The 72,089-nt window shown below is 30.8% G+C and overlaps 5 protein-coding genes across 8 annotated transcripts; 3 read left to right on the top strand and 2 right to left on the bottom strand.

The window, feature by feature from the left end:
• Nucleotides 1–5,257: 5,257 nt before the first annotated feature.
• Nucleotides 5,258–7,862, top strand: LOC133690320 (aluminum-activated malate transporter 8-like). Its single transcript, XM_062110568.1, has 6 exons — nucleotides 5,258–5,672; nucleotides 5,772–5,912; nucleotides 5,998–6,270; nucleotides 6,377–6,483; nucleotides 6,661–6,804; nucleotides 7,161–7,862. The coding sequence occupies exons 1-6, from the start codon at nucleotides 5,384–5,386 to the stop codon at nucleotides 7,653–7,655; spliced, it is 1,449 nt and encodes a 482-aa protein (XP_061966552.1). The 5' UTR covers nucleotides 5,258–5,383; the 3' UTR covers nucleotides 7,656–7,862.
• A 17,401-nt stretch (nucleotides 7,863–25,263) lies between these two features.
• On the bottom strand, nucleotides 25,264–31,492 carry LOC133689647 (digalactosyldiacylglycerol synthase 1, chloroplastic-like). The gene is made up of 7 exons (XM_062109598.1): nucleotides 30,724–31,492; nucleotides 29,705–29,737; nucleotides 28,696–28,783; nucleotides 27,284–27,765; nucleotides 26,925–27,191; nucleotides 26,419–26,768; nucleotides 25,264–26,087 (listed from the first exon to the last, which is right to left on the bottom strand). Exons 1-7 carry the CDS (start codon nucleotides 31,354–31,356, stop codon nucleotides 25,553–25,555), a joined length of 2,388 nt encoding a protein of 795 aa, XP_061965582.1. The 5' UTR covers nucleotides 31,357–31,492; the 3' UTR covers nucleotides 25,264–25,552.
• A 14,747-nt stretch (nucleotides 31,493–46,239) lies between these two features.
• LOC133689893 (protein LEAD-SENSITIVE 1) lies at nucleotides 46,240–48,601 on the top strand. The gene is made up of 3 exons (XM_062109990.1): nucleotides 46,240–46,411; nucleotides 46,515–46,588; nucleotides 47,695–48,601. Exons 1-3 carry the CDS (start codon nucleotides 46,392–46,394, stop codon nucleotides 48,378–48,380), a joined length of 780 nt encoding a protein of 259 aa, XP_061965974.1. The 5' UTR covers nucleotides 46,240–46,391; the 3' UTR covers nucleotides 48,381–48,601.
• Nucleotides 48,602–49,058: 457 nt separating this feature from the next.
• LOC133689891 (uncharacterized) lies at nucleotides 49,059–52,002 on the bottom strand. The gene is made up of 9 exons (XM_062109989.1): nucleotides 51,854–52,002; nucleotides 51,656–51,775; nucleotides 51,495–51,562; nucleotides 50,714–50,822; nucleotides 50,546–50,614; nucleotides 50,341–50,398; nucleotides 49,665–49,900; nucleotides 49,502–49,553; nucleotides 49,059–49,395 (listed from the first exon to the last, which is right to left on the bottom strand). The coding sequence occupies exons 1-9, from the start codon at nucleotides 51,854–51,856 to the stop codon at nucleotides 49,328–49,330; spliced, it is 783 nt and encodes a 260-aa protein (XP_061965973.1). The 5' UTR covers nucleotides 51,857–52,002; the 3' UTR covers nucleotides 49,059–49,327.
• Nucleotides 52,003–67,754: 15,752 nt separating this feature from the next.
• On the top strand, nucleotides 67,755–71,870 carry LOC133689651 (receptor protein kinase TMK1-like). 4 transcript variants are annotated; one of them, XM_062109603.1, is made up of 3 exons: nucleotides 67,755–68,042; nucleotides 68,163–70,619; nucleotides 71,093–71,870. In XM_062109603.1, the coding sequence occupies exons 2-3, from the start codon at nucleotides 68,282–68,284 to the stop codon at nucleotides 71,599–71,601; spliced, it is 2,847 nt and encodes a 948-aa protein (XP_061965587.1). In that variant the 5' UTR covers nucleotides 67,755–68,042; nucleotides 68,163–68,281; the 3' UTR covers nucleotides 71,602–71,870. The 4 variants fall into 4 exon arrangements, with proteins under 4 accessions (XP_061965587.1, XP_061965586.1, XP_061965585.1 ...); XM_062109602.1 differs by having other exon boundaries at nucleotides 67,756–67,922; XM_062109601.1 differs by having other exon boundaries at nucleotides 67,929–70,619.
• Nucleotides 71,871–72,089: the final 219 nt, after the last annotated feature.

The following is a 72,089-nucleotide window of genomic DNA, read 5'->3' as shown; positions in this document are numbered from 1 at the left end:
AACCTTTTTTCATGAGAGAAATAAAGATTATCCAATATAATTTTTTTATAATACATCTTCTTGTTGGCTACAATACTTGTATTTATGGAAAATGTACACTTATTGGGCTTTATCATAAGATGTGATTAGTAAATAATAAAACCACTTAATAAAATACATCATTGTGTAAAAAATATCTTGAAATCTGTTTTCCTCAAAGTTTTTTCATGTATTAATATTTTTATTGTTTCTTGATTCTACCTATAAAAAATGTATTATTAAGCATTACTGTTATACAGTATGATTAGAGGTAATAAAATCATTTAACATATTATATTATTGCATTTAAAATATTTTCAAAGATTGCTTTCGATGTAGTTTCATAATGAATTAATGATTTTATTGTTCACACATCCTACCTATATATGAAAAATACATTGTCAAAGGGTATTGGTTAGTAAATAATAAAATCACTTAATATATTATATTATTATTTTTAAATTTCTTTTCAAGATTGTTTTCTTTACAGTTATTTTTAATATAAACTGGTTATTATTTTTATCATCTCATTAAATTATAGTAGTTTTTTTTTCTTAATTAGGTTCATGCCCTAGATCATTTTTTTTTACTTCTTTAAAATACACTTGTGTTACCCGTTAAAAAAGTTAGGGCCCACGCGTAACACGACACACAAATCTAATATGGTCTAAAATCGAACAAATCTCTAGATAAAAAGAAAGTTTTTAGCTTCTTATTACTTAGCAAAAAAATAGTTTAAGAAACAATGATATATCAATGAAACACTAGGGCGGAATGTTATACCACAAAGGAAGAGTGTGTGGGAGAATAAACACTAGCTAGTATCTTACTGTCTAGCAGCAGTATATATGGAGAGCTCGTAAAGCTTCATCAATCAAAATCAACGAAGCTCCAAAAGAACAAAAACATGTCCCTTCCTTCTACATGGATATGCGATTAATTATTCCGTACAGGGACTCCCGAAATTGTTTACGCGTCATTAATGCTTGAAAAGGAAATAGAATGCAGATGAGGACTGGGTGTAAGTCTGGCAAAGCACAATTCTGGAGTAGATTCAACCATCGGCTTGCTTTGCTGTTTCCCTCTTCATAAGTTAGCTGGAGACACACTAGTGCCATAACTTGGTGTATTTGGAAGCTTTTTTCATGGAGTAAAAAAAGAGAAACAACACCATCTAATTTCTGTTTCGCTAAAAATTCAGTGGTATAGCTAATACACACACACACACACGCGTCTGCCATGCCTTTTCCATTCCCATTAAAGATCCTAATTTTGGTTTTGCAATTTTTGTTTCAAGGGTAGAAAATCAAAAGAAAGTAAAAGTTGATATGTTATAAATACACGATCGCGTCAGATCCTACTCACTAGTGATTGCTGACTTTGCAAATCGACATGAAGAACATTTTTCTAGGTTATCAAGCATATAAATTAAGATAATATATATATTCCAGATCGATCTATGGCTGCGTATATTTATTCACAATTGTTCGAAACATTGGGGTTTTAGTAGCGTATTAGTTTTTTTCACCCCACGAGTCAAATTATTTTTTTTATCAGTCTAAAAATATATAAAAATATTAGAAAATTAAGGTTTTGATCAAGATGAAATACTTTTAAAATATTTAAATGGTGACACATTATATGGTATTTGTTTTTAAAAAAAAAAAAATTGAGACAGTAATATATTGGATTAATTCGAACCAACTATAATTACAATGTGAAGCCCGCAATATGAGTATTAAATAGTGATAAAACCATGGAACTCGTAGCAAGACATAATACAAAATTAAATTATAACCAAATATTAAAGATCAAAAATGAAAAAAAAAACAATTAATTCAAAAAATATGGTAAAAAATAAAATCGATTTGAATAAACCTATATCAATGGTCGGCACAATGCCTTGAGGTAGGATAAATTTTTTAACCTAAAAAAAATTAAGAAAACACCGAATTTCCAAGTAAGTAAAAGAAATTCAATATTCAAGTTATTAAGTAGATTGGGTTTAATAAGTTTAGTTAATCTAATAACACACATAAATATATATATAACCCCAAATTAATAACATGAAAAATCAAGCAAACCTGGACGAATCCTCTAAACTAGAGTTAATTTTTCAAAATTATAATTCATGAAATCTTAGACTTGGACTCGAGTAAAAAGCTCAATTCTCAACCAATTTAATTTTAAAGGATAGAATTAGAAGAAAAAATAGTAATAAAAGGAATGAGGACCAAATATGAAAAGAAAATGATGATGAAATCGCAATAAATAAATAAAATTTATAAGCCATCTCAAAACAAAAATTAAATCAAAAGTGTTGAGGATCAAATTTGAGAGATGAAAAATTGGAGGATAAAATTGAGAAAATACTCTAATTTGAAGTGAGTTTTTCAAATAAAACAATTGCAACTCAAAGAAAAGAGGCTAAATCTAAACAAAAAAAAAATTTGAAAGGTTGCTGTGATTTTTTCCATAGGCAGCGTGCAAACCAAGGTAGAAGAGAGAGAATTGAAGGGAAAAAAAAATCAATGTGGCGTCAAACCAAACAGAATCACCAAACATGTGCTACCTAGGTAGGTAGAGAACGTTGAGACTAATCAAATGACATGGTAAAATATTTTTTCTACCACTGAAATCAGCCACACGCGCCGTTCAGATACGATGGAATGGCTAACACGTTGATGCGTGCCATGCACGTGTTAGCTGTATCAAAAGACAACATTATCCTCGAGACCAAATAATTTTTGTGAAAAAACCATTATGAAATGATGAATTATCCCCTACAAAGATGCTTTGAGAATTTTGATTTTAAGGCAATAGAGTTATTATATTATTCTTTAAAAAATAAAAAACAAAGAATGCCCCTAACCATAATTAAATGATATTTTGTTTTTAAGGGTATTGAAGTAAATTGTACAAAAAATTAGAAAAAGTCGAAGATACCCCTGAAGAATTTTAGAATAGCAAATGATCTATGTGAAAATACAAATATAACTTTCTAGGCCATTTCATTGAGTTTTTTTTAAAGGCCAGAAATATAATTCTGCTATTATAATCCCTGAAGAATCCAGTACTTTTTTTTTTATTATAAATATGAACCATTTTGAAGATTTCTTTGTGATCAATATACAAAATTAAAGGAGTTATTTCACCTGATTTAAGAAATTAATACCCGATTCTAGGACAAACAGAAAAAAAAAAATATAGGTTACTTGGTTATGAGGTTTCATTAAGTCAATATGCTTATAAGCTCATTTATAACTATATTCTAGGGTATGGTTGAACTAAAAATCCAACCAAGATTAAATTCCAGGTAAACCTATCGGATCAAAGTTTGGATTTAATAAATTAATTAAACAAATTAATTAAAAAGTGTAGAAGATAACATGGGTCTATTGTAAGCAACAATTTTATATTGTGCTGCCTAAGATTCATCATTTCTTTTTTACTTTTTCCTGCGTTTCATTGTCATCATGCTGTCACTATGATTTAAATGAGATGCTATTATTATTAACTCTCGTAGCATTTAGCAGTGGATAGTGGTGCCGAGTTCTTACCCTTTTTTTTTGTTAGGTATTAAATACAGGGGTGGTACACACTAAGTTTTGTTCGACTCCCTACGCCCTCTTTTAGTGTATTTAATAATAGTTCATGAACTCGTAGTGATATTCACACTCTTTCCAGTGCCTCAACACTAATTCATAAATTATCCTAATTAGTACTAATATGTAACTTTAATTACAAGTCGTGGATAATTAATCATCGAGCCCATGAAAATAATTAAGGGATATCTCCATCTTTTGAAGCACTGAGTCCCACTAGTTAGATAATGGTTGAAGCAAGTTTAACAGCCTTAGTTTTTTAAGGTAAAATCTACCTTTCTTTTCCTTCCATTAAGAACATAGTGATGGCAATTTCTAAGCTTGTGCTGTGTAGCAGCTTTAATAGGGCAGGATGACGTTCTCTTAGAACTTTGTGTTGCTTCGATTATGTAGTGTTGAGCTACATCTAAATCCTGTGGAATACGCAGCATTACACTACGGGTCTTATAGTTTAAAAGGTTACGGTGTGGTATTGCTCTGTAAAAAAGCTAACAACTAGCATTATGGCCATTTCTTCCATTTTTGCAAGTACTTTTGGAATCTGAAAGAGTTCTTGTAGACTACTGTCACATTGTATAGAGAAAAATAAGAGCAATGAAAGAAAATTTGAAACAAAATAAACATTAGCTATTTGATCGTAAAGGGTCAGGATGGAAGTTTCTGAAAATCATAGAATTGATATTGAGAAAATTTAATCTACAGGGGCCAAAGTCGAACATTTCTGAAGTTACAAGAGCTAGGAAAATAATTTAATCATACGTGTTTACCCTTAAACGCATCCTCCTTTTCCCTAATTTAAGTTAGGAAAATAATTTACAAATAAATTACCTGTACACGAATTCTCGTTGAAATTGATATGTCAATCTTCAAGTGATAAAATATAAGTTTCATAAATTATAAATAATTATTGTTTTAATAAGAGAAAACTAATACCGCACGTAGGTTCTATGAAAACCCTATATAAAAAATTTATTTGTATAATTGTAGTCTCTTCAATCAATTTGCATCTTTTGAGAGTTCGAAATGGTCTTCCAAAAAAAGAGAATGGCGTCTGAAAAATGAACCAACTAATTAAAATGCTTAGTTTATTCAATAAACTTCAGGCAGGGAAGTTCCCAGAAGAAATTGCAAAGCCTTGAGGTATTGGAATACAGAGCACACCATAAACTTTACTGCGAGAATTCATGGCTGTTGATCGGCGTACATGGTTTTGAGAAGTGGCTCCATGGTGGGGATTTGTGGATGAGAAGGAGAGCACCAAAACTAGTTTTACAGCTATATCGTGGAAATTACTGCAGACTGCAGCTCCTACATCATTAGTGGGCTAAAACTTCCCTTGTTATTTTTGTTCTGCAAAGAGGTGGCCGAAACTCGAAAGAGTCATAATTAATTAATGGGCTGATTCTATCTCTAAAAGGTACCTTTTATCCAAATTTTATATTAATTTTTATTCAAACCATGCCTCGGCAGCAACATTTTGGAGAGGAAAAAAAAAGCTTTTTGATAAACAAAAAATTTGTCCTCTCATCCTACAAAAGACACCAACACATGCATCAATTTAATATTCTTGAGCCTACTTTATCTTCCTATGAATACAGGCCATCAATTGACACTCCGAAGCAATTTATTCTCAAGCAACTACTATATAGCTTCGAAGCAGGTAATCAACTTCAGAAGGTTCAAGCCTTTAGTCCCTTGGTAATAACCGTTTCTCTCTAGTGCATATACTTGGCACCCCCAACAAAATATATCTTCAAGGCATGGAGATTGATCAATCAGCAATTCAAGAGAAGGCCAGGCCTTTGACTCGCGCACGGGGCTTGCTCAAGGCCTTGCCTGGCAAGGCCGAGGCTGAGGTTATAGGGTTTGCAAAGAGCGTAAGAAAACTTGGACAAGATGACCCAAGAAGAATCATCCATTCCCTAAAAGTGGGACTAGCTCTCACACTGGTGTCCTCGATATATTACTTGAGGCCTCTCTATAAGAGCTTTGGGGAAGCAGGAATCTGGGCTGTGCTAACAGTGGTGGTAATTTTTGAATTCACCGTAGGTAAGTCGATAGATAGGACTTGAATATTGCTTTATATTAACTCAAAACGATTCCACGAGTTGTCGAATAATGTATTTCCGTCTTAATATTGTTGTTTAGGTGGAACATTGAGCAAGAGTTTGAATAGAGGTTTCGCAACATTACTAGCTGGAGCTCTAGGGCTTGGAGCTCAACACCTGGCCAGTCTCTCTGGAGAGAAAGGGCAGCCCATTGTCCTTGGAATTCTTGTCTTCTTATTAGGTATGTTGCTTATGCATATACAGACAAAAGCACTTCTGGTAAGACTATCTGTATTAATCCAAGTCACTCTGGGTACTGTATGCAGCTGCAGCATCTACATTCACACGATTTTTCCCGCGAATCAAAGCTAGATATGACTATGGAGTCTTGATATTTATATTAACATTCAGTTTGGTGTCTGTTTCTGGGTATCGAGTTGAAGAACTCTTGGTGTTGGCAAGTCAAAGACTATCAACAATACTAGTGGGTGGGGCAATATGCATAGTTGTGTCAATCTGTATTTGTCCTGTTTGGGCAGGTGAAAATCTTCATAACTCGGTTGCTTCCAATATAGAAAATCTCGCAAGCTACCTTGAAGGTTAGTGTGGTGACTTGAAAACCATTAACTTAATTCCTTTTGTTTCATCTAGATATTATTTTAACTTGAAAGGTCACCCTTAAAAAATAAACAAATAAACTCACAGGTTTTGGAGGTGAATATTTTCAGTCCGGTGAAGGTTCCGATAGCGACAGATCATTTCTTCAAGGGTATAAAAAAGTCCTCAATTCAAAACCCACAGAAGAAACCATGGTAAGGACAGTTTCCACTAACTTGCCCTTCTGTCTGGCATGAATGCCACTAACTTATGCACTTTTGTTGACCTTGGTTGGGCGCTCTCTTTACCAATATGTATGCCAGCTTGCAGTACGATTTCTGCTGGCTAGTGCTAAAGTACTAATCAATGAGTGCTCCTAAACATTACTGCAGGCAAATCTTGCAACATGGGAACCTGGACACGGCCGCTTTGGTTTCCGGCATCCATGGAAACAATACTTGAAGATTGGAGCGCTCTCGCGTCAATGTGCTTACCAGATTGAAACTCTTAATGGCTACATTAACTCTGATAACCAAGTAATAATCTATCAAAAAATTTCTCTGACGTTTACAGGAATAAAAGAAAATTAATAGCCAAGATCCCTGGTTTAATTCCATTAGACAAAAGGGGGCCATACTTATGATAAATAATTACTTCCTCTATTTATTACTACAAGTCATAAGTATGCACACCATCCATAGTGTTTTGATGAAATCACCCTACAAGGCCGCTTTTTAAAGATACTTCCACTAAGAGCGTCACATAGGCAGGTTCTATAAAGAAACAAATGAAAAACGAAAAGATAAATGGATTCTTTTCTTCTTTCTATAGCTTATCAAATGAATGACTAATGCTCTGTAAAACACTAAACATATTATGCTACTCTTTCCAGGCACCCCTAGAATTCCGATGCAAAATCCAAGAATCATGCACACAGATAAGTGCAGAATGCGGCAAGGCACTGAAATCACTGGCCTCGGCTATCAAAACCATGACTTTTCCATCCTCCGCAAATGTCCATGTGGAGAACTCCAAAACTGCGGTCAAGGACCTCAAAATTTCTCTCAAAGCTGTCTCGCTAGAGCATGAACAAGAACTTTTAGCTATTTTGCCAGATGCAACAGTGGCATCGATACTGGTAGAGATTGTTATATGTGTGGAGAAAATATCCGAATCAGTACACGAGCTCTCTAATCTAGCACACTTTAAGAGCGTGGAACCTACTGTGTCACCAGAGAAACCCCAATTACTTCACCGAGGAGCCATAAATCCTGTTTTAGAAGGTGACAGTGACCATGTCGTTATTACAATACATGAAACGTCAACAGATTCTCAAGAAAATGAGAATCCTAAGGCACCAAAGGTTGGCCAACGTGAAGAATTGTAAATATTTGTTACTGACAATCGTGTAGCTAGATTCTAGCGTTGGGCTATTTTAGAGGGAAGGGTTGATAATATTGTTAGAAAAAATTTTCCATGACTTCATGGATTCCTTTGCAACAAGTTCTACTAAGAGAGCTAGAAATGGCAGAGGGTTATTAAAAAAGTATTGCTCCTTCTCTTCAGCTATAAATGTGAAGTAAAAACTATCTCATTCCATTGCATCTGCGACCAGCCATGGGGTGATGTTGCGTCATTGTGCAGCCAAAAGGTGATGCTGCATTTTATGGTGAAAAGGCCCTCATGCCGCCAGTTTGCTGGAGACGCAATGTATTTTGATAGTAGTGTTTTCTTTTCTTAATTGGTGCGCTAAAAAGAATAAAAAAATCCGATATAATATAGAATTTTAAAAATAATTTCATATTCACTAGCTAATTACAACTTGCATATACCCACATTATTAATATATATGCAATAGACCCAAGATGCATGTTGGAGCATGAAAAGTCTTCATAAAAATGTTTTTTTTTTTTTCACGAAGTAAATCCTTGGATAGCATGCAGCAGGTGCACAGTTTTCGCCTTTAGGGATATTCCATCACATACTGATCATGGACAAGTTGGAGCTTGTAATTAGTGGTATACTTGCATCATAATGGCACACGTTGGACCCATTATGGGCAATGTTTATGAGGTTTACTCCAGTACTCAACCTAAAACTTAATCTTGAGATCTCAAAAATATACAATTTTATATTAATTTTTTGAGTTTTTCTTAAAATAAGGTAGTTTAAAATCTTAATTCTAAGAATAAAATAGTTTTAATCTTATTTCTAATAATAGGGCATTTTATGTCAGGTGGATGCTCGCGCGCGCATATATATATATATATATCTTTCCATAATTTTGCTTTCTTTATATTTGTATTCTCCTCCTCTAACTAATATTCTTTTTACAACTTAATTCTAAAAACAATTCTATTTTAGAACTGGCCAAGAGAGACACATCCTTTGATGTTAATAAATTTTAATTAAAGAAGTTTTGATACACAACATCTCAATTGAAAAAAAAAACTTGAATATGGAAAACACGAAACAGAATACAAATAATACATATTGGGAGTTGAAGTTTGAGTTGTTTCAAATAGGTTATAGACATGATGCTTTCAAAAACAACCTTAAAACCTGTTCTTTTCTAGAATAGTTGTTTAGTTGGCAGTGGTAGTTTTCTTCGCGACAACTTTTTTTTCTTGTTCATTGTTTTAAATTATTTGGTTTTTATTTTGTATCAATAAGTCTAGATCTTGGTATTTAGATCTATATGATCATGTATAGACTAAATGTTTTCTCTTCATATTGGGTGTTTTCTCTTTCTGAACAAAGATCTAGTGGTTATTTCTACCTAGATGGAAGAGATTGTTACTATCAACAAGGTATGGTAGTGCAGCCCAGTCCCCATTGATTTACTGTAACTCAAACTCATCAATGTGCGTGAGATACAATTCGTTACTATATAGGTAGCCTACATTTGGGAATTTCATACGTATTTAAATTATTGAAATGACTAGTGCCTAAGATTATCATATATTGTTATATTGTCAATATTTTTCCAAACAACAAGTTGTAATTTCTCTGGATATAATATGAATTTAGTGATTTATTTGTACTTTGTTTAGTACAATAAATAGTAATTTCTTTCTAGAAAAAGGTTATAGGCATCATGGTGGTAGCAAAGCTAAGGATTTTATGTCGGGAAATGATGAAAAGAAAAGAGAAAAGAAAAAAACATTGACTAATTTGAAACTGCATATTGAACTAATCTCTTTTATTTTCGAAGAAAGTTAGAAGCACTAAGAAGGAATAATATATTTATTCTTGTTCAAATTTGACTCTGTCAACCAAATTCTTGTCTTAACCATACTATTAAGATTTAGACACAGTCTATAGATAAATTACAAACTTATGAATAAAATTAACAAGAGAGAAGAATTAAATGCAAAAATCAATATGTGAGTTTATGCCTTTTGGTTTAATGATCACTGCGATAATAATAGCACCTTAATTTCTTGTCGATTAACTTTTTTTTTAATCAAAGATGATTCATTTTTTTGATAAATCAAGAAGATGGACTTGTTTTCTCTAAAAGAATATTTCATGTGATCACTATTATAATTTATTTTTAACCTCTTATTTTTAAATAAAAAATTAAAAAGCAAAATGACAATCAAGAAAATAAATAAAAACCAAAATAAATAATAAAGGTGTGAGTCTCTCTCCAAAATAACTTTGTGATAGAGATATAAAGGATTGGGAGACAAGAGACAAGAGATAAAGAGATAAAATTTAATAATATATGAAAAAATAAGAAGAGAATGACCTATAAATAGACCAGACAATCAATTAAAAAAAAGTGATTGGAGTTAAAAAAACCAAAGAGAAAATATGCAAAGAAACAGAGAGAAGAATTCAAGAGAGAAATCACAAAAACATTAAGAGAAATAAAGGAAATATTCTAAGAGAATAAAGAGAATTAAAAAAAAAAGATCACTATAGAAAAAGAGGATAAAAAGATTAAAAAGAACAAAAAGAAACCCTTACTAGAAAAAAAATGACCACTCTTATTCTTCATATTCTCTTTCATAACTAGATTATAATGACAACAACAACAATAACTCAAGCTTAGCCTCCTTTCTTACATCTCTCGTGACATTACCATGATATAAACTTGGGCTGCATTATCATTCCTATCCTCTAGAAACCAAAACCAACCTTTTTTCTCTCTTCTAAGCTTGTGAATTCTTCCTCAACTTGTGGCAACAACCACCATCTTCATCTAGATCGAATCACCGATCAACAATATCTTTCCCAACTCATAGCAACAACCATAATTTTCATGATATCATAAAAAAAAAGTAGATCGAGAAAGGAAAGAAACAAAAAAATTTGAAATTTTCTCAGCCCCAATCTTTACTTGTAAGTGACAGTGGACTACGCTTCCTTTGTATGAAGGAGAAAAAGGAGGAGGATTTCATGATCCACTGACTCACTCTCCTCCCCGTCTCGACGACACGTTTAACAATGCTTTGTAGTCCACATTTTCTGTTCGCGTGTGCAGCCCATATACTGCCACTAACACTTTCATTTCAGTAGTTTTTGACACTATCAGACCAGTTCTAGTAACCTCTAACCAACCCCAATCACTCCTAGAGGTCAATTTCAAACCTTAATACATTGATTTATTTGTTTTGAGTTTGTAATATGCTATAAATTTTAATGAGTGTATGTGTTTGTTGGTTATTGTGAGATTTGTGTGGTGACACTGTAAATATTTAGGATTCTGATTTCCACTTGTGTTATGTTCCTAAATCAAATAATTGACTCGACGATGGTGTAATGTTTAAAAGTTTATCCCATTGAGAAGTTGACACATTGCTATTTTCAAATATATAAATAAAATTTTTATTTTGTTTTGGTCAAAGAATTGACTCGAAAAGTCAAGACTTTCTCATTTTAAAAATGTAAATAAGATTTTTATTTTATTTTGATCAAAAAATTAAGGATGGTATAATCTTTAAAAGGTCTATACTAGAGAAGTCGAGACTTTATTGTTTTAAAAAATGTAAATAAAAAGTTTTGTTTTGTTTTTATCAAAGAATCAACTCGAGAATGGTATAATATTTTAAAGGTCTATACTCGAGAAGTCAAGAGTTTGTTGTCTTTGAAAATAAAAAAAACATTTTTTTTTGTTTTTATCAAATAATTACCAAGTATGGTAAAATCCTTAAAAAATGTTATGTCCTTATGAAGTTAAGACTTCAATATTTCTATATATAAAAAAGAATACGAATACTTTGTTGTAAATATAACTTGGTCATTTTTTGTGAATATTTAAACCTTGCAATATGTTTCATCTTACAATAGTGAGTTGAATTGGGTGGAGTCAACTTGACCTCACTAAGACTCATTGAATGTAGGTGAAGGCTTTCGATCTTATTTTAGGCATAACATAAAAATCAAGCTCAAACCTAATTTATCATTCACTGTCCTTTTGGGTTCAATGCTTGTATTCTAAAAGTGATTATTGGGTCATACTATTAGGCCTAAGTTCAAAATCACTATTTTAGGATTGGTTTTAATTTAGACAAAAAAAAATTAGAGAAGCACAATAGGTATCTTTATCATTAAAAACTAAAAACAATACAACTTACGTTAAATATGATGTATATGGTGATAGTTATCTCTCTTATTACATAATTAGCTCTTTAATTACAACTTTAAAAACTAGTTAAGATTTCTATTTATCATACCCATTTTTAACCCCCCTCAATAATTTTTAGAAATATTAAAAAAAAATTTTAAAGAAAACAATATTCAAAGTCATTTTCAAATCAAGCTTGTAAATTTTTTTAACTAATAATAACAAAAAAACAAATTGGAATTAAATTGGAAATGATAAATTTTCAAAATTTATTTGAGATGCATTGTAGGGGATGCAATTGAAAAGAAATTGGTTAAAATTAAAAGAATTAAAGGACCAATGATAAAATGCTAAATAGGCATGGTTTGTGAGGTCTTATTAATTCAATCAAATACTTAATTGAAGAAAAATTATGATTTAATAGCCAATCCAACCAAATTTGAACAAATTAAAGATCGAGGGACCAAAAGGTATAAGGTAGAGATTTGAAAGTGTCATTAGAATTCAACCAAAGACCCAACTATGAAGGAATTCCATGATTTGGTTTGATTTGTCCTTAATTGCATGAGTTAGAAGCGATGAAGGACTAAAGTATAAAATGCGCTAAAAATCAGGTATCTATTCGGACACCTTAAACACTGTCATTTTGGTTTGGGTGTTTAAACCCATTTTATTTTTTTCTTTCCTCATTTATGCAAACAATGTATTTTCGAACCAAACCAAAAAAACCGAGTCAAACCGAAAAAACTGAGCCAAACCAGAACCAATTGGTTTGAACTGTTTTTTGTTCTAAAAAAATCAAACCAAACCAAAACCAATTGGTTTGAACCAGTTTCGGTTCGGTTTTGGTCTTTTTTAAAAAACCGGTTTGGTTAATTTTTTTAAAAAAAAACTGAACCGAAAATGATCACCTCAATTCTGAACCCTTTCTAAGGCTATCAGCTTTGTCTTCATAATTGAACAGTTAAGAATCAATTGTGTTTATCCTAGGGTTCACAAGGCATCAGGTGCCTTTTTATATTGACCCAACATTTCCCCTATAAAAAAGTTGAGTACGAGTAGGAGTAAGAGTAGGGAGAGAGGAGAAACAATAGGAAGAATTATGAGAGAAAGGATACATAATTAGAAAGAAATAGTAAGAGAGAAACTTGTAGAGTTAGGGTTTTGTGAAAAGTAGGATGTGAGATTAGAGAAAGAAGAAACACAAAAAGACAAGAGAAAATCAGAGAACTAGGGAAGTCTAGAAACCTTAGAAATTTAACAATAAGTTGAAATTTCATTTTGGCTTTCGTATACCAATTTCCTTCTATACATGTTCATATTTATGTACAAGTCTTTTATCTCTAATGTTTTTATTTATATTTATTTATGATTTTATGCATGTTTATGTTCTTTATATGCAATGTTTTTACTTCTGTTACTTTATCATCCTATAATGCATATGATCTTCATCCATGATTTTTTCTATGTGTCTGTTTCTGGATGTTTTTTTTTTTTTATGTTTGGTCATTATCCTTTGTACATGTTTTTGTTTGTTAATTGTTAGGTTTGTGTGCTTGTAAGTTTTATAGGTTATTCTTATTGTTGATAAATTTAAAAATACTAGTTTACTTCTTTATAGTTATATGTCAATCTAAAAATACTATATTTTATAAGTGTGTTGGTTCATTTGTTCTCTTTGTCAATATAAAATTACTATATTTTTTTGAGTGTGTTGGTTCATTTCTTCTCTTGTTATTGATCTTGCATTTGTGAGAGTTAACTAAGAATATCAGTGTAGTAACTATCAGTCTAGTAACTATAAGGGTTTTATTGTAAAAAATTAAACTTTTATTCCTTAAAGTTCTTTGAATGTGTTGTGGTTGTAAAAACATTTAATTTGAACTTGTTAGTATTGTTTGTTATGATTTCTTTTCCTGTCCAGTGGCTATAATATTTTCTATTTATCATTGTTTTTGTAACCTTTAAATATCTTTCTATGTTTATAGTTTCTACGTTTAATTTGTGACTAGAATTGCATTATAGCTTTGATAGCCATAGGTTAGGGTTTCTTCCTTTTAGTCAGTCGAGTCAAAACCTAACCAAAGAAGTTTTCTATTAAAAAAACCTATTTATTTCCCAAGTATATTTTGAATCAAACTTAAGATAGCCATTTCTTCCTTTCTTCCTTGTATTTTAGGGCCAATAGCACTGCGAGTTCTAGATAGATATCCAGAGGCTTACTTCCGAACAACAAAGACAATTGAGCATACAATAAGCAAGAAAACTAATGGGATTTGTTATCGATCCAAATTTAATGAACCCAAAAACCTCTCCGAAAGATCTCTTTTAACATACCTGGACACAATAACTTCTTGAACTCACTCTAGAAGAGGAGATTTACTTCATGTACTCATTCTATGAGATGAGTCCAACTCTATAGGTTTGTCCTAAGCAGTACACCTGAATCCATCTTTTATCTTTAATAGATCCAATCAACTTGCTCGAGCCCAGCTCATTCTTAGAAATTTTTCCAAAACCTCACGCGAGTCTATCAGTATTTTATATTGATCTAATACGTATTATTTTAAGTAAAATACAACTCAAAATATTACAAGATTGAAATTACACTTTAGCTCATCTTCTTCATAAAAAGATAAAACTCATGGACTATAAATACACCATAAATCTTTCAAACACCAGGTTTACAGTCTTTTCATTCTTAACATTCATAACATATATATTTTCAAATTTTATCTTTCTAAAATATCATTCTATTTTCTCTCTCTGTAAAGTTATTGTTTTAAACATTTAAGAGTCTATATCCATCAAATGAAAAAAATTTCAGATACCAACTATATATTAACCATCTAAAATTTTTCGAGCAAGCTATCATTCACCTAACTAACAAAAACAGATCAAATTATTTAAACTAAATAATTAACTAACGTATAAACATAATGAATTTTTGTTATATCGTGACATCTACGTTCGAGTTGTTTCCTCCTTTTCAAGAGCTTTGGATTTTCTGATCAGCCAATTGAGTTTGGCAGCCAGATGACTTAAGGAGACATTGACAGAAGCCAGGAGTTTAGCCAATCCCATCAAGTTGTACGTAGTACGTACTCGTACTTTTGGCCAGTTTAATTCAACTTTAAGCACGTTGAATGGAATATCGACAAAAGGTTATTTGGAGCCATGACTGGTGGTCCTCCTTTGATTTCAACTGTCAATTTTCTAGAAGCAATACTTGAATAACATTTAAAAAAATAATTAAAAAAAAATGATTTCGGGCTGTTTTTAATGCAATAAAATCATCAATAATAATTTCATAATAACCTCAACTAAACTTGTATTGTGAGGATAATAGCGCATTCAGAGAGTAGTGATATTTGTACTAAAAATTACCTTGCTTCAGAACGCAAAAGAAAATGTCTTCCCATGAAGAAAATGAAAGATTAATTGTTGAATATCCTGAAAAAATAATTAAATTAATTAAAGGAACAACGAGTTCAAATCCATAAACTAGTTTGATAGAAATCCACACACAAACCAACGAGTTCTTGTCACATTTTTTTGTCTGCTAGTTCTAGTTTTGGCAATCCAATAATGACCGTGTTTGAAGCCTCTGCTGTGTTAATAGTTTAACATGTTATAATTAATTGAATGGCTACATATGATATTATTATATTTATATAAATATATATTTTAATTATTTTTAATATTTTATAATATTATATTAATAAATTTAGAATAAAAATAAAATCCATTGAATAAAAATATTTTACAAATAAATTTATAAAATTATTATTGGGATTTCTTTTGCATCAAAATATTTTTATTTTCTTTAGACCTATAAAAGTTAGCATATATTATATCTTTTTGTAAGAAATGAAATGATTGTTCTCATAAACTGGGGTATAAGAGATATCTAGAAATAATATGTGGGTGCTTATCATAAAATATGTACACTGAAATGACTCGCATGAGAATTTCATATGAAAAGATCATTTATGTCTATGAAAAAGCTTATTTGACAGTTGTATAAGTAATTCTTAAACTTGAGATTACTAATTATTTTATATAGAGAATGTTATACTTTCAAATATTATTCAAATGATCAATAACTATTTTATAAAGAACAAACATGATTTAACATAATAGACACATTTCATACTTTAATGTTAAATCAGAACATTGTTGATGAAAAGATATTAATTATATTGAAAAACCGGTCACTGAAAGAATAATCAAACAACTAATGACTTTTCTAATATTTAAGGGATCATGACACGTTACTATATGTTGCACTTGATTTTCAAATATAAATTATTTATTTATTTAATTAATAATAAATTAAATTATTTAATTCTATTTAATTGGAATTATACTTTATTTTTTGGTCAACATATTAGAAATTTAATGGTCAGACACATGAAGAATTATTAGTCAAAAATCAAATTATGATGATTTAATTAAGTATGACTTGGTTAAAATATATTTTAAAAATTAATTAATAGAATATAATTAATATAAGGATTATATTTCTATACCTTAAAAAATCAAGTAATGATGCAATTGAGTTAATTTTTAAAATTATCCTCAATTAATATATAATAGATATTAATTCAGAAGGTAAATTGATATCTTGTTAATTTATAAGGTTTTTTAAATTTCTCTATAAATAGAAAGTTATGTCTTTTATTTTTTAATTAGTTGTTGTATGTTAGATATAAAAATTATAAAAACGCAGAATTAAAGTTAGCATTCTAGGCATAGCAATCTCTTTCTCCTAGATAGGGATTCAAGAGATTTCTCATGAGTAGTTCGTGTGAATTACCGTTTAAAGCTAGATAATTAGACGGCTTATAGTTTGCAACAACCTAACTTTTAAATAATTATTCAAAACCAAAAAAGATTAGATCTCCAGGTAATAAATTTATAAACAACTTTAGATCTATCTAATATAATCCTAAAGACTCTGAATAATTTTATTTTATAGTTTTTGCTATGTAATATAATATTCGAAAACCCAACACATATAATATGAAAATTAATGAGAACTTAAAAAATGGAACAAAGTTTGTCCATTCTGCTACAAAATGGCTAAGACTACAAATTCCGACCACAGAATTTGGTTCTATGTTAGGTACATTAGCATAAACGCGCAGCAGACATAAAAGATAAGTGCGTGCTTCGTTCCATTTCTCTCTGATTATAAGATTCCTTTGCATGCACAAGATATATAAATAAATTTGAACATATAAATTTATTTAGGGTTTTCAGTGCCATCAAGTACTGGTCTCTCCTTCCCCTGCTTTCCTTCCTTCAAAAGCAAGGGCCCTGGCTTCCTCTGATGACATTAACAAGGTCCGCCACTCGAAATCATTTGTTCCACTTATGGACAAAATGAAGGGGCACCAAAACAACAGTTTAAAAGGTAGAACACCCGGCACAAATTGCAGAATCACATAGAATATGCGCTTTTAAGCACTTTAAAATATTGCTAAAGCATGTGACTCAGTTGTAGCATATGCATGACAATTGACAAGGACTCACAGAAGAAAACAACAATATATAATGTCTGCAATCCCGATTTGAAAGCTGAACATTCCTCTGCGCGTCAGGTTTTCCAGTATTTACGAGTCAGCAGAGGAAGAATCAAATTATATATACTATACGGGATATAATATGGATCTGAATGGTTGTTTCTCTTCTGTCTCCCATTAAAACTATCAGAATGAGCAGTGGCTGCAATCCCATAGCCTAACCACACTCAAAAGCTGAACTTTTTACAGCATCGTTCGATATAACAAGACCAGCTTAAAGTAGACAGATTCATGCATGGCAAAATAAAATTATCAGAAAGGAAATCTGAACGGGAAGGTGACTGATCATATATGTAATTAGCTTGGACCTGCTGGTAAGTATTATATAATTATATTCAACTACAGGTTGCATACACCATACATCCATGTACAGATAGTCTCTCTTTGGCTAAAGCATGATCACAAAATATTAACACTAAAAAATCTCTTCCACGATCCTCAGAATTCTGCACTTAGAACCCTACCACTAACGATACGAATCCAGGATCAAGTGGCTAATGAGTACTTGTATCAAAGCATCAGCCAGCTTTCTTTGACTAATCTTTTCTACTGGTGGTATTTTATTCCTTGAAAAGAAGATTATCAGTACTAATGAGCATATATGACTTAGATTCCCCAACTGGGCTTGAGAATTCTAGTACATATATTACAAGAGTGCTCAATGCTTTTCATCTCTGTCAATGGGGTTCACATGCTAAAATGAGAATCGTTTCAGTCATTGTGAACCCAATTACATTAATTTTACTGGCATGTAAATTCATGAAAATTTAAGAACGCACATGATGCACACAAACAGAAAAGTGAGTGGCCAGCATTACATTTTGTCTTCTTGAATCAAATTCATATTTTTCCTTTCCAAATTTTTTGATATGAAAAATCTATATGATAAGGGATAATTTAAAAAAAAAAACCTAGCGTAGTTTATGTTTTTTATTTACTTTATTGTTCTTCTTTTAAAAATTACATTTTACATTCTTGGTTAACTGAAATTTTTAAATTGGATAAAATAATTAAATTATATGCATATATAATATATATGAGAAAATCAAATAAACAACAGATTAAACACACTCTCTCCTCAGGTCATGATATCTCTCTCTAGATAATATTTTGGAACCCAAATTGAAATCAAAACCAAGCTTTGCTTAATCAATTTTTTCCTTTTAGTGACTTACGTTGTTGATTCAAAAATAATTTGTCTCGTCTCATGCTTTGACAATCTTTTGCTCTTCAATTTTGTGTCTTAGAAGTGTTTTGGGTATAATTTTGTGTGATTTCAATTATATAGTGGATATAGGGTTATCAAATTTGAGTAGAAATTTCCCTCAGATTCTTCTCAAAGTGCAAAACTCGGGTCAGTAGATCTTAGGAAAACATGATGGGTGGGGTTTAATTGTTGAAGTTGTTAGGGTTTTAGGTTCTTTAATTTCTTCTCTTTCTGCAATTCCAAAAAAAAACAAAGCAAAAATGACGTTTTCACCAATTCTTCACTTTACTACTCACTCCATCAAAAGCACAAAATTCATTCATCAATATTAATTTCAATAATAATTAAAGAACGCAATTGGCAAAGAAACTTAGGATTTCATTCGCCTCTCATAACTTTGAGTTTTGAAGGAGAAGGGATTCATCAAACTCAGCCACAAAACCAGCTAATTTAAAGAGCGTATAGATGGTTTATAAATATTTTTGAGTGAATTAGAAAAGTATGATCTGTGAGGTTTGGGTTGCCTGATTAAGGAGGGGGAAAAGATAAGGATGGTGGAATGGGTTTTTTTAACTTGATGTTAAGTTATAATATTTAACGAGATGATATGCTCGCGCACTGCCGCGGGTTTATAAAACAAATATATTTGATAGTGTTATAATTGTGAACCAGCGCTAGATAAGTAATAGAAATTAAAGGCATGATGGAGCAAATATTTCATGACAAAAAAAAAAGTTGTGTTGGTGATCCAAAACTTAGAGACTGAACAAAATGATTTGTAGTAATTTACAGTGTTTTGTGAGAAAAGATACAGTGCTTTCGCCACATGATTTAGCTTTTCAGTTAATAAAAAGAAAAAAAAATTACAAAGCTAAATTCTCTACCAACTTAATATTAAAAAAAATCAACAAAGATAATTTTGGAAGGAAAAAAACCCATGAGAAAAAACATTGTAGCAATTGACAATGTTTTGTGAGGAAAATTATAACGTTTTTCCCAATAAAATAAAAGAAAAAACTATTTAAAGAAATATTGTAGCAATCCACAGTGTTTTGTAAGAAAAACTTCAACTCTTTCCTCATATGATTTAGTTTTATTGTAATTATAATTCTTAACCAACTCAATATTAAAAAAAATCGACAAAGATAATTTTGAAAAAAATCATAAAAAAATCACATGGAAAAACACTGCAACAATTCACAGTGTTTTAAAGAGAAAAATTATAAAGCTAAATTCTTAATCAGCTCAATATAAAAAAAAATCGACAGAGATAATTTAAGAAAAAAAATAACAAAACAAACACCAAAAAAGGGAAAAAAAATCATGTTGGAAACACTGTAGTAATTCACAGTGTTTTGTGATGAAAGCTACGGTGCTTCCCCACATGATTTTGCCTTATTTGTAATGACTTGTAATTGTAATTCACAAACAACTTAATATTAAAAAATAAAATTGAAAAGGATAATTTGAAAAAAATTATAAAAAAAACCATGTGAGAAAAAACACTGTAGCAATGAATAGTAATTTTCAAAAAAAATTACAGTGCTTTCCTCACATATTGTAACTGTAATTTTTAACTAGCTCAATATTAAAAAATAAAATAAAAAAAAAGATAATTTTGGAGAAAAAAAATCACGTGGAGAAACACTGTAGCAATCAACAATGTTTTAAAGAAAAAAATTACAAAACCAAATTCTCAATCAGCTCAATATTTAAAAAAAAATCGACAAATATAATTTTGAAAAATAAAGAAATAAAATAGAAAAAATAAGTGGAAAAACATCACAGCAATCCATAGTATTTTAAAGAAAAAAATGACAAAGCAAAAATTTTAACCAGGTCAATATTTAAAAGGTAAAATCAACAAAAATAATTTTGAAAAAAAATAAATGAAAAAAAAAGAAAAAAATAAGAAAGTTGAAAAAAAAATAAAGAAATAAAATAGAAAAACTAAGTGGAAAAACATCACAGCAATCCATAGTATTTTAAAAAAAAATTACAAAGAAAAAATTTTAACCAGGTTATTATTTAAAAGGTAAAATCAACAAAAAAAAATTTTGAAAAAAAAATAAATGAAAAAAAAAGAAAGGGAAAAGTAAAAAAAAAAGAGAAGAATCACTGTAGATTACTGTTATAATCCACAGTGTTTTATGTGTGGGGGAACAGTAAATCCCCCACACGGTTTAGTTATATGTATAATATATAAAAAATTAGTTATTAAATAAAATATAATGATAATCATATAAATAATTACATTTTTTTATCAGTTTAAGAATGATGTAAAGTGTTATATCAATATATAAATTTAAAAGAATTGAGATTAAAAAAAAAGTACATTGTAGGAAGTTGGATTTTTTATTGCTTGTGATGTCATCTAATTTAATTATTTTTAGATATTTTTAAAGTTTTTTTATTTTTATTTTTATTTTTATTCTTTTAATTATATTTTTTATATGATCAATTTCTTTCTTGAATACATCTTTTGGTGTTTGATTTCTTCAATATTAGATTTCATTGTTTTTCTATGTGTCATGCTTTTGACTTAATCATACATGTCACAAGTTTTAAATATTAATATAGTTATGAATTTTTTTTATGTTTTTATGATTTAATAATTCTACATTATTTTAAAAATTAATAATTTTGTGATTACTTTCAATTTCTATTTAATTAGTTTGTCTCGATCCCATTATTTAAACCACGAGTTTTGTAAGTTTTTTTTATTAAGTTTTTTAAAAAAACTGTTTTGTAATTAATTTTTGCAGATTTTTTATTTTAATTTTTTATTTTATTTTATAGAGATAAGTTTTGTTTTGTAAGAAAAAATAATTATTTTGAAATGATATTTCAAATATCTTCATATTTTTTCCTTTTATTTTATTAACTCAATTTCATAAATATTTATATTAAATATTATATTTAATTAATTTTAATCAACAAGTTCAATGGGCATATCCAGCTAAATTATTTTTATTTACATTCATCTCTTAATTTTTTTTTATTTTTCTTTTGGTTATCACTAACAATATTTTTTATTTATTTATATAATTAGTTATTAATTTATTGAGTTAGATGCTTGATATAATATTTTATATTAAAAAAAAAATTGAAATAGCTTATACTAGTTGGATTGCCCGCGCGCTGCTACGGGCAATCTTGCCGTGTCTTTCTTCCCAATTATAAATTCATGAAACCTAAATCTTACAGAGGCAAAATGAAGAACTTTCCTAGCATGCAAGTAGGATCTAAATTCATTAAAAGGTAATGAATGCAATGGCTAAGCAATAATATCTTTAATTAAAAATATTTGTCATCCAATAATTCTAGAACAAAAAGGCGCTTAATAAATTAAAAAGAGTTGGATATAGCAGTGCTAGCAAGAATCAAGTCGAATGCTATTAAAGGAAATGAGTTTTAGCAAAAGCTGCAAAACAATATCTAGCACATGTATGGCATGATCGTCCATAGTTACATGTCCTGTAAATGAAAAATGAATTATCAAGCAACTAAAATAAACAAGTTGTTGGACCATGCATTCTATTAATTTCTCACTGTATAACAATGAAACCGCAAAACACAATTCAAATACAAATCATTTGATATTCAACCAATATCCAAAAACCTATTGCCACCAAACTAAAAGCAGAGACACTAAGAAACATAGTTAACTTAATAGATAAATTATTTTTAAATAATGCCAATCCAAAGCAGCATAGAGCCTGCAAAAACAAACAGAATTGTCAATAAAGCAAGTCTATAGAAAGTTTTCTTGTAATATCATAAATGAAAATGCAACATGGAAACAAATATAATTGCAATCATGGTTATCAAGTAAGATAAATGAAAATTTCTTAGAAAGACTTTAAATAACTTGTTAGGATTGAAAGATTTTGAGTAAGAGAAACTGCTAGCACAGTTCTAAACCAGCAAAAGTAGTGGATAAATTATTCCAGAAAAAATAAATGGTGCAACATAAACTTGAGAAGCCATAATCCATCAAAGTGATATGGATTAAAGATAAAGAATGCTAGGCAAGTTAGTTGCCAAGCCAATAGTTAAGCCTAAGGAATGTAAGTTCACTTCAACCAATTAAAGCTAGGTAGAATATGTTGTAAAAAGTCAGAAGCTTACGCAAAACTTGGTAGTGAGATAGCATATGAAATATGATCATCTCAACAGCAAAGACTGGAAAAAAAAGAGCAAGGTGCTGCAGTTGATTTACTAGTAAATTATTGTGAACCGAAGGTATAAGAAAAATGAAAAGGTAAACAAAGATGAACCAAATATGCAATGGCAGTCAATAGAGTTGAGATCTAGATTATTACCTGTAAAGCTGCATTTGACAAAACAGGCTACAGTCAAATCTCATCGATAAAATTATCAGATAAAAAATAAAAGTAAGGCTATTGTGCAAATCAGCAAATAACTAGCAATACCCCGTTTCAATAAAAAAAAAATTAATCCTTTAGAAATAATACCATAAAAGCAACTAAGATAATTTAAGTTTCTGACTTTTTTCTTCTTAATTGCAGATTCAAGGTGTAAAAAAAAAGAGATTGAAATAATTAACAACAAAAAAAAACTTAGCATGTATGAAAAGAAATAGTTAAGGCCTACATCTTTTATTTATTTCATTAACACCCCCCCTACTTTTCTTTTATCAAGTATATATATATATTGTTTGATGTAAAGAGCGTATGGATCTAAAAATGATGTCATTTTCAAAGGCTAAATTCAAAAGTATAAATTCTGTTGAATTTTGAAAACAAGAGAAAGCAAAACAACCTCGCAATATGTGGAAAAAAAATGTATCTTACTTATGGAGTATGGGTCCTTATAAGGAGTAAATTAAACCATGTAAAAATAACAGCACACCTAGCACCTCTAACTATTAGAACAAAAAAATCAAATTGTGGAAAGGTAAGATGAGAACATAATTTTTTTTCCTGTAATATATGAAACTTGTTCACTCGGATAAAAATACCTGAAGCAATGCACTGTTATAATATAGAGACAGTAGCACACTGAGTCAAATATTTTAACAATATGAACACTCCCACCTGAATACCATCCATTTATGGAAGAAAAAAAACTTTTAAAAAATGGTTGATTAAAAGCCACTGGATAATGCAATAATTTAATCTTGGATGATTCATTGTAAAATAATTATGGGCACAGTAACCAAAAGACATATCATAGACAAAAAGGAAAAAAACCAATAAATATATCAGTAATAATTAGAATCAAAGAAGATTAAAATAAGGTTATAATTGACAGTCATGCCAAACTTTTGATTGACATTGCTTTCATTATTATCTCAAAAACAATCCATGAAAACGAAAAAAAAATTAAAATTGTGAACGATAAAAAAAATACTCCCCCGGAAGATCCACAATCATATTTCAAAGTCTATTTAAATTGTAGTCATAGATGTGTTTAAACCCTAACTTATCCGTCGAATTGAACTTCAATCTAAAATAATTTGTGAAACTTTTCTACTTTCAAATGTTTAACGTGAACGTTTAGATCCAAATTGGAAATAAGCATGTAATGAAAAAGAAATCCAATAAAATTGTTAAGAAAGCTTAACAAAATCACACACCTGGCCTCAACAAAGCATCTCTAATTTCTCAATAGCATATATATAATCTGTCGATTTTTATCTACAGACTCTAACCTGCATTTTATAAAGAAGAAGTTTTAAAAAATTTATAAATAAATTATGAATTGGTTAAAAAAGCATCACCACTATAAAGATCCAAATATAAATTTCAAGAAATAAATCCTGCTTGACGTTCACTTCACTCCAAAACAAACCCAAGAAACAATATATCTGATATTAATAGATTCAAAGATTCTATTTTCTATGAATTAAAAGAGATCTGAAAGATGAAAAATCAAGATCAGTAGTTTTTCTCACCCGACATGGCCTTCCTTGCTTCTTTCTTTTCTATCTTCAACTCCTAAAAAAAAAGATGCAAAAACAAATCAACCATAATTACTGTAAAGAAATTCAAAAAACCATCTTTAAAAAGTCCTTTAACTTCAAATAAAAGGATGTTGATGCATTGAAAAAAGAAATCAACTCTTAATCAGAAACAAAATAACCCCAAAATTAAGCGATTCAAATGAAAAGGCTAAGATGAAAAGAGAGAGCCAATGTTGCTTGTGTGAAGAGGGAAGAAAGAAAAGAAAAATTGATTTGCCTTTGTCGGCCGGTAAGAGAGGAGAAAAAGAAAAAAATATGATGTCCATTGATCCACGTCTTCCAGGCATAAAAAAATAGTTTTGTTTGTAGTTTTAACAACTCGTGAGAATTTTGAAGAAATTAAAATACTCACAGTAAAAATAGAAAAAGGTTTGCCTCTAATAACTCGTGAGCATAGGAAAAAAAAAATTCAAGGTATTGTTACAATCCACAGTACCGTCTGCATAAACAGTGTTTTTACCACGCGTTTTAGAATATTGTTAATATATTCAATATTAAAAAACAAACATAAAAACAAAAACAGCCGCAAATCACAGGTTAAATGGCTAGTAAATCTATAAAACGTGGATTATCAAAAATAAGCAAAGGCAAAAGAAAACGTAAGAAATCAAACGAACAGAAGAGACCACAGAGAAATGCCGAAAATGAACTTCCAACTTAAGAGACATTTATCATTGATACATTCTTACATAAAAGTACAGTTTACTTGCATTTGGAATCACCACTACATATTTTAGCATCTACCTGTATCTATTGAAAAGAAATAAAAACAAAATTTGGAGGTGGCTGTAGAAATACGTATGCTTCAGATATAAATACATCAGTAATGAAAGAAAACTTTCTTCCAACTAGCTAGTTTAGGAGGATCCTACATACTGCGTTGATTATTATACAGGAGATCTGCGATATCGACAGTTCTATCTACTTACCACCCATAGATCGGGTTTTCTACTTGTGGAGGCAAGAGATGGAGGTCTTTACAATGCTGTTTGTCATAGTCCCGTGTCCCGGGTATGGCTCCAGTACAGAGTCTAAGAAGCTCATTCCCTGTGAGGCAGTAGTGGGCAAACGCCAACCCTCCATCAACCATCTCTGACATATTAGGCGTTGAAACTGCTTTTGTGATGCTCCTCCCATTAGTTTTGCTCAGTTTTACATCATCTTTTTCAGGATCCAAGACTCTATCAAGCTCTGAATACTGCATAAATCTCTGGGTGGCTGCCTCCCATGAGAGGTTGTAAATTTGCTCTGGAGTAAGAGGATGAGGTTCATTTGCTAATGCTTCCTTAACTCTTGCAACAAAGTCCTCAGATGTCTTGTAAGTCAAACAGTTGGGAAATGACCTGAAGTACTCATTTGATGGGTGGTCCGCACATACAACAAATTTTCCCATTGCTAGTGCCTCAGCAGTGGCCGTGCAGAGCACATCACTGAGACTAGGATTTATGAAAACTTTGTACCTTCAAGCAGAGAAGAAAATGTTAAAAGCCTAAAGATAGTGAAAACACAGCCACAATGATTTACTAAAACCTAAGTGTCTTCAAGAACTGACAAAAATCTTTCAAAAAGAAACAACACAGACATGATTCATTCACTGGTGCCCTTTTCCTGCCAATCACACAGCTGGAAAGTTTTCAGTAGGCTAGCTCAGAAAAAAAAGCTCTACCCGATCATTAGGATTTAGTCTCTTTTTTTCAAAGTTATAGTTCTTGAGTTATTATTAAATTTCTTCCGATTTACAACTTGCTCATATGGCAAAAAACCAAAAGACAGTTTCTATAAAATCCTTACCCGTGAAGAGAATCATCCGCATGGTCTCTTCCTTTCAGAAAGTTGAGATTCAAATCCAATCTTTTAGCTGTAGTCTGAACTTCATTTGCATCTTCTCCATTTCCAAAAACATCTAAATTGAAGCCATCAAGATCATTCTTGTGCTTTGCCAACAAATGTATCAACTCCTTGTATCCCTTGGCCCATACCATCTTGCCTAAGAAATATGCTCCTTTTGAGAAGGCTTGCTGCCCAAGTTCACTTTCAGCTGCAACTTTTTCCCCAATTTTCAAAAACTTTGGATTCACACCATGAACATTGCAAATGACAGACTTCGGTAAATCCTGGGTAGCAGCAGAAAGGCGAAGGACCTGAAAAGTGAACACGAAATGATTTAATCTAGATAATAGGATGAACATTTCAAAAACCAGCCATTTATATGGTTAACACTGCTATAGCAACAAAGTTTAGGTGAAGCCACCTTTAGCATCCAATGATCAGTGTATCCAAGAAATTAGTCAATTTACCTTGTGGCAGTATGCTCGTGTAACCAAGTTGTTTATGTGTTTGACGAAGAATGCTTGGAGAGCCCCATTCTTCTCCCTCTTGATATATTCTAGATAATTTGTGTGGACAACACCAACAACATGATTGAACTTCGTAGTCCAACGCTTTCCATGGTGATACCAATTCAGGTGTTCTGGCTCCTCCAGGATGGCAATGTCAGCATCTTTTGATGGAATGAACTGGGAAGTATCTCCTGCAGGTATTATGCTTCTCCTTTCTTTTGCAAACTAGAGAACAATAAGAACAAAATTATCACTTATCCTTTTGCACTTCAATACTATCAACAAGATGGTGCATATTTTGATTATCAATCAGCTACCTTTCCGGGATAAAAGGAGATCTTAAAATTAGCTTTAAAGCCAATCCTTTCCTCAAGCCAGTTTCGTATATAATTCTCCTGCTCTTCTGGTGAAGTAAAAGTGAGATTGTTAGGATAAACTAACTCTTGATCTGACTTACAAAGCCATGGAACCAGCAGGGTAACATTTTGCTTTTCAGACTTTGCTAAATATGCTGCTCGAAAAAGTGGATTAACAGCTGTTCCAGTCATCCATGGAAGACTAGCAGTTGTGACAATTGCAACATGCCTCTTCCTATCAGATGGGTGATGCTTTGATAAGTCAGTCCAAAAGCCTCCATCATAACAATGCCCTGTACTTTGAAGAACACTGGCTATTCTTAAATCCAGTTCATCATTTGCATTCTCATCAAGGAGGGTCGATTCTCCTGAAGACAGCGAGGGTAACAAAAGTTGGTTCTTGCGACTGCTACACAAGCTCTCCACTATCTTGTCACAAACATCTGAATCATAATGAAAACATCACAAAACTCAAAAACTGCATAAAGGTCAACCAACATACAATAAGCATGTTTGATGGAAAGAGGAAAGGCATTAGTCACACGAACAAATATTTGAAAGATGTGATATTATATTAGTTTCCTGATAACAGTATTTTTTGACAACAGTCACCATTGACAGATGGATTTACATGCTTTTCTTCAAGAGATGCAAATGGATGGTGTATCCTTCCACATCTGGTACTATCAGTAGTGAATATCAACATACTAGAGAAAATCACAGGAGGGTTTGAGGCAGGGGTTCAATTTGCTCATAGCTGTGAAACATCCAATCACATGTATGAATATCACAACCTCAGCCTGGTGTGTTATAAGGAAAAAACCTCAGAATGAACACAATCCACCCCATCCATTCACTATCCTCCCCCCAAACATTCTACCCTCCACAAAAAGATAGATTCTGAACCTATTACTACAATATTTCTCACAAGACAACATTCTGAACTTTTTTAAGCATCAAGAATTACAATTTAGCATCCATGGTGGAACCGAATCATAGTCATCATACTTAAATTGTATCCAAAACAACCCCAGTTCTATCCAACAAAGTCAACAGTGCCATTGGTATGAAAAATCTTAATCTGATGAGGATTATTCAAGTAACAGCCTCCCTTCGTATTTCATTGTCATCTGGAAAATTGCAACTGGTTCATAAATTTTCCACACATAAGAGCATGAAATAAATGTAGGCCATGCCTTCTACAAAATATAAAGATCTCTTCAGGTACACAAAAGATCAACATTCAAGAATAGTCCAGCTAATGAAGCAGTATTGACAAAAATATTACATTCACAAGAGAGCACGCATGCATATAATCATGCCTTTGCACCCGGGGCGTAAGTTTAGAAAATTATAAAACTCAAGTTGCTTGCCTTTTCTGACACCAAGTTGGTCCAAGAATGGCTCAGATTGCCTGACCAAATATGCCAAAAGCTCAGGGACATCCAGTGGTGGTACTTCCTGCATCAGGCATACACAAGCAAACATTTGGCATATTTATTATTCAAGAAAAGATCTTAAAAAATAGTAATAATAACAATAAATAATTCTATTTATGTTTTCCTCCATGAACGGTCAGAAAGCCAGCGAGCTTGAGTACACTGTAAATAATGGAGTCCTAGGTTAAGAAGTGGCCAAGCTTAGTAAGGTTCCAGCTTTCCAAACAGGCTCAAAGTTCAGCCTGGGCAGTCTATGATCTTCAAAAAAAAAAAAAAAAAGGAGGCAACCTGTTCAAGAGAATTAATGTGCTCTTACAATTTCAAATCAAGAAGACACCATGCGCGGCAACCCTTTGGTGCCTTTTTTTATCTATTTGCTTTTATTTATCAGGAAGAAATAAAAATGGAAGACTAATTGTAGTATACCCTCCAGCAATAGCACAGAAACTTCAAAATTGTTCACTAAGGCAAGGACAATCAACCTGCAATATTTTTATATTTACAACCATTAAATGACTTATAAAGAAAGATTGAATTTCAAAAGTTGTAAATATATCATATAGATAATTCTCCACAAGAATATTTTGGCAGCATAGATACTAAGTTCATTCCTCCTGTGTGGAGTGAGGACATCAGAGCCGCAACTAAAACTGTCTTTTTCTCTCTGTTTTTTCCCCTTAGATAGATAATTTGATTCTGAACAATCCCAAGTAATTTACCACAGGTTTAAGTGGTCTCAACACCCAATGTAATCAATTGCTTCCAAGTCTAAGGTCACAAAATTTGGATGGGACACTGGTTTTTAGATGATATTGGACTTGCACGATTCATTGTGACTTGAGCTTTAGTCTAATGGATGAAAACTACAAATGAGTCTCGCTGTCTGGAGTTAGGGGAGATTTTGGTGACAGAATGCAAAAGTATATACAGGTAAACATCTAACCTTTGACTCCTGAGGCTCCTTGTGGATTGCTTTCTGCAAAAATGTAGACAGAATGAGACTCCTTACATTGTTAAAAGAATGAATGCAGCTAATGATCATCTAATGAATATTAATGAATGCAAAATATGCACTGATGATTTCAAAACGTTATATTGTGCAGTAAGTGTAAGATTCTACTAAGCTTAAGTATCAAACATCAAACCAGGGGAGAATATTTTGGTGTGTGTATGCAATCAAAGGTGAATCTAATTCATTCTGTGGAAGAATGTCTCTATGAGGATCAACACATTTCCTTCAGATTTGAAAGCAAGCCCTGCATCTATGTCACCCAGACCCAGACTACCGTATTCATGTCAGACATGTTTACATGAACTCCTAAATGAGAGAAAATCTCATAATGATTAATAAATCTGAAACTTGAACAAGCACAACAAACCAGACCGTGGTGCACATGTTGACATAGCTCTTCATAGACGAACTCACAGCAGCCAAATGGTGAACTTCAAAACTTACACAATGAAAATAGGGTCCTATAGCTAATTATAACCTTACTAATGTCTAAATGCTATTAGGGACACCAAAGCATCAGCCTTTTTCTCATTACTTAAACACCAACTTCATCATTACCATCATATTTCAGCTTACACAAGACCATTACAGTCCCCCTCGAATGCTTCAAATACTTTAGCAAAAGTTTCTCCTTAAGCTAGTGTTTCAGATATGACCTTCCAATTTGTTAGTTAACCATCTCAAATATAAAAATTGACAACCAATAAACATTTGAGTAGTGCTGCATAAAGTCATCTAGCTTTGTCCAACTAATAAATAAAGAGACCAATAAAACCGATCAACTAAAAAAGACTCTACTCCAAACAAAATCCCCAAATTCCCAAGTCTCATATAAGCAACAAAACTCAAAATCCTATAAAAACGAAATTGCTCATATTCTCATCTAAAAACTGCTAAATAAACGAAGCCACCAATAAAAACAAAATAATAGTAATAACAGAAAGACATACCAAGCTAGACTTCAGTTTCTCCACAAACTCGCTATTCTTAAACCCACCAAATATCTCACCGAACTCACTTTTCTTCTCAAATTCCCTCAACCTCCTTTTCAAAACCCGTATTGGCTTCCATTCCCCAAATTGCCCTCCTCCTCCCTCCTTCCCTTCCCCCCAGAACTCCCTAAACCCCAATCTCCTCCTCCTATCAAGACCCACAACCCCTCTTCTCTCCTCTCCTTCCTCCTCCCCCGCCACAATAGCATTCTTTATCGCCGACAAATCAATCCCTAACTTCGCTCTCGGCCCCCACTTCTCTAAAACCTTCTTACTTATCTCCGGAGCCGAATAAACTCTCCGAATTTCGGAAAATTTTGGCCGCAGCTTCTTCACAAAATCAACTTCTGTAGGTGAAGTAGAGGATTTGAGCGGTGAAGGTACAGAGAAGGATGCAATTGAAGCTGAATTAAAGAAGTTTTCGATTTCGCGATCGAATGAGTTGGCTAAATTCTTGAATGAGTTGGCTCGTGCTCTCATGAGTTGGAGATCGGCGTCGGCTGAGTCACGGACTTCTTTCCATCCTCGTGAAATTAAAGAGAAAGGCGTGTTGTTGCTGTTGGTTCTCGTTGATGTTGAAGTGGTTTCCATGCTTAAATTTGTATAATATGGGTTTCTTAATATGTGAAATTTTGGCAGTTAGAGAGAGTTCTTTCGTGGAAGAGAAACAGTGCAGATAGGCAAAGATGCAGAGAAATGAGGAAGGAGTGGGTTTCTTTATTATTATTGGGTTTCTTTAGTATTATTATTATTATTATTACTATTAATAATTGTTTTAACGGTTGAGAGTTGGGGGGCGTGTTTTTAATCTGGTGAAACTACATATCAGTACCCCAATTATGTATACTATTTCATTTGGACTCTTGAGTTTGGTTACTTAGGAGAGACAGATTAGGGAAGTTAATGAGAAGGGATGGATAAGATTATTTTCTTGTTTGGCATACGGTGGTGGCTAGATGCCTATTATGGAATTAAAGGATTCTTATTTTTTAATATTATTATTTGTTTTTTATTTATTTATTTATTTATATTTTAAATACAGTGTAAATTTATTTTTGTTTGTCTATTGTCACTCTTCTCCATCCTCTTATTTTATCTTTTTTTTTTATTCTTTCTCCATAAAAAAAAAAAAAACTCTTTCAAATAAGGAAATATTATCTTATATTTTTTTTGTTGACTTGGACCGATAAAAAACATTATTTAATTGAGTGTTTTTTTATATTTCTATTTAGAGGGTAGAAATTGTTCGATTTTGGAAGATATATACTCGATTGAATACATCAATGTAAATGGGATACTGAATTGTAATTCTCCTTTATATTTCTATAAGGTTCTGGAATGAAGCACGTGTACGATTGAAGAGGTCGGGGGGATTTTGGCGGGTGATGACGTGGACGAGTCACGTGGGAAGAGGAGGTGGCACGGAAAGATTGGGTGGGGTAGATTCTCTTGCGAATGATCTTGTTAGCTCATACGAATATATTAAAGGATATGCTGCGCTGGGGTGATATTGAGTTGTATACGTGTGTGAGGTTGCACGGAGGTTGATGTGTGCACCCTTCAAATTAGCATATAAATCACTCACATATTTTTTTGAATTATATATATACGGAGAATTAATTTGAAAAAACAATAGAAATATGTAAGAATAAAAAACATTTATTGGAAACTTTTTTCTAATGAATTGAATTCTTTAGAAACTTCTATAGTAAGTAATATTTATTTTTGCGGGCCAATTATATTTTTAAATTTTTTATTTTAAATTATTTTTTTTATTTTTAAATTATTTTAATGTGATAATATCATAAATAAATTTTAAAAAAATAATAGATAAATTTGAAATACATTCATACATACATATATATATATACACACACACACACATACAAACATACAAAACAAATGTTTGAACAACTAACACTTTTTTTAAGGATATCTAATAGCTAACTTAAATGTTTAGGAAAGTTTTTTGATGCTTAATAAAATTAACATTCTCAAAATAGATATATAAATCATATTTTTGTCATTTAAAACATAGTTTTAAGGTAGCTTAATCAAATGTTTTATATAATTAGAAAATCATTATCATTTTGTCGTATGCATTTAGGTGAATTAATTATTATTATTATTATTATTTTGGATTGGCATGTGCTTTTCGTCAACATTATTATTATTATTATTGTGCGAATTCAAATTCAATCAGCTTGAAGTTAGAACCGTAGAAAACGATAACTAATTTACATGTGCTCGCCGCATGGCCCCTTGCGTATACAAAGAATCAAGGCAACTTAATTTTCTCACGTAGCCGAAAGAAGGAAACAAAAATATACAGTCTTTTTGACGACAAGAACGATGAACAATCAAGTCGTCCATTTGATGATGCTTGCTTAGACTCTTCAGAGGCAAAGATGCTCGATCGTTAGCCAGCCAAAGACATTTCCATTAGGGTTTCGAGCTTTTCTATCACATTTTAAAAGTGTAGTTTACGTTAAAGACAAATTTGAAGACTTGAACAACTACCCGTTCAAGTTCACACAGGCTCAACCAGCTTGCTGTATCCCAGTTGTGTTGTCGGCTAATTTATTGGTATATGTTTGATAACAGGGAGAAATGTGATTTTTAAGAGTTTCTTAAAATTGAAAATATATTAAAATAATACTTTTTATTTTTAATATCAACATAATAAAATCATTTAAAAATATCTAAAAAATCAATTTAATATTTTTATAAAAAAAATACTTTAAAAAACAGTGTATAATATAAAAATAAACACTCATTAAAATGTTACCCCACCATTGTTTTGTTTATTGTGTTCTTCACCTTGTATATGTCATGACAAGAGATCCTTATGGCTTTAAGGACTTCACTGTTACATCAACATCACTGTACGTATAGTGTGTACACTAGCCTATTGGTTTACACTATGTTGAGAGTCGGAATATAAAAAATAAAAATAAAAAATTAGTCATTCGGATCATGTCTTTTAAGAAACAGATTTTAATCATGAAATGAAAAATATTTTTATTTAATATTAAGATGAAAAAATATGTGATTTATTTTGGTTAACTTAATCTAATTTATGAAATTCACATGAATAATTTTAAAAAAAATCTTTAATCCTGAATTAACTCAATGTTAAAGGATGAATTCGATAAAAAAACAATATATAATTAAAAAATAAAATGAACTCCAGTCAACCAAGAAAACTTGCGATGAAAATCATGCACGTCATCGTCATCATATTTAATAATTTTTTTTTAGATATTATTTTTTATTTAATTATACGATAATAAAACACATGGTAATTTTTGTATGAAAAATATTTTTAAAAACTAAAACAAAAGGATTTTGATGGGCTTGCGAGGCTGAAATAACAAAAACAAATCATTGACAATAAAGGTGAAATTACATTCTCTACATAATATTAGGGGTTTGATATATATATATATATATATATATATATATATATATATATATATATATATATATATAAACAATTTTCAACTAATTTTCAACCTAAAATATCTAAAAAATACCCTAAAAATCCTGATAAATCTATCTATAACTTAAAAAAACAACTAAAACAGCCTGAAATTCTTCCTCTTCCTGCAATCAAATCTACCTTATTAGATATTTTAAAGAAAAAAAATATAGGTGAAACTCTTTTATCATATGAAACTTATTGATATTAATATCAATTATTTTTATTTTTATGATGATTTTGTGATCAGAATAATCATCAAAGATTACTTTCGTTCTCAACGCGTGAATCTAGTAAGAGCTTTAGTGAATGTGTTTTTGTTAATGTTAATTTTGTATGTTTGGTAATAAAGAGAGAGTTAACGTTAACGTCACAACCAAGCAGCAGTCGCGGCAATGAAATGGTATCCAACATTGTTCACATGGGCTTTCCAAGCCCATGATCTACAAATTATTATTTCTCTATTGTTTCAGTACTCTTTAGTCTTTCCTCTCTAGCCTTTTTCTTTTCTTGTTACAAGCCGAGAAGAAAACGAGCTAGGCTCGGCTAATCTGGTCACCTCCTTCATAAAAACGATGGTAGATTAAATTAATAAAATGAATCCTTCAACCGTGATCTTTATCAAGAAGCCATCATTAATAAGCTAATGACTCATCGGTCCTCTTCAATCAAATTACAGAAAATTAGTTAATACTGTTTGTTTTTATATTTTAAAAGTATTTTTTAAAAAAAATTAAATTTTTTTTATTTTTTTTACTTCATAAAAAATATATTATATTATTTTGATATATTTTTAAGTAAAAAATACTTTAAAAAATAATCATAATCACACTCTCAAACATGTTATGTTATGAGTTTCTATTTCAATTAATAAATAGTGTCCTTTAATTTTAAATTTTTGTATTAAAAAAATTGGTATATGTACATAAACCGGTTTATTTAATTTATATAAAACATTTGTCATAACAAAGTTGAGATCCACTTGTCTCTTACATTAAAAAAATATTTTTTTATTTAATAAACTATTGGGACACAATTGTGTTAGGCAAAATAATATTTTTTTCTATGAATCATTTGAAAAGTTTCTCTACCTTAAAATTTGTTTTTCTATATAAAAACATGTATTTTTTGTTTTCAAGGCTTATCATGACTTGAAGAGAAAATTCAAATAAAAAATATGTACTTTGATAATTTTTATGCTACTATATGAAAAAAAAAGGAAGAAGGAATAGTTAATTTGAGAAAATTATATAAAAAATCACACAAAAACAAAGGCATTTTATTCTTATTAAATATCTAAGAGAAATGTTTTTTTAAAAAAAAATTATACATATTAGTTTTATATATAATCATTAATAAAAAAAATTGCTAACATTATCATTCAAAACCTTTAATTTTATTTAAAAGTATAGTGTCGTCATATGATTTTAAAATATTATTGTGATTATTTTATTTTAAAATAAAATTATTTTTTAAATTAAAAAACATTAAAATGCATTCAAAACCTTTAATTTTATTTAAAAGTATAGTGTGTTATATAATTTTAAAATATTATTGTGATTATTTTATTTTAAAATAAAATTATTTTGTAAATTAAAATACATTAAAATGGAGGAATAGTTATTCTCGGTCCACTAACCTTTTTTTATTAACTCAAGCATATGCCATGTTGACCTTTTGAGGTTTTTATTATTTTGAAAATAAGCAAACAACATATTAACTCTAACAAATTTTGGACATCCAATGTTGTCAGAAAATTAGAGTTCAAGTAATTTAAACTCCAAAACTTAAATTTCAACTTGTTTTTTATAAAAAAAAAAACATCTAAAAACCTTAATAATCATATTTTCAACTCCAAAATACCCCTTAGTTAACCTAAAAACTAAAGATAAGAATAAAAAACAATACATGTTAAAATATGGATGTATACATGTCTTTCTTATTCGTATACAAACTCTATCAAAAAGTCTATATTTGTTTTTTGAATTAAAAAAATCTGTTTATTCTTTTATAAAATTAAAAAAGTAATCAAGGGGAAACAACTTAGCTAGATTGAGATTCTTAATTGTCAGTCATTTTTATTAAGAAGAATTTGATTTATATTTTAAATAATTTTTAAAAACATTTTGATTAAATACAAAATCTATTTAAAAACCAGTTTATTATTTTATATAATTAAAAAAACATGTTTAAGTTTCCTATTTTTGTAAAAATGCTTTTTAATTCTTTTTCTATTTTGTAAAATAAAAAAAAACATATTCTAAGAGAAAGCACTATTGGGAAGAGCGTTTTCTCAAAACAATTATTGTTAAGAAAAATGGTTTTTTGAGAAAATGCTCTTCACAACAATTACAGCATATTTGGAATCTTTTGAATTCAATTCAATTCAGAGATTTTAATAAAATATTATATTTGGAATATTTTTTAATGTTAAAAATTAAATTTCAAATGGAATTTAATATTTAAAAATACTATCAAAATAAATCAGATGTTAACCCCTCTGATTTACAATTCCAAAAAGAAGAAATATAATGTTAAAACTAACTTTCCCAAAACACTCATCTACCTATTTTTTTAAGAAACCTTTGAAGAAATAAGATAAAGGTAATAAAGATAATATAATGAATTAAATTTTATCTCATCTAAACATGTGAATTCAACTTGTTTATCAATTGAATTCAATTATAATAGAGAATTTGTTTCAAACAACTTATTAGCTATGTTATTTTCAAAATCTTTTTTTGTCTTTATTACCTTTTCTTTTTTAAAATGCTAGTTTTTAAAAAAAAATCAATTTTTTCAAAAGAAAGCAAACTTTTTGGATAAGCGTTTAATGATTATTGTCGATTTTTTAGAAGTGAAAGAAAAACTAATAAGAAACAAGAGACTTACCTTGAGCATTCTATAGTTTACTTTGTTTTGCACTTTACCTCCATTGTTTTTAAAATTACAAAAAACATCATTATTCATTAAAAAATTTCAAATCACGTTAAATAACCAAACTAACCCCATATATATTATATCCAAAAACTTAACAAAAGACAAACACAACCTTATCCCACCTTTTCTCTCTCTGATATGATTTCTAAACTAAACAAAATCTCTATAAAATTTGAAAAAAAAACTCATCTCAATTTGACCTAAAATTCTACAAAATCAATGTTTAAGGAATTTGTATTCAATTATCTCTATATCGATTCACATCATTAGGTGGTGGGATTTCTCTCATATATTGTTGTCCTCAAGAATGAGATAATAAAACAATATGTCATCTCACTTGTTTTCTCGAATTGAGACTTTAATAATCAAGTTAGGTTTAGTGGTTGTTTAATTATTGCTATTTTAATAGAATATTGTTTGGTTTGCAAGATTAAACATAAAAAAACAAATTGCATAAACTTTAGGTTAATATGGAACCCGTAAATCTTTAAGTTGTTTCTTGTTCAATTCAATGTTCAAAAACTCAAAGAGGTTTATGAAAGTAGGGAAACAACTCAGATTTTTTTTCTTGAAAACCTAAAAAATTCTCCAAATTAAAAATTAGGGTGACTATAACCCTAATTTTGTATTCTTTTACTGTAAAATGCTTAATTAGTATTTAATTTTACAGGAAATAAAATGCCCAGCATTATTGTACATCATGGAATTGTTTTATACATTATGATAAACTACTTCTTTGAGTATATATCTTACATAGACAAATTGTTAATTTGCACACAAGTTTATGATAAAGACTTACATGGGTGTAGTATAAGGGATGATAGTTAATAATTCCTTAACAATATAGATTTTGAATATGCATGAAGTAGAAGGAAAGGAAGAAATCATATTGATATTGATCATAATGTTACTCCATTATAAATGAAAATGCCTAAGTGTTATACATGCAAACCAAATGTTGCTAAAAGGTCTGTTGGAGTAAAATATTTTTCAAGCAATGATGGTAATAAAATTATTCTAATTATTGAAGGAAAAGGTTTAAATGTTGATGAAAATTATAATGGTGTTTGTTTGGGTGCTGGAGAGGATCCAATTATAATTGTGGATGCTAATAGTTATAATAGTGGTGTTCGTACTAGTGTTGGTTATTCTAATATGGGTGCTAGTATGGGTGTTGGTAGTTCTAGTTTGGGTGCTGGTATGGAAAGTTCAAATTATAATATTTAAAGTGAAGATGGTGGTATTGAATGTAGAAAGATTACCAGGATAGGAATTTTAACGAAGATGATGAGGGTTATATTCCTTTATATAAGGAAAGGTTTGAATTCTTGAATACAAATAAAGATGAATGGATTCATAATTTAAAAAAAAATACTTATTTTGGTCAAATATTTAATGGTGTAACAGACTTGGAAAATAAATGGAAGCTAAGTAGTGATGAATATGATGTTAATGTTAAAGGTAGTGAAACTTCTGGAAGTAGTGATGAAGGTGGTAAAGAAGAAAATGACGGTGATAAAAGATAAAAATGGTTATTGATCTTACAACTAGCTTTAAGTGTAAGACATTTAATGTGGGTGTTAATGGATCAGTTAAGTTTGTTAAATGTAAGATTTTCACTAATGTCAATCACTTTAGAGATACTTATAAAAAATATAAACTGAAACACAGATATCATCTGAAAAGATACATCAATAAGAAGGAAAAGGTTGAAGTTACATGTATGGGTGATGGTTGTGTGTGGAGGATATATGTTTCTTTAGTTTTTAAGGTAGTAAAACTTTCATGGTTATGTCTTTGTGGGACCAGCATAATTGTAGTAGGTATGAAAACATAATAACATCTAATTCTACTTAGATAGCAAAGAAGTTGCCTCTAATTAGTAGTGCAGACCTAAACACATTCAATGAAACATTTGATACAATATTGGATGATAAGTTTAGGATAAAGTCACACTCAATACAACTATAGAAAACTAAGACTAAAGCTAAAGAGTTTATAGAATGAAGTCATAATGAGTCTTATAAGAGACTACCTCGATATATCCAACTTTTGAAACACTATATCTTAGGTTTAATGTGTTTATAAAATTTAACCCTAACTACAATTATAAAATGTATTCACCAAGAAAATTTCAAAAAAGGGTATGTATGTTTGAAGGCGACGAAGAAAGGAATTGTTAATCGACCTTCATTAGGATTGATGGATGTCATCTAAATAAGAGCTTATGGAGGAATATTATTGTCTATAGTTGGTTTGGATGATAATAATAGACTATTAATTTTTTTCTTATGTTGTTGTTGAATGTGAAAATAATGACACGTGAAGATGGTTTTTATGTGCACTTTATAGATCAAATACATCAAAGACCTTTTTGTATGATGTCTAACAAACAAAAGGTACATATCTATTTTATAAAATAAAAAATTATTTGTAATTAATTTGATTTTTAGATTAATTTTATCTTTTTTAATAGAGTCTACCCGAACCTATATATCTATGTCAATCTAAAAAAGAAAAAAAAATTATGGGTTAGAAATAAAGATAAGCTTTTAGGGTGCTTTAAAAACTTTTACAAATTTGGAATACAACAACCATATGAAAGATATTAAAATTATAAACAATGGAGCATCAAATTAGTTAAAAACAAATACCTAGTGAGACTTAAGCTAGGCATATGTTTGACAATGCAATTAAGGTGGAAAATATCACCAATAACTTGGCATAATCTTTCAATAACTAGGTTGGAAAATACAGGGCTATACCAATTTTAATGTCGTAGATAAATCATGCTGAAACTAATGCTCAAGTTTTCATGATAGATTTGCACAATCTGCGGAATGGGAAACGAAAACTACACCATTTGTAAGGAAGTTATTAGATAAGTCTATTGGGAATGATAGAAATTTAAGGAAGATTCCAACTAGCATTGTTGAATATCAAGTATTTGATGGTCAAACAAGTTGTGTATTGATTAAGATGAAAAGAACTTTTCTTGTGGTGAATGGATGATAAATGAAATATCATATAGGTATGTGGTACCTTGCATGAAGCATAAGAGAATTGAAATTGAAGATTTTTGTCATACGTATTACACTATGAAAATATTATAAAAGACATACTTTGATATGATTCATTCATTACAATAGGTTGTATTGGATCTTGATGATGGAGATATAATTATGCTACCTCAGGATCATGATGATGGAAATGTAATTGTGCTAACTCAAACCTAAAAAAGAGTGTAGGTCGACTACAAAAGAATATAAAAAGAAAAGATAGAGAAGAGGTATGTGGTAATGACAAAAAAAAAAGGGTTGCCACGTTAAGGTTAATAATTATAAGCAATATAGCCACAATTCCAGGACATGTCAAAGAGAAAGTACTACCCAACTTGATAGATATGGTGGTAGAGTATCCACAGAAATGAAATGATCAAAGGGTGATGTTAGGAGATTCAAGTTATTAATAGTTGTTGTGAGATGAACTAGATGTGTGCAAGGGAATCCAGAGGTGGCAAAGCTAGTAGGCTTGGTAGAAAGGTTACTAGTATATAATCATCTTCATCCTTATCAGACATACATGTAATTCTCTAATATATTATTTGTGCTAATTCTATGGGTTTAAAAATTCTATATTTAGTCGATCAATATTTTTCTTTTAAACAGCATCTACTCAATTTACATTCTCTTAGCATTCAACACAAATAAACTATATTAAGTAAAGAATATGAAGATCTTTAAATTGTTATATGTGTTTATGATATGGTCTATAAGTATTAGGATGTTTTCTACTACCTTGATGTATACAACTTTTAAAGCATATTTGTTAATGGATGTATTAAAATTAGTGTTGCCTTGATATATGCAACTTTTAAAACATATTGCATTGTTGATGTATTATTGTTAATGTTGTCTTGATTTTAACATTAGTATTGCCTTAGTGATAATGTTGTCTTAATGTTATAGCAATATTTATATATGAATTTATTTCATGTATTAATATCATTTGTTCAACATGTACATTATAATAGTTACAAACATCAGCATTGCATATACTAAATTAATTATCATCATTAACTCTATACTTATAATCCTAGCATTCATATTATGATTATTGATACAAACTTGATGTAACTCATTTTTCATTATATTCATTTCATCTAGTATAAGTTTAATATCATTAACACATGTAGACCCTTTCATAGTTAATTCAATTTCATTTATAAGTTTGTATCAGTCAATGAATATGTTGTCGCATGACTTATCATCACATTTATAGAATAGCTTGTTCTTGTAGCTTTAGACTCTAAAATCCTAACAATTATTTTTTCCAATATTTCATACACTTTCAAGTCTTTAACTTGAATCAATCATAATTGTTACAACTTTGTATGCTATTATTGTGTTTGATGTAAATGAATTCATGTTTTAAATTTGTGAATTTATAAAGATTTTTTTATGATAAGAATAAATGGTTGATGAGAAGAAGATGTGTTGTTTTGATAAGAATGAGTGTTGTTTTGATGAGTAGAAAGAGTGCAGGTTTTCATGAGAAAATAAGGTGTTGTTTTGATGAGAAGAAGGGTTGCTATTTTGATGAGAATATTTATGTGTTTTGATATGAAGAAATTTGTAGGTTTTGATGAGAAGAAGGGGTGTTGTTTTGATGAGAAGAAAGGGTATTTTTTTACTAGAATATTTGTGTGTTTTGATAAGCTCAAATATATGTTTTGATATGAAGAATTTTGTAAGTTTTGATAAGAAGAAATTGTGTGTTTTGACCATGTCTAGTTATATATAAGTTTGGGAATCAACATTTACTTTTTAAATAAAAAAAAAACTCCAACGATAACTAGTGGCAAACTTGTAAATAATAGGAGGTTTTTTACACAAAAAGTTCTTTAATCTTTAAATAAAAAATAATGAAGAACCATAAATAATTAGAACTTTTTTATCATCTTTTTTTTATGTTATTTAATAACATACAAAGTAGAGGATTTTTTTTTATCAAAAAAAGGTTGAAGGTGTTTTATGTAAGTTATGAAACAATGAAGGCAAAATGTAAACTAAAGTAAACTATTAGATGCTCATGGTAATTTAAAAAAAAATAATTTAAAAAGAGGACTAAAAATTGACCCGATTCAATCCAGGTTAAACTGTCAAACTCGTGTCTTGGGTTATAAACCAAGTTAATCTCATAGAAAGCAAAGCAAAGTAAATCAGAAAGTCTAATTCTTAATCAATAAAATATTGAATGAGAAATTAAGAGAAAAGTCAAATAACACAGAAAAAATAGAGTAAATCAAGTTAACCTGTTAAATTCATAACTAGAATCGTAAAGCTCAGATAACCTCATATAAAGCAAACTGAAACAAATAATGAAGTTCAATTAGAAAAAACAAATATGAAAGGATAAAATTTAAATTTTAAAAAATATATTAAAAAATAAAAAAACAATACTAAAATAAATAGTATTTTATGAGGTGGTGTCCACTGTACAGTGAAAGCACCGCCTCTTATAATGTTTTGTTAATTAGATAATTACAATACACTAAGTAACTCTAGAAAGGTTTAAAATTAACCTGAATTACTGGTAAAAATATAATTTAGCTCTTAAAAAGTTTTATATACTCCATTGGGTTCGATAACATTGTTTTTTTAAAAAATATATATTTTTATTTAATTATATAAAAAAAACAAGATGCTTGAAAAATTAAGTACAAACCCATGTGCATTTATCTTATAGAAATCAAATTGAAACAGATTATAAAACTCAATTCTTAACGTAATTTTTTTAATTGAGAAACAAAAATATAAAATTTATTTTTTTTATAAAATAAATTAAGAAATATATAAATTGATAAATAAAAAAGAATTGTTAATGTTAATTAAATATTAAAGTGAGAAGCTAATATTCATAACAAAAATAAAACATAAATGCACCTCCAAATTGTTTTACACCGATTATCTTTTTTTATTTTAAATATATACATTCATTTTATCTTAAAAGCTAACTGCTGTCATTAATAATAAATAATTTCTGTTTTTATAAAAACTTTGATTAAACCCACCACTTCAAATATCATGCAACTAAAGAATTAAATTATTATTTAAAAAAAAAGTTAATTCAAACATTCAAAAAATCAATTCTATCACTATTATAATCACAATTAAACACATAATTCATCACAATAACACAAACAAACCCAAAACAACCTAAATCAAAGGCAATTTTTGAAATTCTCCTAATTATCTAAACTAACAACTTGGCCCATTCATATTAAAACCCCATAATTGACCAAAATCCCTTCAATTTGCTTAATAAACATTTCATTACATCATAAATTAACAAATTATCATTCAAATTATCATTTTAAAAAATCAAGCATAAACCCTAATAAATCTAAATTTGAGGTTTTCTTTCCCTTTCAATAAAAACTCCATTAAAGGCAATAAAGTCATAAAAATCATCTTACCCAACAACAATTAAACTCAATTCAATGAGTTAAAGGTATGTTCTTTCACAAATCTACCATTTCTTCTAAAATTAGTCTTCCTCGCTCTTGTTTCCATGCTCCAGCCCCCCCCCTCTCTCTAGGTTTTCTAATTTAGTTTTTTCTTTGATAAAAATCCACCTAAGACAATTCTCCTTAGCTTCAATCTTTGAGAAATGAAGAAAAATGAAAGAGAAGATGAGTTTTTTAAGGCAAATTGGCTTTCTAAATCTTCAGCCTCTTCTATTTAATTCCATGTTTATAAAATTACCACTCATTTAGTTTTTACAAGAGTAGTTTTCATAAATCTCTTGATCTCAACAAATTTTGTATATAGTTTTATTTCATTTAATCCAGGATTAATAATACTACACTTTTAGGACATTTCACCCTTTATCATAAAAAAATTCAAATAATTTTATTTTTTTTTTATAAATCACTCTACTGTATGGGAGGTTTGCTCTGACCGTTAATATTCTCTATGCACAATTTTATTCTTTATTTTATCCAAGATTCTACTTCAAATTTCTTTTGTAAAGACTTCCACCTCCGGTCACAAAAAAGTATTTTCCTTTAGATTCATTGTTTTCTTTCTAGTTAAATTTACATAATTTATCACGAGATTTAAACACCAATTTATCAAGAGTTTTCACCACCAATCATAAAATTTTCTTTTATCTTTTTTATTTTTTTTGTTGAGGATTATCCCATCTAGTAGTGGTTTAAAATTTTAAACTTGGGGTTTACACAAAATGATACAATCAATAAAAAAAGGTTTGATGACCAATTTTTTTTTTTAAAAAAATCAATAAGGATTTATTAGGAGCTCCACGGTTCATGGCTTCACAATAAAATACCTAGAAGATTTTGTTTTTACTAGATAAGGGCTCGCGTTATATTGTAAGTCCGACCTATTTTTCCGTAAAAAATGATATTTAAATGTCATAAGCATATTTTTAAGAAAACAAATTAATAACTCAAGTTATAACTTTGACACGTCAAATACGCAGGTTTTATTTTAATCAAATGGTAAAAAAAATAGACACTATAGTAAATAGATAAAAAATAATAATAAAAAAAGACCACGGTAACCTAGGAAAAAAAACTTTTTTCCAAGTGCAAAAAAACAATGATGTTTAATTTTCAAACAATTAAATATGGAACGAAAAAATTAGATAAAAAAGACAAAAAAACCTAGCGTAAGTCAACCTGAATTAGTATGATAGACATGTAAATTGGACAGTAAAAAACGAGCTAGCCCAGGTCAACCCACCAAACCCACGTCGCAGGTCATGAGTTTGGGATAACTTTATAGAAAAGGAATCAAAGAAAGCCACAAAGCCAAATAAAAAAACTAATGTCGAACGATGAATTTTTTTAAAAAATAAGATTAAAAAAGATATCAACCCTCGCTAACTTTTCAAACTCGTGACTCAGGTCATTAGACCAAAAGTACTATATATAGAAAATCCATAAAGCTCAATACCTAACAAATTAAATGTTAAATGATGAAATTTGAAAAAAAAAATCAATTACATAAAAGGATGAAAAAAAGATAGGAATTAAAATTATGAGGATGAAAATTGAAATAAAAAATAAATTAAAGGGAAACTATATTTTTTTTTATTAAATGGTTAAACTAAAAATAAAAATATCTTCAACAAAAAAAAAATTAAAAGAACAAAGACCATATTGAAAAAAATAATATACTATAAATTTAGATTGGAGGATAAAATTGAAAACTAGTAAAATTTATACAAAATGCCCAAAAAATAAAAAATTAAAAGAATAAAGGACAAATAAAAAAAGAACAGGTTACAAATTAGGATTGAAGGATGAAATTAAAAGTAAATAGAACTTTTATAAAAGGATAAAAAAAAATTAAAAATCAAAAGAATAAGGATTAAAATTGAAATATTAAAAACAAATAAGGCCAACCTGTAACTTTTAGGGAATGAGTGAAAAAATAAAAAAAATCCACCAGTAACAAACCACTCCACCACCGCCGACTTGCACCGATCAACTGGAAAAAAATGTGTCAATACTTTCAAAGACACGGTTAAATGCTATTTTTTCCATCAAGAAGTGTCCCATGCTATTTAAAATGCACGAGCTTCTCCAACATGCTGACACTTATAACACATAAACCAACAACAACTTTTTTTATTTTAGTAGTAATTAATTCAGCACATTTTTTTTAATTCTAAGAATAAACTACTCATTTTATTGTATTTTAAAATATAAAAAGAAAAAAAGTAGTCCTTTTAAGATCTTTTTAAAGATTCTTATTCGAAGAGTTATTAAATTATTTTATTATGATAAAACAAATTGAAAAGACTCTCATATCTATAGTTAATTTTTTAATGACAACACTAAGGTCATTGGTTCTTCTGGGAAGGATAAAAACATAGTCACGCTATAAATAGTGAACAATGAGTTGAGTGAAAATACCTGGTTTAGTTTTTATATATATATAATTGTAATTTTGTGATCCGTAATGGAATTATTAGCGCGGCCCAGCATACGGCCTGCAATGGTGACAGGTGTTAAGATAATGCCACGTACACACCTCTTTGCTTAACAGGGAAGATTTTAGAGAGCAAAATCGTCATCAGTAGGAAAGAACCATTGTTCTGTTTTTGCAATTTGTTTTACGCTTTTGGAAAGGAAAAAAAAAATTGCAGAGAAGGAAGAGAGATAGAGAGAGACATGGGGCTGCTTTCTAACAGGTTTGGTTTGTTTGATCCTTTTTTATTTTTCGTTTTTTCCTTTGTTATATTACTAAATTTCTGATCTACAAATACTGGGTTTTGGAAAAAAAAACTAATACAGGATTAGTAAGGAAAGCCTGAAACCAGGAGATCATATATATTCATGGAGGACTGCTTATATCTACGCCCATCACGGTACTCCCTCTCCATCTTCTTGTTTCTTTAGCTATGAAGGTTTTTTTAATAGAGGGGGGTAGGGGGTTTGCTGTGTTGCGATTGGGTTTGCTTTCTTTTTGCTCTCGTCATTCTTTTCTCTCTTGTTTCGGTGGTGATCCTGTAATGAATTGCAAAAGGCTGTTTCTTTTTCATGCGTCGGTGACAAAACTAGCAGCCAATAATCAGTAACCATTTTTAAATTTAGCCGCGAAATAAACAATGTATAGTTCTCATGGGATTTTTATACCACCAGCATATATGCTGCTTGGTAATTGTTTATATATGTATCTAAAGAACCAAAACGATTGATGGGGAAATGGGTTTCAAGCATGATTGGAATTGGTAATGTTTAAGATGAATTACTATAGTGTTTTTATTGGACATTCTTCTTTGTTCTTATCCAGAATGCACCAAAGTGGTGTAAAAGCTATGACATGCAAAAGTAGCTTTGGGAGCATGATTGCAGGCCATCACATTATTGCTTAACTAATATTGATATAGAATTTTGTAGTGTGCGACGACTGCATTGCATGACCAAAAGCAAAATAAAATAGTGGACTGCAGAGTAGTATTTATCTGCAATTGCTAGTTGCCATCATTTCTGATTGCTATATAATCTTTTCTTGTGGTCACATCATCAGTTGGTGCGCTGCTCTTGTTTTCTTTTAAGTTTTTACATCCTACTCAACTTGTGCATGATACAGGCAGAGTAACTTTGTGGTGACTGATTTCTGAGTTGGTTGGGTTGAGATCATGAACGGTTGCATGGATGGTTTGCATAGGAACTCAGTAAATGCGATGGTGTAGAATTTGTTCTTTTGAATGTTATATTCATATGTAAAAATCTAGAAATGTCTTCTTTTGAGAGATGTTTTGCTAGTAGGCAGAGAAGTAGAGCTCAATTCTAGCTAATGTTGAGTTTCTAAAATTGTTTACATGTGCCTTTTTTCATCCACCACTTCATACTTCTTTTTTCTTGTTCTGTAAATGCAATTTGATTCCCCTGATAATGAGCCTTAATACTCTTAAAATGATACCATGCTATCAATAGGGTTTTTCTAATTATTTTTCTTCTTCTCGTTTAGGAATCTACATTGGGGATGATAAAGTAGTTCATTTTACCAGGCGCGGCCAAGAAGTAGGAACAGGGACTGTGCTGGATGTCCTCTTGTTGAGCTCAGGACCAGCCCGCTCCACTGTGCCTTGTCCCAACTGCACTATGCAGCAAGATGGTCACGGCGTCATCCTCTCATGCCTGAACTGCTTCCTTGGTGGTGGCATCTTGTATCGGTTTGAGTATACTGTCAGCCCTGCTCTCTTTCTTGCAAAAGTGCGAGGTGGAACTTGTACTCTTGCTGTCTCAGACTCAAATGACATTGTGGTCCATCGAGCGAAATACCTTCTTGAAAACGGATTTGGTTGTTATAATGTATTCAAGAACAACTGTGAAGATTTTGCTATTTATTGCAAAACTAGCCTGCTTATTGTGGATCAAGGAACAATGGGACAGAGTGGCCAAGCAGCATCCATCATAGGGGGGCCTCTTGCAGCTGTTTTATCTACACCATTGCGTCTTGTGACCACCAATATTTATGGGATGGCAGCAACAGCTGTTGGGGTTTATTGCGCTAGCAGGTATGCTGCTGATATTGGCATGAGGAGGGATGTAGTGAAGGTGTCAGCAGAGGATTTGACAAGAAGGCTTGCAACAGGCCTTCTCCAGGTGATTGAACCCCAAATTTCAGCGGCACCAATCCAAGCGATTCAATAGCTCATGTATTCATGATCTGGTCAATAAATGGTTTGGGACATTTGAGGATCCCACTACATGTGAAAACGCTGTAACATTGACAATTTGTTCCATGGTAAGCACTGATTTGTAAACGCTGATTAAAAGCCAGCTTTTGTCTGATCCTTGCACTTGTATGTTGTAATGTAGTGTCTGCCGTTTTAAGAGGCTTCCTATATGACTATGTTTTGTGTTTTCTTGCACTTTCTACTCGAATGCGGCGATTTCCATTTTTAGGAAGTGCTACGAAGCTTGTATCCTCGCATTCTGTAGCTTAGGGATTCTGCTCGATCCTTTGCTGTAAACTGCTGAAGTGTTGTTGAACAAAAATACGACTAAAGGGCAATGGAAATGATTTGTATCGAACACAACTCAAGGGAAAGATTGTTTCCACCGGGATGGATCCTATATACAGAAAACATTATCAGAAATCCTCTCACTTCGGTATTTTTGCAAGTTCTGTGAAGGCACAATGTTCATTCAAGCAGCAAGGGTTCAAACTTTCAATTGCTCGTTTCCCAACCAGTGTGATACCACCTGTGGCCCTGTTTTAGGAGCAACAAATGCATCACGCAAGAGCAGAATGCTTGCCTCTTTTCTGTAGAGATGACTGACGTCTTTCCCGTTATTTTTCCAGAGAGAGACGAAATCTTGGCCCTGTTAAAAGCAATCAAAATATACTAAACCACCCAGCAGCAGCCTGGCAATAATCAGTAATCTGATACAAAATTGAAATTCCGCAAGGGATATATATTCCATATTACAAACAACACTTCAACTCGATAATATCCCAAAGGGCAATGAGGGATCAGCTACATTAAATACGAAGCACAGCATCTGGATGTCAGCAAAACATAACAGTTAGAAGCTTCCTTCGAAGACTCCCAAGACTCCAACATTGAACCATATCTTTCTATTTTATTGATCTCCTAAACAAGTAGAACTGCATTTATACAACCATCATTCTCTGGGTTATTTGTTACTTGAGCATACTTCCCTGCATCAACACCATAGAAATGCCAAATTAGCAAAAGTAGTTGAAAGATGTGATTACAATTTAAACAATATCTGCCGTGAAACCAGGTTTGACAGGCCAGACTCACCCCATACAACTTTACCAGCTGGTGTGACAAGACCTAATTCACTAACATTCACCTGAAATTTAGAATGATGAAAAATAAGTTCACACTCCCCAAACAAGGAATATGACTATATCATGGGCTCATTGAAATAAAATGACATTTGATATGTTTGTGTGTGTTTTACCTCAATGATAGTGCCCTTAGTGATAACACCAAGAGATGTGTACGTAGGACCATTAGGGTTTTTCTTTACTCCAATGATCTCAAGGTTGAAGGTGCACTTGAGTTCAGGGTGTGTAACATGAGCCTTAGTAAACCGCAACCCAGTAGGACGAATAAAACGCTCATACTTGGGAGGTTTCCTTGTAAAACCTGGTCCCACAAATGTGGCCTTCGTGACCATTCTCTTCCACTGCTTGGCTGCAAAAGAAAGCCAGCAGCATTAGGGTGGTTCTAGGTTATCATCCCTAGGATGTTTTCACATAATACAAAAAACTAATCTCAAATGTATGTGAAAACATTATCTTTGTACCATAAGCACACGAACACAAGCCTCATGGATGGGAAAAAGACATGTTTACAAAGTGTTTGGGACAAAAGGCAGGATTTCTTTTACTTAATTATTTCTAATCTGTGAACTGATAGTTTATTATCCCACTTCCCTAACTAACCGCAGCCTTCATTGCATATAATACAAATTCAGGTATCAAATTATGTGTATCTACAAGCCAATAGTTTGTTAACCCACATTCCTAACTGACCATAAGTTGAATTGAATGTTATCCACATCCAGGTGCAATTGCAAATTTCTAATAAGAAGAGCTTAATGGAGAAAGGAAAAAACTTGATGAAAAGCTTACTCTTCCGTTTGCCAGATCGAATAACTTTAAACATTTCATCCTCTGCAACAGGCCTCACCTAAAGAAAGAAAAGGCCTTCCAGTGAGATACTAATAATAATTCAAAGTAACGAGCAACAGCATACGTGAACAATAACTCATGATATAGAATAAGTCAGAGAAGCACATTATGGAGGTGCTAAGGAAAAAATCAAACTCCATCTTACCTTAGGTAGAGGGACCTCCCATTTTCCAGCCTTCTCTTTCCTCTTTTGCTTTATACTGTTACTAAGAATCTACTTAAAAGCACCAAGTCACATATTTTATCTCAGAACATGTAGGAACAAGAGAGATGATTTATGGTCATATCAGCCAAAAAGCATCAAGAACTTTACCTTTGCTCGTGTAGTGTTTTCACGATCCAAAAGATAGGCAGGAACAGCTCCATCTTGAACGTCATCATCCACCTTGCGCCTAGATGTTGACTCCTCATGCATAGCCAATCTGTTGACATAAAACAAAATTATCCACACGCAAAACTGTTAATAGCTGCTTGCTTCATAAAGAAGAGAATGTGTAAAAAGTACCTAGACAATGTTGACATCACAATGCTGCATAACTACATAACCACAAGCTATATATGGAAAAAACCAATTTGACAAGCAAATATAACTACACCAATTCATTTCTTTTGCATGTATTCCAACCAAAACTTCAACAAATTTTGAAACAGAAAAATAGAGGATAAAGCGAGAGATGCACGCTCAAAGGTAAACACAAAAGCTTTGCCAAAAACTCTAAAAGGACACAGCTATAAAATAAAATCCCCCTGCTGAAAGGGAAATACAGCAAAGCTGATAAATACCCACGTGGTTAGCTTGGGGTGCTTTACTTTTCACCTTTAGATCAACATTAAGAAGGAAAAAAAAACTGCTCAACAAGCATCACAATGAGAAATGAAAAACTACTGAAAACTTTAAATTTGATTTGCACTGCTATCCCAGCTTGCAGTAAGAACAAGAACTGGTAATAATTTCAACAATAAAAAAAGCACACACCAATAAGCTGGCAGAGCACAAACATAGTAGTCTTGTATGATCAAACTTAACTACCAACAATTCAGATTGGTCTGCACATAATATAGAAGATGGAGCAAAAATGAAAGAAAAGACTAACGTTTTCTTCATGAGAGCCTTCTCAGCATAATTTTTCTTCGCAATCATCTTTCCTTTAATACCCAATGCCTGTTCCCATCCAGCCACAAAACAGCAACAACACTCGCATTAAAAAAAAAAAGTAAATTCAAGAAAGAAAAAAAGTGCAAGAACAAAGAATACCTTCTGGGCTCTCTCAGAGTGTTTGTGGACTTCACGCGCCTCCTTCTTGCGCTTGCGCTCGAAGTGGTCGAGGCGGTATCCATGCCTCTTCCTGTGCAGCTCTATGTAATCTCCTTGCGGCTGCACAAAATAAATCAATCAATCAAACTAAATCCTTCTTAATCAATCAATGAAGAGATAAGTTCATCGGAGGCAAACCATGGTGGATTCCCTTTCAGAATCAGTTTACAGAGATTTCTTTTTATTTTTCTTTGTGTGTGAGAGGGAGGAAAGGAAGAGAAACCCTAATTTGGGGTTTTGGTTTTCAGGAGAAGAAAATGAGTGGTTGGGGTTTTGAAAGCTTGGATCCCTGCAAGCTGACCAATTACTGGATCGGTGTAGCTTTTGGGCTGAGCCTATGAGAGTCTGGTTGGGCTGGGTTGGGTTCCTGCAACATCCTTGGGCTTCCATGTATATCGGGTGATCTTGAACTTGGTGGACTTCTATTTTGGGTCCGCAAATTCTTCCTGGCATTCACTCCTTTACCCATAAATTCTTCTCGGAATAGTAATTTTTTTTTCTTCAAATTCGGATGTCAGCACCAAAATAGAGGGTAAAAAAAAAGTATACTCCTCATTGCACATCAATGAAAAAAATCATTCTTCCGTCATTTTGATGAATCAAGGCTGACATGGTGAAAAAAATCTTATGAGAAGATGTTATTTTGAGTTTTTTTAAATAAAAAAAATTGATTAAAACAATATTATTTTGATAAAATTAATATTATCAACCGAGTTAGTCAAATTAAATTATATCAACTGAATATCTTTTTTTACATTATAAAAAAACTTGACCTAACCCGCAGGCCACAAATTAACCAAAGTACTAGTTTTTGGCTGGTTTTGTGAGAGCAAAAATCCCTAAGTTGCGTGAGCAGAAAAGATATTGTGCGAAACATCATTTCAGGATGTAACAAAAGCATATAGACACTTGGCCCTATACGTGTCTTGCGGGTTAGGCAAAGCCACCAAGACATGCTTCGGCCAATGGCCATTTATATGGGTTTTTTTTTCTTTTTTTTTTTGAATGCCTTGCCGTCGAGGAACTTGTTTTAATGGCTCCTTGATAATGCTTCCACCGTGGCATCAGATGATATTTTGCATATTTGTCCTTTTCACTGTTTGCCGAAGAGGCCTGGGGTCACTTGGGCACGAACGTTGGACCAGAAAGAGACATGTCATGTGGGTCTGTGACGTGAATATGCTAGGCAGTCACAGGAAAAACACAGGCCAATTTCTTAAGCGAACCCACCCTTGTAAACTCTGAATTCACGTCTCGTCTCGTCTCGTCTCGTCTCTTGTGCTATCAATAAGAAGTTTCGTTTCGGTATATTCTTAATTATCAAGTTATCTGGATATGAAATTTATCCATTACCTCTTCTATAATAATAATAATAATGGACCTAAAAGGTAAGTGTCCCAATTCTTGAAGAATCTTTTCGTATTTTCAAGTTGATTGTATATATATTCGTGACATCTTTTTATTGAAGGATTTGGTATATGTTCGTGCTAAAAGTTGCAAGAGAATAGCGCCGCCTCAACTAACTTACTGCTTGTATAAGTGTATATTATTTAATATTTGGATAGTAATTATTTTTTAAAAAAAATATGTTAAAAAAATATTTTTTATTTTATAATTTTTATTTTTAATATTAATACATTAAAAAAAATATAAAAACACTAAAAAAAATAATCTATATATTAAATTTTTAATAAAGAACATCTTTCCCACCGGCACTAAACAAGCTCTAATTATTTTAATAAAAACTAATTGTATGGCAGGCAATTCGGCACGACTTTCAAATGGTCAAAAATAGATTTAATTCACGTGATTGCAGGAAGATGGACATGGAATTCAAGCAGGATACAGTGTTAAGTGTGAACGAAATCATCATGCTTTCCACCCTCCAAAAAAAATAATAATAATAAAAAAAAAAAAGGAAATTATCATGCTCTCGTTACTTTTGAGGGCAACATCCTCAGATTCATGGGCCTTTTCTTCTATCTACCACCAAAAGCTTGAGCTTTTTGACAACCCGGGAATTTTTGGGTCACCGCTCCACGTTGGATGCACCTTAAAAGAGGAGGCATACTAGTCAAACTTTAGACTATGAAATCCGGAGACTGGTATGATTAGCGAGGATATGCATGGTAACGTGGTTTAATCCTTATTTAAAATTGCCTTTGGTTCAAAAAATATTAAATTGATATATTTAGACATTTTAATATAATTTTGTGTGCTGAGGTAAAACGTAAAATAATTATGAAAAAAATAATTTTAATTAATTTTTAATTAAAAAATATCACCTACCACATTATTAAACATTCATTAACTAGTCTTAAGGTGCGTTTTATCCTAACAACATATTTTAAGTACTTTGTTAATTAATACATACTGTAATTTTATATTGATCTAATTGAAAGCTCTCTCTTGCGACATTGGTTAAAAAAAATACTAGAACTTATAATTTTTTTAAATTTTATTTTTTCAAACCATTTTCGTAAAAGTTATCTCCACACCCAACACATAATAAGTCTGATATATAATATGGATGGTTTGATTAGTTTTATTCATGAAGATATTTTAAACTTTATTTTTAATACAAACAATACCAGATAAAATTTGCCTATTGTATGAAAATCCATTTACCAAAAATATATAGGACATGGGAAATTCATTGCAGCACTAGATAGAGTCTATTGTGGATAGTAACAGTGGATTAACTCTTTTACCCTTCATCAAATCATCCAATAAGACCAAGCTCAAGATTAACATGGTCTTTTTTATGTAATTCATTTGTCATTTTCATTTTGATTGGGGTACAAAAACCTGTTCCCTTTTTTTAGAATATTAAAAAAAAATCAGATAATTGGCTTCTAAGAGATTTTTTGAAATTTCATAATTTTTAGCGTAGTAAATTTTTTAAATTCCCCTTGATGCCAAAATTAATTTAAGATTCTTTTAGGGGTAATTTTAGATTTTCATATGGGTGGTTTCTTTGTAATCAAATGGGTAGAAGGTAAATTTTTCTTCTATAATAATTAAAAAATATTAAAATTTCAAACCTGTCAAGCGCAAGCCCTGCACATGGAAGCGCGTGGAAGGAGTCACGAAGCTTTGGAGGTGCATGAATAGTTATCCAATGGTGGAAAATTTTCTTCCTCGTGTTAGTCGATTTCTCACTGTTAGTATACATGTCTTGTAATCAATCAACTGGTTACATGCGTCATTGACTTTGTTCATGTAAATATATTTAATTTAGTAATAAAGGTTTATTTATCTTTAATATTTATCAAATATTTGATTAATGAATTAAATATTTAATCAATGAATCTAGAGTAAAGATAAAGTACTTGAGACACAAATGTTTTGCAAATGAAATTATAAAGTTATTATAATTATATAATTCCTATTGCATCAAAGTATTATTCTTGAAATATTCTTGGTCAGTGCTCTATTAAAATTGGATATTAATTAGAGTTGTTGAGACTGATACATATTATGTTTTTTTATTTATGAAAGAAAGCAGTTACTCTCATAAGCTGAAGTACGAGAAATACTTATAACTAATATATGGGTACTTGTTAGATGACATGTTCATTGAATTGACTTGCATCATAATTTTATATGGAGAGATCACTTATGTCTATAGAAAGGCTCACGTAACGGTTGTGAAAGTGATCATTAGACTTGAGATCAATACGTTATCTTATATAGGGAGTGTTATGTTTTGATCATGCTACATGTTATCCTAATCAAAGGTAACAAGTGAGCAGATATTAGGTATAACATAAACTATATAAAAGTATTTAAATAATCAATAAAGGATTCATCATCCTTTGTGAATAAGGAAAAATATTCTATTTGTTCTTAAATAGTATTTATTGTAAATCCTTATGTAAGTTAAAATGAGATTTGTACGAAGTTTCAAGTCTTATTCAAAGAATCAATGACTATGGTATTAAAAACAAATATAATTTGACATAATAGCACACTCCATACTATAATATCTAAATTAAAACATTGTTGATGAAGAAATAATAATTACATGGAGAAATTAGTCACTGAAATGTTAAGTCAACTCACCTATAACTTTCCAAATATTTAGGGATCATGACAAGTTACTAAACATTGTATTTGATCTTCAAATATAATCAATCAATTGTTGAATTGATAATAAATTAATTTGTTTAATTTATTTAATCCTATTTTATTTAGGACTATAATTTATATTTGATCTAACTTATTATAGAACTTAATGAGTCACATATATAAGAACCATTGGTCATAAATAAAAATGGAATAATTAATCAAGTGTGACTTAATTATAAATAAGTTGAAATTAAGGACTACAATGTAATTTATTTAGGGAATTACAAATCTAGACCTAGAAAAATCAAGTAGAGACTTGATTGAATAAATTTATAGAATTAGCCTAAAATAATATATACAATATTATTTAAGGGGCAAAATGATATTTTACCATATATAGAGTTTTTAGGTTTCGGTATAAATAGAAAGTTATGTCTCATATTTCTTATTAATAGAGTTTTAAGGTGAGAAGAATACAATACAGAAACGCCTAAACACAAAAGAAAAGAGCTAGCACTCTAAAGTATAACAATCTCTCTCTTCTAAAAAAGTTTAGGAGATTTCTCATTAGTAGTTCGTGTGAATTACCATTAAAGACCTAACAATTATACAAGTTATAGTTTGCGACAACTAGCCTTGAAGCATACATTCAAAACTGAAAAGAAGTTCAAATCTTTAAGTAATCTTCACATAAACTCTAAATAACTCTAAATCTGTTTAACATGATCCTTAAGACTCTAGAAAAAAATTTAAATTTACCTTTTCTATTGCATGTATGTGTTTTAGGAAACCTAACACCCATAATATCATCTTCCTTCACAAACGACATGTGTTAAGTTGTGTTGTATGAATTGTTGTCGGAGGCGTTTTCTTTTTCTCTACCCTCCCTCGAAGCTTATGCTTTGCATTTAAAATTTTCAAGGCAGTCCCCTTGGTTGAGAATATTTGAGTATCGGTCTTTATTATTATTATTATTATTATTATTATTATTATTATTATTTAATTTTTATCCTTGAACTTTTTGTATGTACTTTATTTTTTTTAATTGCATCCTTTAAGCTAAAATTTTTAATTTGTTAGTTTTTTTTTAAAATTTGTTCCTCATTCTCTTAGTGGTTTGTTCTTTAATTCTTTTGTGAAATTGACTTTTCTTTTCAAGTTATCCCTTTAATCCAAAATTATCCATCCTTTAATTTGTTTTTTTTTGTTCAATTTTGATCATCATTCTTTTAATTGCTATTTTTTTCTTTTGATTCCTTTTTTTTTGTGATTGATTTTTTAAAAAAATTTCTTCTTTTTAACATTTGATTTGTTGAAATTTGAGCTTCATGGTTTTTTTTAGGTTTAGTGCTTTCAATCAAATGGCCCAGATCACAAGTTGATGTTGTTTTTTTACTTATTTTATTTTTCTAACTCATTACTCGACTCTGATTTTTTTTCAAAAATAGTCTTTATGATTTTCTTCATTCTCCTTTTTATAAAATTATCTCAATCTCATGACTTGACCATGAGTTTGTTAGGTTAACCTATGTGGGCTTGCCCTTTTTTTGGTTTTTTATTATTCATGTTTTTTATCTTTTTATGTGATTGATTTTTTTTTAAAAAAAATTATCATTTAACACTTGATTTGTTGAGCCTTCGTGGTTTTTCCATACTTAGTGTTTCCGATCAAATGGCCTCGGACATGAGTTTTATAGGCTAACAAGGGTTGACATCAATTTTTTTCACTTATTTTTTCTCCATCTCATAATTTAACATAGTTTTTTTTAAAAAAATTCAGGATTTGTGATTTTTTTTTGTTTTCTTATATTGGGTTATCCTGATCTAATAACCTTACTCGTGGGTATGATGGCTAACTCGGGTGGCCTTAGGCCTTTTTTGGCTTGCAATTGCTTTTTTTTTAATCTTTTTTATATTTGGTTTTTTTCTTTTCAATTTCATCCTTCAACATTTGATTAGTTGAAAACTGAGCTTCAACGTTTTCTACATTTGTTGATTCTGGTCAACTGACTCAGATCACAAGCTTAATGGTTTAACACAAGTTGACATCTTTTTTTTTTTCTTTTTGGTTTTCATCAATCGACATCATTTGACATTGATTTTTTTCTTTTTTTAAAATATGTTTGCGTCAACTAAACATTATTTTTTTCTCAAAAAAATTTTATTTGACCCGTAGCAAAGTATGAGTCATGTAGCTAGTTTTATATAATTAACGGAGGTTATTCAGTCAACCTCACACATATTTGTACTTAGTCTTATGCTAGAAATTTGTCTCCCTCTCATGCAATTTCGTTGCCTTCAATAGTTTTTTTTAATGGATTAGTTTCTACGTTTAAGTATTATACATTGGATTATTATTTTTAATTAAATTTGAAACATAATAAAACATAAACACAATTAAGTTTATGAACTGACCTAAATTAATATAATTTTGAATGTATATTAAATGAATTTAAAAAGGTAATTTCAACACCAACCCAATAGTTTATAGTCGGGAAGCAATGAATTAAAAGAAAACTATAAGGACCCCGTGTAGGCATTGTGGCCTATGAGTAAATTTACTGTAGATTACAATAATAAAGTGACCATTTCGCTTTTCACTCCAAAATTATTAAGCCTTGCATGAGGGGTAGAATAGTCTTTTTCTAATGGTAAAAAGTTATTTACTAATTGGACTAGGGCAAAAAGGACTTTACATATTTATATAGCATGGTAAAGTTATTTAATCGCTCTTAAAACACTACCAGAAAACCGATAAATACAAACGGAAATACCGAGGGAATATTTCCGTCGATAAATTTCCGAGGGATTTCACCGACGGACATATTCCCTCGGTATATACCGAGGGAATTACGGAGGGACAAAAAAATTAAAACAAAGCAAAAAAAATGATGACGTGTCAGGATTTACCAACGGAATTACCGACGGAATAAATTCCATCGGTAAAATCCGTCCTTAAATCTGTTGGTAAACTTGTTTACACTGTTCATCATGTCAATTACAAAGGGAATCACCGACGGAAAAAATCCGTCGGTATTTTCCAGAGAGCTCCAGAACTGTTCACTTTCCAATTGCATTGTTAATTGTTGTTCTTTACGGACAAAATCACCGACGGATTGAAAAGTTGTCGGTGTTATTTGAAGGTTTTCTGAAAAAATTCAATTGATTTAAAATTTTCATTTAAATATTACAGACGGAATCACCGACGGACTGAAAAATCATCGGTAATTGTTGGCGGTTTCTGAAAACTTTTTACGAAATTGAAAATTTAAATTAAATATTACGACGAAATAATTAAAAAATATTAATATTCAATTATCCGTCGGTAAATCCGTCACTAACGCGCCCCAATAAAAAGCCCGACTCCCTTATTTCACAAGAGACAGACTTATTTCTTCTTCTTCTTCTTCTTCTTCACTATATGTAGAAAACATCAATATCTATTTCTTTCTCTTCTTTTCTCTCCTCATCTCCTTCTCTTTTTCTCCATGCTCGGGTATGTCTTCTTCTTCTTTCTTCTTTTATCCTCTTAGTTTTTTTTAATTAATATGTTTTACAAAAAAAAATTTCTCTCCTTAGCTTCACTTGCAACTACATTAAGGTAAGATTTTTCTTCTTTTTTCATGATTTTTTAACCCTTTATATTTGTTTTTTATTTTATTTTTAATTGTTTTTGTTCTTAATAATTGTATAAATGTTGTTGTGAGATTTGTTTTTTCATATGAGATTAATTTTTAGTTGATTTATTTATAGGATTTTTAAATTTTTAGCAATTGCAACTTTATTTTTTTCATATGAATTTTTTTAGTTGAATTTATTTTTTCATTTTATTTATTTGTTCAAATTTGTTTGAGTTGATTTTATTATTTTTTTTTCAAGCATTTTGAGTATATATTATACAGTGTTGATTTATGTTAATTTAATTATTTTATAATTTTATAAAATGAATTTTTTTTAATTTTTTTAAATAATTACTGACGGAATTACCGATGGAATTTCCATCGGTAATTCCGTCGGTAAATCCGTTGGTAATAAAAAATATTATTACCGAGGGATATATCGACGAAATGAAGCGGGTAATTTTATTTTTTTATTTCCAATGGATAAAAAATTACCGATGAAGGATTCACCGACTGAGCATTTCTGTCGGTGATGTTGTCGGTAAATTAATTACCAATGAAATATGTGTCTTAAGCCGACGGAAAAATTTCGTCGATAAAACTGTTAAATCTTGTAGTGAAAGCAAAATTTTCTAAACCTAACTTTAGGAGCTTTATAGTCTTTTTTAATTTTTTAAATAGTAAAATGATGCATTTTCCTTTAGAGTTAAATTTCTTATAACTTTGGTTTAGGGCACTTTGCATCTTTTTATTTTGGTATTTTTGTAATAATTTGGTTGTGAGAGGGGTTGTTTGGTAATTGACTTAGCATCTATATTATTAAAAAACAAATTGTTTGGCATGTGCCACGCACACACCAGCATGTCAACTGTCCCGTACCTTTTGGGTGGCACATGAGACGTCATATGATGGTCATACGATGGCTTTCAAGGCAGCGTTCAATTTGTCTCGGCTTCCCTTCCATCCTGGTACAATGTGTGTTCCAAATTGATTTTTGGTTTGACGCGTGCAACCCTTTCTTTTTTATTTATTTCTCCTCCTTGATTTCCATGTTTACCATGGAAAAATTAAAAGCACTCTTTCACTTTTTTTTTTTCATATTAGGTCCCTAATCTTTTTATTACTATTTGTTTTATTTGAGATGATTTATGAAATTGGATTTTTTTTTTCAATTCCACCTTCTTTCAATTTTTTTATCTTTTAAATTTGGTCCCTATTCATTTAATTGATACTTATTTTATTTGAGATGATTTTTAAAAGTTTTGTTTTTGCAATTTCATCCTTTTTAAGTTTTTTTTCAACCAATTTGATCCTTATTATTTTAATTGTTATTTTTTTCCCTTGATATTTTTTTAAAAAAATTATCTATTTTTTAATTTCATGCTTCAACTTTTAATTTGTTGAAATTGTGCTTCTTGATTGAGTCCAAGACTAGAATTTCACAGGTTGCAAGTTTAAGAGATTAATGTAGGTTTAAGAAATTTACTATGATTTGCTTTTTTTTTCTTTTTTAAGCTTATATTTTTTCAGTTTTTTCATTCAACATTTATTTAATTGGAGATTAGACTCTTTTATTTTTATTTTCTTTCTATAGAATTTCTTACTAATTTTGATAATGACCTGAGTTATTTCGAATCTTTTTTTATTTTTGTTCTTTGTTTAATTTAGCTTTTTTTTTTAAAAATTAAATTAAATTAAATTGATCTATTAAATATGAGATTGAGATGTTCATCTCATGATTTTTTGATTAGTTTAGTTTTGGGTCAATACTCTAATGGCATGTGCGGCCTTTTTTGATGTCAACATGAAACCTTTTGTAATAATGTTTTAATCGTCTAGCTAAGCTTTTTTTGGTGGTTAAGTAATGTTTATAACCGAGCAACCATAGGTCTTCGACAAGTTTTTCTTTCTTTTCCTTTAAATATGATTAATTGTTGTCTTTTTTGGTTCATGGTATTTATGATTTTTTTAAAATTATATTATTAAATTAACTAGGTTTATTTAACCTATTTAAATCAATAATTTGGATTTTATATTCTTTTACTTTTCTTAAAAACACTAGCATCATCTTGATATTTTATTTTTCTTTACCTTATCCGTGTATAGAGCAAATCATCTATTTATTAGCATCCTAAATAGTAAGCAATCAAAATATGTATCATCATCATCGTAGCAATATCATTTTGAGGGTTTAATAATGATTATATATATATATATATATATATATATATATATATATATATATATATATATATAAAGTTTAAAAGCTCAATTACAAGCCACCTTCGCACCGCCATTTAGAGCCATTGAATGTGAAATAAAGTATGCCAAGAAAGGATAGATACAGACATGCGTGACCCCCTTAGCTGTTTGTGTCGATGGAAGGCTCATGATTGGTCCAATAAGTTCAAGTAACTACAATTTTTATGACCTAAAATATATTTCCAAAGAACCACAGTTTTATGACCTAAAAATATTTATATATCTTTTTCATTGGAACAGAGTTCATAAATGATTTAAAAGCTCAATCACTACCCACCTTTGCACCGCCAAGAGCTTACAAGAATTTAGAACCGATGAATGTTAACAAAAGCATATCAAGAAAGAATAGATATATACATGCGTGACCCCTTTTTAGCTGCTTGTGTCGATGGATGGAAGGCTAATGATTAGTCCAATAAGTTCAAATAACTACAATTGATGTAAGAAATAACTTCCAATATCATTAAATTCAAAGAATAAGTGATGGTTGTTCTTGTATTGTAGAATGATTAATACTCTAAAATAAATAGAAGCTCTTAAGAAATATAAAGATTCTCAATCTCTTACCTAGGTTAAAGAACATGTGGTTCATCTAACATGATACACTTTTAGTTTAGATGATTATTTAAGTCTATGTTACTTTGGATTCAGCTGACAACTGAATTCAAGTATATTAGGTCGGATATTTCATTAAATTCATATTATTTTAGGTTTAATTAATAGGTAAATCAAATAAGTTGAGCCTAGCATCTCATCCGGTCCATATCACCTGAGGTTCAGCTTACGACTGAACCAAACCATATTCTAGGTCCATGTTTTCTTGGTTACAGCTAATGAAAATAGACAACTTTAGCTCTCTTATCATATAACAAAACAAAACGTGTAACTGTATAAATAAGTTTAATACCTGGGATTTAAGGGGATAAATACTTTCTTCTTCTTCTACCTTATATTGCATTTTACCTTCTAATATTTGTATTGCATAAATATATATATATTTTTTTTAAAGATGCCATTCCCTATTTCATGCATTGGATTAATTATTGGAGGGTCATCCGGCTTCCTAGAGAGATTTGCTTTGCGGGTTTTCCAACCACATCAACTGTTGAAAGCCACCACATTGTATCCAATCAGCCATGACAATAGCTACTTCAAGTTTGAAGTTTTTCGGACCTCATCAGTTAGGACAAGAAGCAGCTTTGATTCCTGGACTGTATTTACTTAGTTGAGAGAAACCAGAATTTAGAAAACCTTGCAATGAAATCAGTGCATTTGGGGCAAATTTTCCACCGACAAAGAAACGTTGACTTGTATCGAATATCGATGTAAAATCCATTTCCCTATTTGTTCAGCTGTGTAGCATACGTATCAATATACAGCGATGACTTATATATCTTGCGATGTTATCGCCCACCTTCTTGAGTAATAAAAGAATTCTAACAAAACAAAATCGTGTCATGTAAGAAGCAAGTAATCTGGTCCTTGTGTTGTTTTATAGGAATGGGGCAAAATTTTCCTTTACGAAACCATTTCATGGACGATTTAAAAAAGCTATAGAATAAAATAAAATATTTAGGTCGTGGGAATATTTTGACCTTGTTATAAAACTAAATATAGTTTTAGTGGGTAAACATTAAAAACTCCTAGCGTGATTCCTTATTTAACTTAAGTTTTCAATTAAATCATGTAAAAATTATCTTGATGTGATTAACCCTATTTGATGGATCCAAAAACAACTTTAATGACCTGTTAAAAGCGGAGGTTGACTCTAAAAAATATTCTAAGATGATATTTTTTTTAATATTGAGATAATAATGTATTAGATCAACTTGAATTTCATGATTTAACTTGTCAATCATGCATCTCAGATCATGGAATTCACTGAATTTAATAAAAATTTTTTAAAAAATTAGTTTTACTTAATGATATGATAAAAAAATAGAGATCACAAAATTGATTATCAACCAAATATCAGTATGTTTATTTGAGATTGCGATAATCTCATAAAAAATAAATCAAAATAAATTATGAATACCACAATTCAATGATTCTGATTGATTGTGATTTTCTCCCATTCTATGCATAATTAATCAAACCGATGAGGGAAAAAAAATTCCAAATTCTGAATAGTTTGTTTTGGATAGATATCATTGTAACCATAGTTATTAAACCTGGAGCGACCTGGTTGGTCGACCCGGGACCTGGTAGTTGGACCGGTTCAGGTAAGACAAAAAAATCAGCTGGTGTAAAAACCCTGCAAAACCTAGTTGACCCAGCAGGTTGACCCATGATTCAGGCGACCTAGGCGAACCCAGACGAGACTCTTTTTTTTTCAAATGTGGTTTTTCTCCTAAACCCCTTTTTTCTCATATTTTTTTAGTTGGTTATTGACCCTTTTCAAAGTTCATTATATAAATACTAGGAGAATATTTTATTTTTTTAATATGAAATTTAAAACCCTTTAAATATATATATTCTATGTTCCCAAGAAAGAAAATTATTTTTTCAATATGAAATTTAAAGCCTTTTAGTATATATATTTTATGTTCACAAGAAAAAAATTATGTTTATTCAATATATGATAAAAAATGTTTTTGGTTTGAATACTTCAATTTAAAAGAATAATATAATATCTTTCAACGTGGAATAAAAAACTTTTTAATATATTTTTTTAAAATTTATTATTTACAGCATATATAGTCTATATTCATATAAATTGTTTTTTAATTTTTCATATAAAATATTAAAATTTAAAATATTTTTTTTTTATTTTTCAAGTTTATTGATGTAACTCGCAAGCCAAACTCTTAACTGGATGAACCACTAATTGAGTTGGATAACTATAATTGTCACTTTATGATCACAAGGGTAAATGTGGTCATGTCAAAAAAAAGTAGCAGATTCGATGTTAAAACGATATTATCATTTCATTGTGAAAATATTAATATTATTCATCAAGATATTAAGGGTTTTCTTGCAGCTTCTCTGTGATTAATCTCACGAAAAGATATTTTGGTGATTGACAGGTGCATGTAGAAATGATAGTAGTTGATTTTATTACACCTTTAAATAATTTTATTCACAGTTTTTTTTTGGTAAAAATGTTTTTTTTAATTTGAAAAGTAATTTTTTTATATATTTGATACTATCATAAAAAATAAATTAAAAAAATTCTTTACTGTTTGGTTAAGTTATGAAAAATAAATTAAAAATAACATATGAATATTTTTTAAATTTATTAAAAAAATAAGAATTAAATCTTGCAGATAAAAAAATTAAAGGATGAAATTAAAAGAAAAATATAATTTTATAAATTATTTAAAATAAAATAAATAATAATAAAAATAATGAAAACCAAATCTAACAAATAAGAAAGTTGAAAAAAGATGAAATTTAAAAAATATAATTATAAAAATTATCTTAAATAAAAATAAATAGCAATAAAAAAATAAATATAAAATATGATAGATAAAAATTTTCAATTAAAAAAATAATAAAAAAATAAATAATAATAAAAAGAGTAAAGATCAAAGTTTATATAAAAATCAAATTAAATCAGATTTTAATGGATGAAATTAAAAAAAATGATTCATACAAAAAATATATAGCAATGAAAAGATTGATGATCAAATTTGATATAATCAATAAATAAAAAGATATTTTTAAATTTTTTACAACTTCTAGAAAGTATTTTTATTAAAAAACCACATTCTTGAAAATTAAATTATTTAAATAAAAATATTTTTTATTAATTAATTTTTAAACAATAAATAAATACACGAAAATTTAAAAATTCATTTCTATAACTAAACTGGCCTTAGGGTTACGTGTGAATAAATAAAATTGGATGTCATTTGGGTAATTTCACAAGGTGAACACGTCAAAAGATGGGGGGCTGGGGCGGGTAGTGCCTCCGCCACTCACCTCGCTGCAATCCGGAATTTCCCCATACATGTGGTCACATTCCATATTTTACCTCGTATTTACAACACTGCCATTCAAATCTTATCAATCATGCTTTTACTTTTTTTTTAAAGCCGTCGTGATTTTCCACGCACTACGCTACCTCTTCTTTTTTTATTCATTATTTTTTTTTTTTTACGTTAAAGAACTTTTTGGGAGAGCAATAAGGGTTATATTTTAAAATATATTAAAATAATATTTTTTTATTTTTTAAAATTTATTTTTTATATTAACTCATTTATATAGTCAAAAACATTAAAAAAATCAATTTTAAATAACTAACGTTTAGAATACACCATAAAAAAAACTTTAAAAAACTTTTAAAGATCAGGGTGATGTTAAAATTATGTTTTTCTCTAATAATAATTTTAAATTTATTTTAATCATATATATATATGTATATATGATTAAATTTGTAATTTTAAAACCATAATTTGTAATTTTTTTAAATTTATTTTCTAAAAAATAATCACCAAACACACACTAATATATTAGAAAGAACTTTGGAGAGTCACGTGAAAAGTCTACATTTTGAGTGTAGAAATTTAAAATTTTTTTAATTGAAATAATTACAAAAAAACCTCCGTTGGTAGGAGGGTTTTTTTTGTAGTTATCAATTTTTTAATTTAAACCATTCAAACTGAGAACTGTTAGCTAGAAAATACTTATGTTGAACCTTATTATATTATTATATTTATTTCATTTCAAATTTACTTTTATTTTTTTATTTATAAACATCAATATTAAATATTTTTTTAATCAGTTTTAGGTATATCATAAAAATAATTTTTTTATGGTTGCCTGGACAATATAAGGTGTTGGCCTTGAATAACTAAGAATACCTGCAAAACACGTCATCTATTATGTTTAGCAAATTAACTCTTTAATGCTCAAGTAGTGGAAAATAACTTCAAGAGACTGTGTTGCAAGTGTTTGCAGAAAGTGAAGCAAAGCTTAAGGAGAAAGAAGATGATAATATATATAACATTACAATGAGGAAGGAGATCTTGTCTTACCATGAGATTGAAGCTTGTTTATATAAACTTGAATCAAAGTGGGTGTGTCTATGCCATGCAAAGATTGGATTGGATGATCAATATGTATACGACCGCCATTAATTTTGGACCATTTAGAGATAATGATATGAAACAACAACAAATCTTTGTAAAAATTACTCTCGTTTTGGATTTTATAAGTTGTGTATTAATAATATGATAATAAAATTAAATTTTAATGAACAAACGGTTAAGAAACGTGTTTATATTAAATGTTTGTTTAAGAGGTGAAAGTTGAGTTTTGTGTGTGAGATCCATCAAAAACACTAAAAAAAATAAGAAAAATTAGTTTTTATAGTTGAGTTTTATGTATAATTAAATTATATCTAACTTCAACCTCAACCACAAAAACTAAAATAAATATTCTTTTAATACGTTTAGTGCTTGTATATTTTGTACTGAGAACATCAATTTTGAATAAGAGATAATGTATGTAAGACAGTGGTCCACCCAATTCAAAATTAAGCTTACATAGGATCTCAATGTTTTATGTTCAAGGATTATCTTGCCTGGGTTCATGAAGAGACACCTGAATCTCAATTGATAATACATGTTGTAAATTTATTGAGTCATTAAAGCCTGTAGAGGTCCCAATTAATTATCTTAATTTCAGAGAAAATAATTTTTGTTTTTTTTCCAATCAAAAAGAAAATATTATTTAACCAGTCAAATAATTTTTGATTTTTTACATACATAATTGTGTTTCAAATATTAATTTTATAGATACATGCAAAAACCCCCCTCTTACATATTTTTAATTATACAAATATTTTTTAAATTTATTATTTTAAAATCATAACAATTTTTTTATTTTTATTTTTGTCCAAGCTCATTTGGACCTTGGGGTGCTTGAGTTAGGTTTCCATGGCTCATGGTAACATCCGGGATTATCTGTCTTCCGCGGGATTATCGCGATATCTAGAGCCTCAGCCCTCAGGGGCATCACTGGACCACTCAACACTGACAAAAATCCACATGTTCACTATTGAATCACACATTGTATGAGAAACTAAATCAATCCCCATCTTCACACCATATCTCCACCTTTTTGACAAATAACTGTCAGTCCAAAGACAAGATTGCCCTTCATAGTCTTTTGATTACTACGAGAAGAGAGAAGAGAGAACAGAGGGGAAAGAAGCTACGAGGTGTTGTCTGTTTGTGTGGCATTCATTAATCTACTTTCCTGGATAGTTCTAGATTAGATGAGATCACCTCATAGATTCTCAGAAGAAGGTGCTCTCCTCTTTCTTTTCTTTTTTACTCGTGAATTTAGTCTAAAATAAAATTCCCACATTTTTATTTTTTGTTTTTGAATAATTCTCTTCATTCTTCATAGATCCACCACCTTTAATGGTACCTTGTTGGTTTTGAAGTTTGTTTTGTTTCTCTGCCCTCTATACACCCCTTTTTTCATTTCATATCATGCAGTCTTGATTCTGAATTTCTGTTTTTTTGCCTCTTTTTTCATGCAAGATTTGAGATGGGCGATTCAAGTGCCAGTCTTTAATGATGAAATGAAGCTTCTTTTGTATCTCTTTCTTGGTTGCAATGGTTCTTCATGAAGCAAAAGATTGCAACTTTGTAGATCTGCCATGAGAAAACACCACAAAAAGCTTGTTTTGGCACTCTTCTCTCTTGTTACAGTGGTTTTTAGTGCCACTGACCCCAATGACTTCGCAATTATCAAAGCATTCAGAGAAGGGTTAGAGAACCCTGAACTGTTAGAGTGGCCTGCTGATGGTGATGATGACCCATGTGGTCAATCTTGGAAACATGTTTTCTGTTCCGATTCTAGGGTCACACAAATCCAGGTTCAGAATATGAGCTTGAAAGGTACTTTGCCTCAAAACCTCAACCAACTTACAAAACTCCAAAGGTTAGGCCTTCAAAGGAACCAATTCACTGGAGCTTTACCATCCTTAAGTGGGCTATCGGAGCTACAGTCTGTTTATTTGGATTTCAATCAGTTTGATTCAATTCCTTCTGATTGTTTTGATGGTTTGGTGAGCTTGCAATTCCTGGCATTGGATAAAAATAATTTCAATGCGAGTACAGGGTGGTCATTCCCTGAGGGTTTGCAAGATTCTGCACAATTGACCAATCTTTCTTGTATGTTTTGTAATTTGGCCGGTCCCTTGCCTTATTTTCTAGGGGCCTTGTCATCTCTACAGAACTTGAGACTTTCGGGCAATAATTTATCTGGTGAGATTCCCGCGAGCTTCAAACGAAGCACGTCTTTACAGAATCTGTGGTTAAATGATCAGAATGGAGGTGGGTTGAGTGGCACTCTTGACGTGGTGACAACAATGGATTCAGTTAATGTTCTATGGCTTCATGGGAACCAGTTCACAGGTACAATTCCAGAGAGCATTGGTAATTTGACTGTTTTGCAGGATCTCAATCTTAACGGCAACAAACTTGTTGGGTTCGTTCCGGATAGCCTGGCAAAAATGCCATTAGAGCATTTGGATTTGAACAATAATCAGTTAATGGGTCCAATTCCAAATTTTAAAGCAACTGAAGTGTCGTATGCTTCAAATGCATTTTGTCAATCCACTCCAGGTGTCCCTTGTGCACCAGAAGTTATGGCGCTTCTAGAGTTTCTCGGTTCGCTGAATTACCCCTCAAGATTAGTTTCTTCATGGACCGGTAATGACCCGTGTTCATGGCTGGGATTGGCTTGTCACAATGGTAATGTTAATTCCATTGCTTTGCCTAGCAGTAATCTTAGTGGTACCTTGAGTCCTTCAGTTGCAAAGCTAGGTTCTCTTATTCAAATCAAACTCGGGAGTAACAATCTAAGCGGTCAAGTTCCAGAAAACTGGACTAGCTTGACATCTTTGAAAACATTAGATCTCAGTACCAACAACATTTCCCCCCCATTACCAAAATTTGCTGACACTGTGGATGTTGTCACTGTGGGCAATCCTCTACTTACTGGTGGTAGTCCGTCCAATCCAAACCCCTCTCCTGGATCCGGAAGTTCAGGTTCTCCACCCAGCAACCCCTCATCACCAACCAAAGGCACAGGTTCTAGTCCCGGGGATTCTTCAGAACCAGTGAAACCCAAGCGGTCCACTTTAGTTGCAATTATAGCCCCGGTTGCTAGTGTTGCAGTTGTTGCTCTTCTGGCCATTCCTCTGTCTATCTATTGTTACAAGAAGAGGAAAGATACCTTCCAGGCTCCAAGTTCCCTTGTCATTCATCCAAGAGATCCATCTGATTCAGACAACACAGTTAAGATTGTGGTTGCCAGTAACACCAACGGAAGCGCATCTACAATAACAGGGAGTGGTTCTGCAAGCAGGAATAGCAGTGGCGTTGGCGAGTCTCATGTCATTGAAGCAGGAAATTTGGTCATATCAGTTCAAGTTCTTCGAAATGTGACTAAGAATTTTGCCTCGGAGAATGAGCTTGGCCGTGGTGGCTTTGGGGTGGTTTATAAAGGAGAACTTGATGATGGAACAAAAATAGCTGTTAAAAGAATGGAGTCTGGCGTGATCAGCAGCAAAGCTATAGATGAATTCCAAGCTGAGATTGCAGTTCTTTCAAAGGTACGGCACCGTCATTTGGTTTCACTTTTGGGCTACTCTGTTGAAGGCTATGAAAGAATCCTTGTTTATGAGTACATGCCTCAAGGAGCTTTAAGCAAGCATCTTTTCCACTGGAAGAGCTCGAAGTTGGAGCCTCTTTCTTGGAAGAGGAGGCTAAATATTGCATTGGATGTTGCTAGAGGAATGGAATATCTTCATAATTTGGCTCACCGGAGCTTCATACACAGAGATCTTAAATCTTCAAACATCTTACTTGGTGATGATTTCAGAGCAAAAGTTTCCGATTTTGGATTGGTGAAACTTGCTCCTGATGGAGAGAAATCTATGGTGACCAGGCTTGCTGGGACCTTTGGATACTTGGCACCTGAGTATGCTGGTAAATATTCTATTTTGTGGCCTTGCGTTTTTACTGCATTGAATTTTCACCTACCGTGATGCATTTTGATAGAGAATTTTATTTTCTAAAATCTTTTTAACTTTTGATAGAGCTGAATGTAGACAACTTGTAGCTGACTCCTTATTGCGTTACAGGATTTTGTTCCATCATGTATGTGGTAGCTATAAAGTAGACTGCTTCATCAGAATGATTCTGGTTCATTAGATCACCTAATCTGAAAGATGCCTTTCAATTCAAAGGCATATAAAAGTAACATGCGAAACTTTTGGTTGGTCGGAATTTCAAATAAAAAGAGAAGGAAACTGTAGGTTTATCTTAAATTGTAGGTCAAATTCCATACCGGAGCGAGGACATGCAATACTGGTTTACCTTTGCATTTTTGTTTTCTTTTATTCTCTGTGATGTATGCATTTATCCCAGTGACTCTGACTCTCACATGCTGACTGTTTTAGTGACGGGAAAAATCACAACCAAGGTCGATGTCTTTAGTTTCGGGATTGTGCTAATGGAGCTATTGACTGGATTGATGGCACTCGACGAGGACAGACCAGAGGAAAGCCAGTACCTGGCTGCATGGTTTTGGCGTATCAAATCAGATAAGCAGAAACTTAGGGCTGCTATTGACCCTGCCCTTGATGTGAAAGACGAAACATTTGAGAGTATCTCCATCATTGCTGAACTGGCTGGGCACTGCACGGCAAGGGAGCCCAACCAAAGACCAGATATGGGCCACGCTGTGAATGTGCTGGCCCCACTTGTTGAGAAATGGAAACCTTTGGACGATGATACTGAAGATTATTGTGGTATCGATTACAGCCTCCCTCTTAACCAGATGGTGAAGGGCTGGCAGGAAGCGGAAGGAAAGGACTTGAGTTATGTGGACTTAGAAGACAGCAAGAGTAGCATTCCAGCAAGGCCAGCTGGCTTTGCGGAGTCTTTCACTTCTGCTGATGGGCGGTAGCAGAGGTGCTCTAGCCCGCTTTAAGAAGAGTTCTTTTGATAGGTGTAGATAGTATGTCGTGCTGTCGTGCTGTTTCTTTCTGGTATTCATTGTTGATATGTTGCACTGCTTGTGCGCTTATGGTAGATTAAGCATGAAGTTCCAGATGTTTAAGGATCTCATGTAGGCTTTGAAATTTTCAGTTGAGATTTATGTGCTATTTGTGATGTAGATAAAGAACAATGATGAACGAGAACTTGCTATAATTTATTTCTTGAAGATTCAATCCATGAGCCCCCTGTTACTGTGTTTTATAAATGGAATAGTTCATGAAGGCTATCGCCTACTGCCATTGTTGATAAGATTCAATCCATGAGCCCCCTGTTCATTCAAAAAAAGTCAGCATTGAGATTTTGGACTTGTAGCTTGTTCGTGTCATCTGTTCTTAGAAGCAGAGCCGCTTCCTTGTTGCATGAAAAAGAACTAAAAAACATTACTGAAGCTCCAGA

Source organism: Populus nigra, chromosome 3 (assembly GCF_951802175.1).
Source record: "Populus nigra chromosome 3, ddPopNigr1.1, whole genome shotgun sequence".
Classification (NCBI taxonomy): Eukaryota; Viridiplantae; Streptophyta; class Magnoliopsida; order Malpighiales; family Salicaceae; genus Populus; species Populus nigra.
The sequence above is the reverse complement of the archived record's forward strand: the minus strand, read 5'-3'. Positions and strand labels throughout refer to the sequence as shown.

Bases quoted from the DNA above. Each gene is read 5' to 3' on its own strand.
- LOC133690320 (XM_062110568.1), top strand. From the start codon at position 5,384: ATGGAGATTGATCAATCAGCAATTCAAGAGAAGGCCAGGCCTTTGACT. The intron at 5,673-5,771 runs GTAAGTCGATAG...ATTGTTGTTTAG, and splicing joins AATTTTTGAATTCACCGTAG to GTGGAACATTGAGCAAGAGT. The intron at 6,805-7,160 runs GTAATAATCTAT...TACTCTTTCCAG, and splicing joins ACATTAACTCTGATAACCAA to GCACCCCTAGAATTCCGATG.
- LOC133689647 (XM_062109598.1), bottom strand. From the start codon at position 31,356: ATGGAAACCACTTCAACATCAACGAGAACCAACAGCAACAACACGCCT. The intron at 28,784-29,704 runs GTTAGATGTTTA...TGCCTGATGCAG, and splicing joins AGGAGCCTCAGGAGTCAAAG to GAAGTACCACCACTGGATGT. The intron at 26,769-26,924 runs GTAAATTGACTA...TTCACTTTTCAG, and splicing joins CACGAGCATACTGCCACAAG to GTCCTTCGCCTTTCTGCTGC.
- LOC133689893 (XM_062109990.1), top strand. From the start codon at position 46,392: ATGGGGCTGCTTTCTAACAG. The intron at 46,412-46,514 runs GTTTGGTTTGTT...AAACTAATACAG, and splicing joins ATGGGGCTGCTTTCTAACAG to GATTAGTAAGGAAAGCCTGA. The intron at 46,589-47,694 runs GTACTCCCTCTC...CTTCTCGTTTAG, and splicing joins TTATATCTACGCCCATCACG to GAATCTACATTGGGGATGAT.
- LOC133689891 (XM_062109989.1), bottom strand. The intron at 50,399-50,545 runs GTAAGATGGAGT...TTCTTTCTTTAG, and splicing joins GGGAGGTCCCTCTACCTAAG to GTGAGGCCTGTTGCAGAGGA. The intron at 49,901-50,340 runs GTAAGCTTTTCA...TTTCTTTTGCAG, and splicing joins TCGATCTGGCAAACGGAAGA to CCAAGCAGTGGAAGAGAATG.
- LOC133689651 (XM_062109603.1), top strand. From the start codon at position 68,282: ATGAGAAAACACCACAAAAAGCTTGTTTTGGCACTCTTCTCTCTTGTT. The intron at 70,620-71,092 runs GTAAATATTCTA...TGACTGTTTTAG, and splicing joins CTTGGCACCTGAGTATGCTG to TGACGGGAAAAATCACAACC.